Source organism: Triticum urartu, chromosome 6 (genome assembly GCF_003073215.2).
Source record: "Triticum urartu cultivar G1812 chromosome 6, Tu2.1, whole genome shotgun sequence".
Lineage (NCBI taxonomy): Eukaryota > Viridiplantae > Streptophyta > Magnoliopsida > Poales > Poaceae > Triticum > Triticum urartu.
In genome coordinates, this window is record NC_053027.1 from 534,203,408 (window position 1) to 534,274,109 (window position 70,702).

Here is a 70,702-nt window from a genome sequence, read left to right on the forward strand (position 1 = left end):
AATCCTCGAAAGAAAGGGTGAGGAGGCAAGGAAAATCCACGGTCGACGTGGGTGGCAAGAAGAACGCGCTCACCCTCCCGGGGTTGCGACTCGGATTCCTTCCCGGAAGCCACGCCGAGTCATAGGGGATCAGCCCTTCCTCGGCCAGGTCGTCGAGGTCTTCTTGGGTGAGCTTCGAGTGGATCCAGTCGCCCTGGATCCAGCCCTTCGGCAGGCCGGTTCGCGAGGAGGATCCGCCCCGACTGGTCGCCTTCCCCTTCGACCTTGCCGTCGCCTTCTTTGCCCGCTCTAGAGCCGCTGCCTTCTCCTTCCCCATCGTCGCCGGCGAGACGCGTACGAAACGGTGGTGCGAGGGCGAGAGCGAGCGCAGCGGAGGAGCGTGAAGAGGAGAAGAGATAATGGGGACGCACTGTTCGGGAGACCCCGGTCCAACGCCTTATATGAGGCCGCTTCCGAGTGGCTGACTGGTAGGCCCGGGCGGTTCTGTCAAATCCCGTAACAATCGCGCGCGTGATACGTGGCGAAAAAGGTGGCACGGGGATCGAGGTGGCTCCGCTCTATCCCATCCGATTACTGCGGCCTCCCCCGTCCCGCGCGCTTCCCAAAATTCGGATCCCACGAAATCTGCGGGCGGCGGAACAACTTGTCAGACCAAAGGTCTCCTCCGCATCATCACTCGGAGCCTTTCAAGTAAAGAAACTCACTCAACAAAAACCTAAGAATGGATCAAGGCGACTGGAAAGGAAGTCGCTGCCATCGCTCAGGTTCATTGATCCGAAACAAGAAATGCTCATGGCATGAAAAATGAGTCGGAGAAGTGCTCAATCCCTTTCCCACTCAAACCTCGATCCATTCGTGGGCTAATGATGAAGCTATGTACCTAGGGTAGGGGCATGGACCTGTCCAAACTGACCTGCCCAAGGACATCTCCAGAAGAAATCATCTTTCAATCGACTTGGTGGTGTTCCACTCGACAGACTCAAAGATACTCGACCAAGAAGCAACCACTCGACCAAGACCAAGCCACTCGACAGTCGGGAGACCTAAAGGCACTCCGCATGCTAACGTTCGGTTATTAAATAGCTTTTATGGTCATCATAGCACTTTATTACTAGCGTTACCAGTAACGCCCTGCCTTAATGTACATTGAACCCTTTGTAACATGGGCTGGCTGGGGTCCTGGCACACTCTATATAAGCCACCCCCCTCCTCTGAGACAAGGGATCGCACCCCTGTAATTCATACATGCATAATCCAGTCGACCGCCTCGGGCTCCGAGACGTAGGGCTATTACTTCCTCCGAGAAGGGCCTGAACTCGTAAACCTTGCGTGCTTACCACTTCTCCATAGCTAAGATCTTGCCTCTCCATACTTACCCCCCTACACTACTGTCAGACTTAGAACCACGACAGGCTCGGATTCCCAATTCATCCGTTTCTCTGGGGGCTTCTGGAGTTCTATGGCCTCCAGCTGCACAATCTTACGCCTGCCTCCCTGCTGCATATCGCGGGATTCGTAGCCCTTTGTGAGTTATTTTTGGGCTGTGAGGCTCATTTCGCTCTGTGGAAGAAGTTGTTCTGCCTTGTGCCCCGTTCCAAGAAGGGATCAATATATCAAGTGGGCGGAGCCGAAGTGTGGCGTATCGCCGGGACCGGATACCTGTCCGGGACCCCGAAGAAGACGTCCGAAGACTGGCCTTCAGAATGGTTTTATATAGAAGATGTCCCCCTTCTGGACCCTATTCGGATCGGCCTTCCTGAGTTTGACAACGCCCCTTTGAAGAAGCGCCGGAGCTGGCGTCCACGGAGCTCCCTGGAGGAAGATGACAGGGACATTCTTTATCTGATGAGCCGGATAAGTTCTTTAGCTCGATCCGGATTGACCATGATCGAGGTCATGGCTATATGCATTATGCGGGGGGTGCAGCCGCTCCAGTACAGAGGCCACCCCATGTGGGATTTCAACGGGGAGGATGACGCCACCCGCCACGGCCGCAAAGGGCCGGGATCGGCTGCTGATCTAATAAAGATCTTGTCCACTTTGTACAAGGAAGAAGAGGAGGAATTCCTTCGTGTCAACCCGCAGGGCGGATTCTCCATGTACAATCCTCCGAGCTGGGTAAGCGGAGATTTTTTCTCGCCCATCCGTTTCGTATTCCCATAGTTTAAGTATTCATTCTAGCGATTTCATCGCAGGAGCTGGGCCAGGCAGTAAAGGAGATAAACAGCCCTCCTCCACAGCCCGAGGACCCTGGACGGTCCCTTGACCCGGCCTCCCAGGAGGATCCGGACATATCCGTGGAGCTGATCGACGGGGTATTTTACCAAGGGAGTAATGACAATACCTTGGTGGCCATTACGGCCGATTACCCTGGGCTAGTTCCAGCCTCACAGGTGACTGAGATCGAAGTCCCAGCACTTAAAAAGGGATCTGTCCTTGTGCTCTTTTTTATTGCCGTATAACAGCCGTGTTTTGCAGTGGAGGTCCTCGGGGCAGAAGGCCGAGCCTGTGGCAACTAGCCAACAAGGGGCCGCTAGGCCAGGCAGGCTAAAAAGATCCGCAGTCCATATTGAGGCACCGGCGCAGCGGTATGGCGCGCCGTCTTTATTACAATACATTATTTACATAGGCATATTAACGTCCATGCCTTCTTTTCAGGAAAAAGAGCGCTCGCCGGACTATACCCGAAGAGGCTACCAACCGCGCCTCCACAAGCCAGGCTCCAAGGCCGGACTCAGGGGTGGGAACGAGTACAAGGCGTGCACCGGGTGCTCCTCCGACAGAGGTTACGGACAGACTGTCCGCCACCCATTCCGAGGTGGAAAGTGCCATGAACCATAGGCATCGCCGGACTGTTCTTCGTGATGCTTGTTTCTCCCAAGAGGCTTTAGATGCCTTCAACTCGGGAGATGCGCACCTCCGTGCCGCTCAAAATGGTCTAGCCAGAGCCACGGAGCAGTATGTAAAAGACATACAGGTGAGAAAATTTGATGATTATATATATCAGTAGCTCCTGAGACTTGAAACAGTTAGGATAACTGATTTAAGGATCATTTGTTATGTAGGTTCTTACAGAAAAGATACTCAACTATCCCAGGAGCTGGAAGAGTGCAAAGCCCAACTTCAGGCCGCACTGTCCGCCGCAGGGGAGCCCAAAGAGACCCCCGCTGGTAACATATCCATCAAATGAGAAGTATCATATTAGAGTGCAGCTTTATATGCAAATCTGACGATAAAATTGCAGATGATGCTGGAGCGAATCCGGATAAGCAGCAGCTCATACGCCAGCTAAAGGCTGGTGAGAGTGTGCTAACGAGGGTGAGGCAGGAGAAGAATGATCTCCAAGATGCCAACACCAAGCTGGGCGTGGAACTAAAAGATGTTCGTGCCCAACTGTCGGATTCTGTTAAGGAGAATCGGAGGCTTCGACGCGGCATATTTAGTAAGTGCTTGAACGAACTTTGAAAAAGAGTTCGGCAAGGAAGCTGGCTGACAGAGTTATGTCTTGTAGGTATGCTAACAGGACGTCCTGCCGAGGAGATGCCTGGTTCAACGGGTGATCTTCTTCCCGAGCTCGCACAGTTGCACGAACGAGTTCGGCAGGTGATGCAAGGCGTCGCCCAGGCCTTGTGGCCATCCGTCTCCATACCCGCAGGCCTTGGAGAGCTTGCAGAAAAGCTGAAGGGAGCACGGCGGCACTTCTGATTATGGAAGGTGTCGGCCTGCCGTTAGGGTGCCAGTGAAGCCTGGGCAATGGTGAAGACACAGTACACGAAGGCTGACCCGAACCACATGGCCAAAGTCGGACCTGTGGGGCCTGATGGCAAGGAGATCCTTGTGAGTTTAGTGTACGGCCAAGTAGAATTGGCCGCAAAGTATTCCCAACAGTACTGTAGACTAGACAGCCTATTGGATGGCGTTGAAGAGGAATTCGACCAGTCAAATTGACTATGTAATTTTAAAGTGACATGTATGATGCCTTCTAGCCGGATTGTGGATTGTTTGTCGTGGCGGACCTTTTCGCTTCAACCTCGGGACCCGACAGTCCGGAGTGTATCCGAATACCCTCTTGGTTATGTAAGAACCGGGGCATGCATGGAGACCATGCGTAGGGGTCATTAGTGCTTTATCAGACAAGTGCCCAACTAGTTATGTTATATTACATGGGTAGTAAGAAACATCTTCCAGAGAGAATAGTTCTGTTAAGGGTTCCTTTCCCTGGGTAGGCATGCCCTAAAGTGCATGTCCGGCCTGCGACGAGAAGCGCAGAAAAAACATCTGGGGGCAGATATGGATAATAAATAAAAGTCATGTTTTGTTCACCGACCGAATATTCTCTTAAGAACACTAGCTTTCGGCTTCACCCAGTTTGAGGTACACGTCCGGCTGACCCGGCGGTAACAATCGCAGAGGTGCTCCCCTTATGCCCTAGCCGAATTAACGGGAACCTAGGGCATAAATACAAGAGCCAGGCAACCCAGCTTGGCCAAAACTTAAGTCATATCGATGCATATAATGGTGAAAAAAGGTACATGCGGAAGTATAACGCATGTGTTGGGCGTGATGCCCGGGTAAATAATTTAAGCTTCTGTGAAAGAAGCCCCCAGGTGTAGAGAGTGCGGCTAGCACATCTGTAATGTACAAGTGAGGCACAAGGTGACCCTTGAAGGCCTAGAGGAATAAAAGAAAGAAAGGGAAACAAGACAGATGACGCATATGCAGAAAATGGACAAAGGGAGGGGACTAACATAAAGTCCGGTGCTAGGCATAGAATCTTCGGAGCCTGGCTGCGTTCCATGGGTTCGGCTCGAGTCGACTAGTCAATGCATCCCGCAGTCGGTATGCTCCGCCGGTCAGAACTTGGTCGATGATGGAGGGACCTTCCCATTTGGGCTCTAGCTTGTTCTTCTTCTTATCCGGCAGCCGGAGAACTAGTTCGCCAATGTTATAAGTTTTGGCTCGTACTTCTCTGCTTTGGTATCGGTGAGCCTGTTGCTGGTAAAATGCGGAACGGGCTTTGGCTATGTCGCGCTCTTCCTCCAAGGTGCCCAGACTGTCCTGCCGATCGAGCTCAGCTTCTCTTTCTTCGTACATGCACACTCGAGGTGAGTCATGAATTATGTCACAGGGCAGGACTGCCTCTGCGCCGTACACCATAAAAAATGGTGTGTATCCGGTACTATGATTCGGCGTGGTCCGCAGCCCCCAGAGTACGGAGTCGAGCTCCTCTACCCAGTGTGTGTCAGACTCTGTTAAGGAGCGCACTAGTCTGGGTTTAATGTCGCTCATTATAAGACCATTTGCTCGTTCGACTTGACCATTGGTTTGTGGGTGGTAGACTGAAGCATAATCGAGCTTGATGCCCATTTTGCTGGACCAGAGTTTTACCTCGTCGGCCGTGAAGTTCGTGTCGTTATCAGTGACGATGCTGTGGGGGACGCCGTAGCGATGTACAACCCCGGATATGAAATCTATCACCGGTCTGGATTCGGCTGTTTTAACCGGTTTGGCCTCTATCCATTTGGTGAATTTATCCATCATGACCAATAAGTATTTTTTTTCTTGTGGGTTCCACCTTTAAGGGGTCCAACCATGTCAAGCCCCCAGACCGCGAAGGGCCATGTAATGGGGATTGTTCAGAGGGCGGTGGGTGGCATATGGCTTTGATCTGCAAAGAGCTGGCAACCGGCGCAATGCTGGACTAAGTCCTGTGCGTCTGCCTGGGCCGTTGGACAATAGAATCCTGTACGGAAGGCCTTGCTCACAAGAGCCCGGGCTGCGGCGTGATGACCGCCGAGTCCGGCATGAATTTCTGCCAAAAGGTTTCGTCCTTCCTCTTCGGAGATGCACCATTGAAGGACTCCGGTAGCGCTTTTTTTGTACAATTCTCCCTCATGGACCCTGTAGGCCTTTGATCGCCGCACTATGCAGCGTGCCTCATTTTGGTCCTCCGGGAGTTCCTGTCTAGTTGAGTAGGCCAGGAATGGTTCTGTCCACGGGGCAATAATGGCCATTATTTCGTGGGCTGATTGTGTTATTTCGGTGGCGGAGCCTCCGATTGTGTCAGAGAGTTCGGTATCGGGTATTTTGGCCGGGTTCGGACTGTTGTTACCGGTGTCCCCTTCCCATGCTACGGATGGCTTGAAAAGCCTTTCCAGAAAAATGTTGGGAGGGACCGCGTCGCGTTTGGCGCCAATGCGGGCGAGGATATCCGCCGCCTGATTGTTTTCCCAAGTCACATGGTGAAATTCGAGCCCCTCGAACCGAGCTGACATTTTTAGGACGGCATTGCGATAAGCGGCCATTTTTGGATCCTTGGCATCAAAGTCTCCATTTATTTGGGATATCGCGAGGTTTGAATCCCCGCGCACCTCTAGGCGTTGAATGCCCATGGATACTGCCATCCGGAGACCATGTAGAAGGGCCTCATATTCGGCTGCGTTGTTGGAGTCCGTATACATTATCCGTAGTACGTATTGAACGGTGTCTCCTGTTGGGGATGTCAAAACGACGCCAGCCCCCAGACCAGCCAACATTTTGGAGCCGTCGAAGTGCATGATCCAGTTTGAATATGTGTCGTACTCTTTAGGGAGTTCGGCTTCCGTCCATTCAGCGACGAAGTCAACCAAAACTTGCGATTTAATAGCTCGCCGTGGCTTGTAAGTTATGTCGAACGGGAGGAGCTCAATGGCCCATTTGGCAATCCGGCCCGTCGCGTCGCGGTTGTTTATAATATCGTTAAGTGGTACTTCCGAGGCTATTGTTATCGAACACTCTTGAAAGTAGTGTCGCAGCTTCCGGGATGCCATGAATACCGCGTATGCTATCTTTTGATAATGCGGGTACCGTGTTTTGCATGGAGTAAGGACAGTGGACACGTAGTAAAACGGCTTTTGAAGGGGAAATTTGTGTCCGTCCACTTCTCGCTCGACGACAAGCACTGCGCTTACTACTTGATGAGTTGCCACAATGTATAATAGCATTGGTTCGCCAATGTTTGGCGCGGCCAGGACTGGGTTTGTTGCCAATATGGCCTTTATTTCGTTGAGTCCAGCCGTGGCGTCGTCCGTCCACTCGAAGTGTTCGGTGCGCCGGAGGAGGCGATAAAGGGGTAATGCCTTTTCTCCCAAGCGGGAGATAAAACGGCTTAGAGCCGCCACGCATCCAGTTAATTTTTGTATTTGTTTGAGGTCTGTTGGGGTAGCCAACTGTGACAACGCTCGAATTTTGGCCGGATTAGCTTCAATACCTCTACTGGAGACAATGAATCCCAGGAGCTTTCCTGCTGGTACGCCAAAAACGCATTTTTTCGGATTGAGCTTGATGTCATATGTTCGGAGGTTGTCGAATGTGAGCCTCAAGTCGTCTACTAGAGTGTCGACATGCTTGGTTTTAACGACCACGTCATCCACGTATGCCTCCACTGTTTTGCCGATCTGGTTTGCCAGGCATGTCTGAATCATGCGCTGATATGTTGCACCGGCGTTTTTTTAGCCCAAAGGGCATTGTGTTGAAGCAGAATGGGCCGTATGGTGTGATGAATGCCGTTGCGGCTTGGTCTGGCTCTGCCATTTTGATTTGATGGTAGCCGGAGTATGCGTCGAGGAAGCACAATGAATCGTGTCCTGCGGTAGCATCGATGATTTGATCGATGCGGGGGAGGGGGAAGGGATCCTTTGGGAAGGCCTTGTTAAGGTCCTTAAAATCGACGCACAAGCGCCAGGATTTGTCCTTCTTTGGTACCATCACCAGGTTTGCTAGCTAGTCCGGATGTTTTATGTCTCTGATGAATCCGGCCTCCAATAGCATGGCTAGTTCCTCTCCCATGGCTTGTCTTTTAGGTTCGGAGAAACGTCGAAGAGCCTGCTTTACTGGCTTGAATCCTTTTAGGATATTTAGGCTGTGTTTAGCCAGCCTGCGTGGGATTCCTGGCATGTCTGAAGGGTGCCAGGCAAAAATGTCCCAGTTTTCGCGTAGGAACTCTCGCAGTGCGGCGTCGACATCAGGGTTTAATTGTGCCCCGATGGAAGATGTTTTTGTAGGGTCCGTTGGATGGACTTGGAATTTGACTATTTCGTCCGCCGGCTTAAAGGAGGTGGACTTGGATCTTTTATCGAGTATCACGTCGTCCCTGTTCACCATGGAGCACAACGTAGTTAGTTCTTCGGCCGCTAGGGCTTCGGATAGTGCCTCAAGGGCCAGTGCAGCTGTCCTATTTTCGGCGCGGAGTGCCATGTACTGATCACTAACAAGAGTGATGATTCCATTGGGCCCGGGCATTTTGAGCTGCATGTACCCGTAATGGGGTATGACTTGGAAGATTGTAAACGCCTCCCGCCCTAATAGAGCGTGGTATCCGCTGCTGAACAGGGCCACTTGGAATGTAATTTCTTCGGACCTGTAATTATCCGGCGTGCCGAATACCACGTCTAGTGTGATTTTTCCGGCGCAACGTGCTTCCCGACTGGGGATGATTCCTCTAAAGGTTGTGCTGCTTTGCTTAATGCGGCTCCAGTCTATTTCCATCTTTTGAAGAGTTTCCTCATAGATGAGGTTTAATCCGCTGCCGCCGTCCATGAGTACCTTGGTGAGTCGAAAGCCGTCCACGATTGGACTGAGGACCAGTGCGGCTGGTACTCGGGTTGTTCGGAATTTAGGTTCATCACTGGCATTGAAGGTAATAGTTGTGTCACTCCAAGGATTTGTTTCTGCTATGTGGCAGATTTCGGACGTGCTATGGAGTGTTCGCTTCTGTCTATTATTTGACGTGAAGGTCTCGAAGACCGTTAAGACCGTATTGTTGTCCTCAGGGTGATGCTCTGTGGTTTTTGGGAGGAGTAAATCCTCACCACTTTTGGCCACCTGCCGGAGTATCCAGCATGCTCTAAGGCTGTGCGTTAGTATCGCATCCACTGTACTATGAATTTTGCAGGGTCCGTTGAGCCATCCCTCCAGTACGGTTCCTTGCCCCGTAGAGGGCTTTTGCTTTTTGGTAGTTAACCCAGGTGTATTGTGATAATGCACCCTTTTATTTCGGACTGGGTTTATATTCAGGGCCGGATTATCCCAAAATTTTATTTCGGTTTTCCAAGCGCTTTCCATCGCACAGTACTTTCGTACTATGGACACCAAGTCGGCAAAGCGTGTAATTTCGCGACGACTTATGGCGTTGAGGATTCCCTTGTCCGTGCAATTATTGCAGAAGAGTAAAATTGCGTCTTCCTCGCGGCAGTCCTTTATCCTGTTCTTGACCAGGAGGAATCTGGCCCAGTAATGGTGTACTGTTTCTTCGGGCTCTTGCCTAATTTGGGATAGATCGTGTATGTTTGGGTGGGTGGGTGGAATTGAATCCGAATTCTCACCCGATCTGAGGCTCAGTGGCCAATGAGTTTCTGAACTCGAAAGTTTGGATTCTTGGATGTTTTCCGGTGAATTTGGCCCGCTGCCTGATTCTGGGTTCAGGCTTTGAGTGACATCCTCCCCTCCGCGGGTATCCGGCTTGGAGGGATCGGGAATCCGGACGTAGCTAGTCCTTAAGATGGATGAAGGGTTGCCGCATTGTTCTTCCACCACTGCAACATGATGGGTGACCTGGGGAGAGTTAATTTCTCTCAGATCGGGTTTAGGCCCAACCTGATCGTAGTTTGTAGCGACTCCCAGGGCAGCTATGCGATCCAAGAGCTCATTCAGGGAAGAGAGCTCCATTGGATCTAACTGCTCGGCGAGTTCCGAGTTGACATGAAGATTGCTTTTGATGACCCAAGAAGTCATCGTCGGCGCAGGGGCCGACATGCGGTCATAAGAAAGCCACCTAGCCGGAGAGTTTGGCCGATAGCCAGAGCCCCCTCAGCGATAGTGACGTCTTTAAAGATGGGACGAGACATCCTTCCTTGTGGCGACGGCACAACGGAACTCTCAATGAAAGCACCAATGTTGGTGTCAAAACCGGCAGATCTCGGGTAGGGGGTCTGAACTGTGCGTCTAGGCCGGATGGTAACAGGAGGCAAGGGACACGAAGTTTTACCCAGGTTCGGGCCCTCTTGATGGAGGTAAAACCCTACGTCCTGCTTGATTAATATTGAAGATATGGGTGTTACAAGAGTAGATCTACCATGAGATCAGAGAGGCTAAATCCTAGAAGCTAGCCTATGATATGATTGTATGTTGTGATTGTTGTCCTACGGACTAAAACCCCTTGGTTTATATAGACACCGGAGAGGGTTAGGGTTACATAAGGTCGGTTACAAAGGAGGAGATATCCATATACGTATTGCCTAGCTTGCCTTCCACGCCGAGTAGAGTCCCATCCGGACACGAGACGAAGTCTTCAATCCTGTATCTTCATAGTCTAACAGTCCGGCCAATGGAGATAGTCCGGCTATCCGGAGACCCCCTAATCCAGGACTCCCTCAGTAGCCCCCGAACCAGGCTTCAATGACGACGAGTCCGGCGCGCAGTATTATCTTCGGCATTGCAAGGCGGGTTCCTCTTCAAATTCTGTGTACCTGTCGAAATAATGTCCGGTTCCTTGTGACGGTTTGTACTCCTTCGCTTCTACGCCCAATAATGGCCACTTTCAACGTGTCGAGCGAATGTGAAGAGCCAGGGTGTTTACAAATTTACCCCTAGCTATGTAAATGAGCCGCCTATTTAAAAAGGCGAGGATTCAGATCCAAATCACATCATCCTCCCTTGCCGAGTCTTCATCGGAGCGTGCTCGACAGAGATCCATTCCATCATGGCCGGTCGACGCAGCTCCTCCTCTCGCACCCCTAGTTCCAAGCCTGGAGATTGGGAGAGATGTTCCATCCCGCACAGCAAATTGGTGATGCTTCAGTCTAAGGGATTTCTTCCCCCAGCGTACCTGGTCCCGGTTCGAGCCGGGCTTGCCACCTACAATGGCGGAGAGCAAGCAGAGAGCCGTCCCAATCCCTTCAAGGGAGAGCAGGTATGCCTTGTCCCTTACCTGGTAAGAGGGCTCAGATTCCCAATTCATCCGTTTCTCCGGGGGCTTCTGGAGTTCTATGGCCTCCAGCTGCACAATCCTACGCCTGCCTCCCTGCTGCATATCGCGGGATTCGTAGCCCTTTGCGAGTTATTTTTAGGCTGTGAGGCTCATTTCGCTCTGTGGAAGAAGTTGTTCTGCCTTGTGCCCTGTTCCAAGAAGGGATCAATATATCAAGTGGGCGGAGCCAAAGTGTGGCGTATCGCCGGGACCGGATACCTGTCCGGGACCCCGAAGAAGACATCCGAAGACTGGCCTTCAGAATGGTTTTATATAGAAGATGTCCCCCTTCCGGACCCTATTCGGATAGGCCTTCCTGAGTTTGACAACGCCCCTTTGAAGAAGCGCCGGAGCTGGCGTCCACGGAGCTCCCTGGAGGAAGACGACAGGGACATTCTTTATCTGATGAGACGGATAAGTTCTTTAGCTCGATCCGGATTGACCATGATCGAGGTCATGGCTATATGCATTGTGCGGGGGTGCAGCTGCTCCAGTACAGAGACCATCCCATGTGGGATTTCAACGAGGAGGATGACGCCACCCGCCACGGCCGCAAAGGGTCGGGATCGGCTGCTGATCTAATAAAGATCTTGTCCACTTTGTACAAGGGAGAAGAGGAGGAATTCCTCCGTGTCAACCCGCAGGGCAGATTCTCCATGTACAATCCTCCGAGCTGGGTAAGCGGAGATTTTTTTCTCGCCCATCCGTTTCGTATTCCCGTAGTTTAAGTATTCATTCTAGCGATTTCATCAAAGGAGCTGCACCAGACAGTAAAGGAGATAAACAACCCTCCTCCACAGCCCGAGGACCCTGGACGGTCCCTTGACCCGGCCTCCCAGGAGGATCCGGACATATCCGTGGAGCTGATCGACGGGGAATTTTACCAAGGGAGTAATGACAATACCTTGGTGACCATTACGGCCGATTACCCTGGGCTAGTTCCAGCCTCACAGGTGATTGAGACCGAAGTCCCAGCACTTAAAAAGGGATCCGTCCTTGTGCTCTTTTTTATTGCCGTATAACAGCCATGTTTTGTAGGGGAGGTCCTCGGGGCAGAAGGCCGAGCCTGTGGCAACTAGCCAACAAGGGGCCGCTAGGCCAGGCAGGCTAAAAAGATCCGCAGTCCGGATTGAGGCACCGGCGCAGCGGTATGGCGCGCCGTCTTTATTGCAAGACATTATTTACAGAGGCATATTAACGCCCATGCCTTCTTTTCAGGAAAAAGAGCGCTCGCCGGACTATACCCGGAGAGGCTACCAACCGCGCCTCCACAAGCCAGGCTCCAAGGCCGGACTCAGGGGTGGGAACGAGTACAAGGCGTGCACCGGGTGCTCCTCCGACAGAGGATACAGATAGACTGTCCGCCACCCATTCCGAGGTGGAAAGTGCCATGAACCATAGGCGTCGCCGGACTGTTCTTCGTGACGCTTGTTTCTCCCAAGAGGCTTTGGATGCTTTTAACTCGGGAGATGCGCACCTCCGTGCCGCTCAAAATGGTCTAGCCAGAGCCACGGAGCAGTATGTAAAAGGCATACGGGTGAGAAAATTTGATGATTATATATATCAGTAGCCCCTAAGACTTGAAACAGTTAGGATAACTGATTTAAGAATCATTTGTTATGTAGGTTCTTACAGAAAAGAATAATCAACTGTCTCAGGAGCTGGAAGAGTGCAAAGCCCAACTTCAGGCCGCACTGTCCGCCGCAGGGGAGCCCAAAGAAACCCCCGCTGGTAACATATCCATCAAATGATAAGTATCATATTAGAGTGCGGCTTTATATGCAAATCTGACTTGTTGTATACTATCGATCCCGTATGTAGTGCACCATGTATTATTGATGTACACCGGCTACCCTGCTGATCTGAAGATAAATTACCACGTAAAATTTTGGTCACCTATCATATGAGGAGCAAATAGATCTTTTCAGGTGTCATTTAACACCATTAAGGTTTAAAATGGACGAAAGTGTCATAAAGGACATAAAATTTAGAGACTGTGTTAGATAGGGAAGAAAAAGTTATTTGGTGTCAAATAGGGAAACAAAATTTAAAACAGTGTTATATAAGGAATTTTCTCTTTTTTTGTTCAGGTAGTGTCTGACTGTCTAGACTGTCCAGCCGGGCATATTACCATGAAAAAAAAAAGAAGATGAACCATATGAGCAAATGCGAGCTGGGCTGGCTAAGGCTCGGCTGATATGGTGACCGAGCCGAGCCGAGACTCGAGGCGGCTCGCAACGAGCTCCGTTTTTCTCCCATCCCTCCCTCCTGACCTTTCTCTCCCCCGCATCTCCACTCCAACCGCATCGCACCTCCTCCCCTCTCTCTCTCCACCCAGCTCAGTGCGCGGCGACGAGGGGGACCGCGACCGCCGGCGGCCGCGTCGACGAGGGGGACAGCCACTTCCGCCAGCGCCGGCGACCGCGCGCGGCGACGAGGGGAGCACGGCAGGCAGCGACCGGAACGCGACCGCGTCAACGAGAGATCTCGGCGACCCCGCGGAGGGCCGTGCCACCGTTGGGCTCCACTTCTCTTCATTCCCGTCGACGTTTCGCTGACCGGCTTCCGCCCCATCGAAAGCCGAAGGTACGGACCCGCATCTGCTCGATCTGCGTAGGCGCTGGTAGATCAGGTTGATTCGTGGCGATTGCAGAATGCTAGGCGTGTTAATTCTGGACGTTGGCACTACGTCTGTGATTGACTTAGGTGGATCCGTCATAGTTTTGGTGTCAAGTACGACCTGTTCGTGGTTACTCGTTTTTTGGGGCTGCGCAGTGCACACTCGATGTAGATGGTTCATTCATAGTTATCCTCCTTTCGTACTAGCTGTGCATGGTCGCTAGTTTCCCTGGGCTGCACAATTGGTGTGAAGTGCTTGTGGTTGTGGAGCTGTGGTTCATGGTTACTGCCCCATGGCCCCTGATATATCCAAGTAAACCGAATTTCCCTTCATTTTTGGTAGTCAAGGCTGGCATTCAAAATGAGTGCTATTGCTTTGCTTGTGGCAAAAACTATCAGTGTCTGACCGACGTTAATCATTTTCTATTGCCCTTTTATGTTAATCATACTCTGTTCTCTATGTAAACATAGTCTGATCTACGTATAGCCTGTACCTGATTTCACATCATTACCTGATATCACATCATAACTCGACTTCGTGCCCTAGCGTCTGAACATAAATTAGGCAACGATTATACAGATTGTGGATCATTTTTTAATGCTTTTCGTATGACATGAAATGTTTATCTTATAGAATTGTGAGGGGAAAGGTTCTTTTGTAGCAAAGGGTAGTTTGGTGGCTGAGGCCTAAGAGCTGGCTGTGCCTGACCTTCTGAACTTACTGCTTGTGTTCTGAAGGTGTTTGATATAGATCATCCAAAATTGAGCGCCCAGGATCTGGGAGTGACCTGCCCCAAGGTGGGGAGTTCGCTCCTTTTCTAGTAACGAAGAGGGCAAACTCTTATTCCATCATGATGGAAAGTGAAATGGAAAAAGGAAGACCGTATCAGGAGAAACCAAGAACTTTTTCCACTGTACGAAGTAAATCATCTATCCCGCTGGTATGGCCTATTGCTAAGCATTCTCCACCTTTTACACACCGAGCTTAGCAGTTACTAGGAGTATCAGTTTAGCTCATTTTCATCTTTCCATGTGTCTTTCTCCCACTTCGTTTTAGCTGTTCGTAGTATATGCAATTGCATGGGAGGTGATAGCTCTTTCTCCTTAATCTCTGTCAGTTTGAATGGTCCATATGTTTAATTTGTCAAAATATCCACAGTATCATGTTTTGTATTCACCATTTTATTTTCTTACAACGTTACAAGTTGAAGTACACACCAACCAAAAATTTGACATACCACACAATGCTGCATCATGACTACTCTTTCCTCTGTTTAACTTTATATTTATTACCATGTACTAGAATTTTCCCTCTCTTAAATGATGTAATTGCCATAAACAAATGAGGTCTGCTCTGTTTATTGCTGCTTGTAACTCAACAAAAAAAGTTATGTTGCTAAAAAAAGTCAAAAGTTCAATGTCTACACCACTGCTGCTTGTTTATTTGTCTCGAAGCTGTTGCAGGTTTTGAAATGATTCAACCCAAGTAGCTGTTTTCATCTAGATGTTATGTGCATTTTTTTAATATAAATTTGGAAGTTCAATAAGTAAAACAAGTGTTTAAACATTTCCACTGATCGGTTGGTTGGATATACTTTGCCCTGTTACGAGCAATTTATTTGTGCCTCATTTAGTTGCTATTCTGACTGCTGCAGGTCTTCCGTGTGTTGATGAAGATAAATCCTCGTGCCCTGATAGTTCTTCTTCTGCTGGTTGTCTGTGGTGTGTTCTACTTAGGAGCCAGTACATCACCAATTATAGTCTTCGTGTTCTGTATATGCACTCTCAGTTTATTCTTCTCTCTCTACCTCACAAAGTGGGTTCTTGCCAAGGATGAAGGACCTCCAGAAATGTCCGAGGTATTGAAAATGCTTGTGTTAAGCTCGTGGAGGATATAGCAGCGCCTTCATTTTCTTAATGTTCACTTCAAATTATTGGTTTGTTTGGCATGTTTCAATGTCTGCAAAGTGCTGTATAACACATTTTCTATCATCTCTTGCTTGACAGTTAACCATACCATCCTATGAGACTACTGGCCCATTTTATTCTGCAATTTACATTTAAGGTTTACTGGTTTTGTTTTAGTCCATGTGTTGATATTTGATAGATCATGGATATGATTAGGACACACAGTGTAAAATGCTATTTGTATGTGTTGATTGGGGTTGCAGAATGCTATTTAGCTGCGGCATGTATCACTTTATGGTAGCTACACAGTTCAATGCTATGTTTTTAAGGCGACGCCTTACCGCCTTAGGGAGGGGGGGGGGGGCGCCTAGGCGCCCAAAGCGGTCGATTTTCCAAAGCGGAGGGGGAGCGCTTCGACGCCTAGGCGTCGCCTTAGGGACGCTTTAAAAACATAGGTTCAATGCAAATTGAGAACATATCCCATATCATAGCATTTTACCAAATTAACATATCACACAATCTAGCATGATCCCGTTTCAGGAGGTTATTATGGGTTTGGAAGTAAGTCATACACTCATACAAAATATCAGCTTGTTGTGCATTGGCTTTATGTTTTATTTTATTTAATGACATTCTTAAATGCACAAAGCAACACATGTACACTCTACACTGTTATGTTGTGACTACTCATGTTGCTAATAAGTAAGTGTAAGTTCTTCTCTGTAAATATTTTATTTGTACCTGTAAAATGGTCATGGACTGTCATGGTGTAGCTTACATCAACGTTGCCCCTTTTGGAAATCCTGATTTTCAGTATTTTATTTATTTATGCATCTACTTCCGTGAGTTCTGTATGTAAGGTTATCAAGGTTTTGATCTGTCATGTTGCATGTACTGCTCAGATATCTGATGCCATAAGGGATGGTGCTGAAGGATTTTTTAGGACACAGTATGGGGCTATTTCTAAAATGGCTTGCATCCTGGCACTTGTTATCCTGTTCATTTATCTCTTCCGCACTACCACCCCGCAGCAGGAGGCATCAGGCCTAGGAAGGTGATTTTGTACTGTTATTATGAAATCTTGGCTGTACGCATCTTTTGTTGTCTCATAAATTTTATCGCTACACAGGACAACATCTGCATATATTACAGTTATTGCCTTTCTCCTTGGAGCTGTGTGTTCTGGACTAGCTGGATATGTTGGGATGTGGGTCTCCGTACGTGCAAATGTTAGAGTTTCAAGTGCTGCTCGACGGTCTGCAAGGGAAGCATTGCAGGTTTTGTTTCGCATCCTTGATACATTATCTTTCATGTTTTAATGCGTTTCCCCTGTACGGTGTAGTTTGAAATCATGACTGATTTCTCGAAACAGATTGCTGTCCGTGCAGGTGGTTTCTCGGCCATCGTTGTTGTTGGCATGGCTGTATTTGGTGTGGCATTACTCTATGCAACATTTTATGTTTGGCTTGGAGTAGATTCACCTGATTCGATGAAGGTTACAGACTGTAAGTTATTTCAAACATGATATATTCAATACCTGGGACAATAGAACTATACTCGAATTGCCTGTTGAGCTATATGGTCTACTGTACATGGTCAAAATTGTTAAATTGGTTCATACATATTTTTTTCTTCTTAAACTGGTGACCAATGATGAGTTCATAAAAGACAATTCTGTAGGAGTAATGTTGAGTAAGGAAAAGTACTTTGCTTCAAAGATTGTTAATGTGGTTTTTACATCATTTTTATTTGGCCTTTCACAACACCAAGATGCGACTTTGAACATTAAGCTAGTCCTTATATTATTAAGTAAAAATAACTAATACTAGAAACATTTTCAACAGTAAATCTAGTTATTTAATCATCTCATGGCCAATTTATATACTCCCTCCGTTCCTAAATATTTGTCTTTCTAGAGATTTCAACAAGTGACTACATACGGAGCAAAATGAGTGAATCTACACTCTAAAATATGTCTATATACATCCGTATGTGGTAGTCCATTTGAAATCTCTAAAAAGACAAATATTAGGAACGGAGGGAGTAGTTTTGAACTTATGGTCAAACTTTTAAAAGAAAAGATGGGAACAATTATTTATTGGGAAGTACCACAATGTGATCAACACTGAAAGTTTGAGTGGATAAAATGACTCATTATATAAGATGTTCATGTTCTATAAAAAAGTAACTTTAAGTCCTAAATTGACACTGGTAACTGATCCACTGCTGATATGCTTGTAGTTGCAAACTTGTATATGTGTTTTCAATTCAAAAGAACATAATTGCTGTTGCTGATTTCATGTGATTTTGTGTAGTGCCTCTTCTCCTTGTGGGGTACGGTTTTGGTGCGTCGTTTGTTGCCCTCTTTGCTCAGTTGGGTGGTGGCATATACACCAAAGCAGCTGATGTTGGAGCTGATCTTGTTGGAAAGGTTGAACAGGGAATACCAGAAGATGATCCTCGTAATCCTGCTGTCATTGCTGACTTGGTAATGGTGTTTCTTCAATAAAAAAATGTGGAATATTTTTTCTTCATGCTCTTAATTAAAACTTGTCTCATATTTTTCATGAAATATACCTAGACATAAGGGATGATATTCAATAATGATGAGCTCCATAAGTTTTATCAGAGATAATATGACCTTAACAGCTTGCATTCGTTCTGAAACCTAAACAAATTATTGTTTCTGCAAGGGGTGGACTGGTCTTGTGGTCCAATGCGTTGTACAGTAGAATTCTGAAGTTCAGTAGATGCATTTCCTATGATCAAATATTTGTGCCTGTGCTGGAATGCAAGATTTGCTTGTCTCTAAAACTAATTATCAGATTGTTATTAGCCTATGTTTCTTTTATTGCTACTGCATATGCTAATAATAAGAAAACTTCACAGGTTGGTGACAATGTTGGAGATTGTGCTGCCCGTGGTGCCGATCTTTTTGAAAGCATAGCAGCAGAAATTATCAGTGCAATGATACTTGGTGCAACAATGGCACAGCGCTGCAAAATTGAAGGCAAGGCTCTTTTGCTTGCCATGCTAGATCTCTGATTGGGATGTCGAGTGACATTTTTTTTCTTATGAATGTACTTTGGTCCATAAGAGCACTGTCCACAGGTAGTTGCTAATATGGATAATATAATAAATTAGCTTTAATCTAGGGACTATGTTGAGAAATAGTGTTGGCTGACTCTCGGTGCTTGGGATGTGCCTGGCTTTGAATAAAATTGATAACCACCTTTTTCTTTTGCGGGTCAACAATCCTTGTGATTGTGCTGGATTATAATCAACATTACTTACTGTTGCAGATCCCTCTGGCTTTATTCTGTTTCCTCTTGTTGTCCATTCTTTTGACCTAGTGGTGTCATCAGTTGGAATTCTCTCAATTAGGGGAACACGTGACTCTGGATTAATATCCCCTATTGAAGATCCCATGGCAATTATGCAGAAAGGCTATTCTATTACTATACTGCTTGCTGTTCTTACCTTTGGAGGGGTAAGTTTAGTTATTCATACTTCTCTTGTTTGACTATTGTAATATTTCTCTATGGACATATTTTATTACAAAAAATGATCCCAGGGGAAAAACATCAAACACGATCTGAACAAAGGAAAACATTTAGGGTGTCCCCAGTCCGGTAATCATGACCAATCCATTATTGGATGTAAATCAACCATATTCAAAAGGATAAATATTTGTGAACTATAAACCAGTTGAGCATTCAATATGTTTGTTTTGTCATGTGGGTAATAACTCTAGTTTACATTCCTTTTCCCTTGGAGTTGTTTTTCAACTACTTACATGTGTTATATTTGCAGTCTACTCGTTGGCTCTTGTACACTGAACAAGCACCTACTGCATGGTTCAATTTTGCCTTGTGTGGCTTGGTGGGCATCATCACAGCATATGCTTTTGTTTGGATTTCCAAGTATTATACAGATTATAAACATGAGCCCGTCCGCCTTTTAGCTCTTTCAAGTTCAACAGGACATGGAACTAATATTATTGCTGGAGTAAGTTTGGGAATGGAAGCAACAGCCTTACCAGTTCTAGTGATATCTGTAGCCATTATATCAGCATTTTGGTTGGGACGTACCTGTGGCTTGGTAGATGAGCTTGGCGATCCAACTGGTGGTCTTTTTGGGACAGCTGTAGCTACAATGGGAATGCTTAGTACTGCAGCATATGTTCTCACCATGGACATGTTTGGTCCTATAGCTGACAATGCCGGTGGTATTGTGGAGATGAGCCAGCAGGTACACTCGCAAATTTCTTCATGTATATAATATTCAAACATACATTTTACCTGTGCTAAGACGGTTTATGTTTTCAGTGTACATTTTCGAAGCATCTAAAATTGTAATGGCTATAAATAAATGTTAACATTTAATTAGTTATGTTTATACATGAGTTTAGACTATTTATGTTTTCTTTAATCATTGTAACACCGATCGAATAATTTCTGCAGCCTGAAAGTGTTAGGGAGATCACAGACATTCTAGATGCTGTGGGTAACACTACGAAAGCTACCACAAAGGGATTTGCTATAGGGTCAGCAGCACTGGCTTCCTTTCTCCTGTTCAGCGCATATATGGATGAAGTAGCTGCTTTTGCACAGTTGCCATTCAAAGAGGTATGTATTATTATCACCTCTATACATGTAATGTTGAGATTAGGTGCTTATGACACATGACTGGTTGTACACAATGGATTGCAGGTTGACATAGCAATTCCAGAGGTTTTTGTTGGTGGTTTACTAGGTTCGATGCTTATATTCCTGTTTAGTGGATGGGCTTGTTCAGCTGTTGGCAGAACTGCACAAGAAGTTGTTACTGAGGTCAGGAGACAATTCATTGAGAGGCCTGGAATTATGGTGAGTACCTGTTTATGATTAAGTACTTGAGTTCTTATGCCTGGAAAAACTAATGCTAACTTACAAGATGATATAAACACAGGATTACAAAGAGAAGCCTGATTATGGTCGTTGTGTTGCAATTGTGGCCTCTGCATCCTTGAGGGAAATGATAAAGCCAGGGGCTTTAGCAATTTTGTCTCCCATGGCTGTTGGTGAGTTTTATGGGTCTGGGAGTAGTGGTGCTATGGTTCTGATATTTCATGCGTTTTGAAACTCAATTTATGATATTTGGTGTTGTTTTAAAATTTCATTTACATGATCTGTAGGCATCATCTTTCGGATTTTGGGCCATGCTACGGGGCAGCCTCTCCTTGGAGCTAAAGTCGTCGCCTCTATGCTCATGTTTGCGACCGTTACTGGTATCCTCATGGCACTCTTCCTGAACACTTCCGGCGGTGCCTGGGATAATGCTAAGAAGTACATCGAGACTGGTGCACTTGGTGGTAAAGGCAGTGAGGCTCACAAGGCTGCAATTACTGGCGATACGTAAGTTCCTCGTTTCTCAGTAATGTGCTGCTGCTTTTGGTTTCTTGAACTGAGTTTCTACTGTTGATCAACACATGCTAAACTGAATAACAATGTTCTTTTCCTATAATAAGTACGCATACACGTAACGTGACCTGGCATTGTTTTTGACTCATTCTTAACGATCATGCAACCCGAAGTAACATTTACGAGTATGTTATGCCGCAGGGTTGGAGATCCATTCAAAGACACGGCGGGGCCTTCGATCCATGTTCTCATCAAGATGCTTGCCACGATCACACTGGTCATGGCCCCTATCTTCTTGTAATCATTGGTCGAGCTCGCCGTTAACCCTGCGGAGAAATATCTATGGTTCTTGTAGATGAGGCATTAACATGAATGGGATGTAATGATTCGCTTTTAGTTTATTTTGCCACATTGAGAGGAGAGGTTCAGTGCTGCCCATTTTGATGGTGCCCGTATTTTACAGTTGCTATTTGGACAAGTGATGCAAACGTTGGAGAATATATATGCTGTGACAGAGATTAGAATGAACATCAAAATTCATATGCTTTGTATGCAGAGATCTCTTAATTGTTTATCCTCCAAATTTACTGTCTTTCCAAACACGTTCTCCCAAAATAGCACGACCAGAGCACTAGATGCAATCGGACGAAGCAGTAACACTATCCAGATGCTGGGTAATCATCTGTTAATTTTACAAACCAACATTTTGCGTTGCAAAATTGCCACACAAACCGCACAAATCTTTGAGCTGTACAATGTGTCACTTAATCATACTCTCGGTTTGAAATCTCAGTTTGAATCTACAGACGCCTCTCACCTGGCACTTGCAGTCACGAAATCAAAAAGGAAAAAAAAAGCGTAGCCTGTCAAACTTGCATCGAAAGAAGAATTTTTGTTCGAATCCGTTTCCGTCTTTTTTCTTTGAGAGAGAGAGAAGAGAAATCCGTTTCCGTCTTGGGAACACGGGTTCTGGATGTATACTATCCGACCCGGGCTGCCTTCTCTCTTGGAGAGGGAACACGGGTTCTGGATATACGTATCCGGCCCGGGCTGCCTTCTTCTTGGGGCAGGAGTTGATTAGTACTAGTAGTAGCCAGCAGAGGGCAGACCCAAGCGCACCCGAACCCGCAGTCTCGCCTGTCGCACACGCAGCCGAGCCAGACACCGCCAGCGCCTCCCTCTCGCCTCGCGCCCGCCGCAGAGAAGACGCCATGGCGCCGGAGCCGGAGGACGACATCATGGCCGAGAAGAACCCGCGCCCTCTCGACGAGGACGACATCGCCCTCCTCAAGACCTACGTGAGTGGCCCCGCGACCCCGTCGGATCTCCCCCCGTCCCTTCGAATCTGCGTTTCGGTCTGGCGGCGATCTGGTCCCGGGCTCGGCGCGGCGCACGGTTTCGCGCCCGCGGCCCGCCTAGTCTAGGGTTTCGGTTCATGCTCTCTCGGGGAAATCGTCGTCGCCCCTTGTGTGGATTTGTTTGGGGGGAGGCCCCTTTTGTGGATTTGTGATCTGGTCTCGGGCTGGGCGCGGCCGGGTTTGCGGTCGCGGTCAGCCTAGGGTTTTTGGTTCCTGCTCTCTGGGGAACCTGGTCGTTGCCTTCTGGTGGATTCGTTTGGGCAGGCCCCGTGGCCTGTGCCCTGTTGGTGTTTCGCAGTTCTATGTGGGGTGGCTGTTGATTCCTCTAGGGCTTTGATGCGGGCGACGGGATGCTGTTTATTTTGTATTGTTTGCTCCTTCTCCGCGGCGGAATTGGGGTGTTTCTGCGAGATGTGGAGTGCTCTCTCTTTAGGGTTTCTGCTCAAGTTTGCTGATTCTGGCTGCTGCTGACACCTGACAGGGGCTTGGGCCATACTCCACGAGCATCAAGACGGCCGAGAAGGAGATCAAGGAACTGGCCAAGAGGATCAATGACCTATGTGGTGAGTAAGGACTTGGTAATCTGTTTGTTGGTTTGGCTCTAGAATTTGTTCCTGGGCTAGATAGAGATCAGTTGTCTGCACTTTGTTTTGTTGTTTCACACTTTCACTAGGCAGCTTTCGTTCATATGATAAATATTGAGGCATGTACCTACTGAAGATAGTGTTTGTAGTTAGTAAGTATGGTATAAGTTGTTCAGAATTTAAGGTGTATGACTGCCGTGTTCGTTTTGACAGACTCAACTAGCAGGGCATTTGTTTGATGATATTGCATCTGTCTGCTGTTCTTGCTTGCAATGTTCTTCCCATTTGGTTCATGTTTTAGAATTTTTGTTTAGCGGTTTCATGAACATTCAGAATATTCGCTTAACTTTCAAACTTCCATACAACTGTGCAGTTTATCTGGATATTAAAATGTCAGGAGGGTAACATTTTTAATAAGCTTGCCTGACCCATTATGCCCTTATATATTAAATCTCAGGGATAAAGGAGTCTGATACTGGGCTGGCTCCACCTAGCCAGTGGGATCTGGTGTCAGATAAGCAAATGATGCAAGAGGAGCAGCCATTACAAGTATGCTACTTGGCCTAATGTTTTCGTACTTCTTCCCAATTTTATAGTTGTGGTTTAGCATGCATAATTGTTTGGGTCTAAGTTACCTTCCTCATGCTGCAGGTAGCAAGGTGCACCAAGATTATAAACCCTAATACCGACGATGCCAAGTACATGATTAATGTAAAACAAATTGCAAAGGTATACCGTGCTTATCCTATCTTATTATTTCAATCATATGCACATTGATTCCCACCAGCCTCCTTATGCTTTATCTTTTAATCTTGCAGTTTGTGGTTGGATTGGGGGATAAAGTTTCGCCAACTGATATCGAGGAAGGGATGAGAGTCGGGTAGGTTACTACCTGTCTTTTGGCCTTACTGTATCATACATCTTTCATTCAGATCAACCTGAGTAATTGGCACCTGGTGATTTTTGTTTTTGATTTAAACCATGTTATAAGGCTGCAGCATATACTATACATGTAGGATGTGTTATATGCCATCATGTAAGCAGAGAAAAACTTTGTAAACTGAGTGGACCAGTGTTTGCTACTGTGACTATATCAGATGTTAATTTATCATACGTTTGTTCCCCTAGTGTATGAGTATCATTGATTGTAAGGCAATGATTATTAACTAAGAACATGCTGAATCTCTGAGGCAGTATCTTGTCATCATCTCCTTGGCTTAGGTATAAGTTCCTTCTGGTTGTTCATAGAATGCAGAAGGTGGGAGCACGGAACTTACTCCCCTACTTCTTTTTTTGGATCTTGCTAAACTAATACTGATTTTATGAATGCATTTTTTTGGATAAATCATCATTGATGCTACCCAGAATTGTTATCCTTTTCTGTGCTTGCACACTATCATTCTCACTGTGGAATTGTGATCTCATGCCTGATTCAGTGTCGATCGGAACAAGTATCAGATACAGATTCCATTGCCACCAAAGATTGATCCCAGTGTCACCATGATGACTGTTGAGGAAAAACCAGATGTCACGTATAATGATGTTGGCGGGTGCAAGGAGCAGATTGAAAAAATGCGTGAGGTATGCCAAAAAATTCCCTGTGATTCAGAACTTGTGCTTAATCTGTGAACCTGTGCATGCTAGTACATTCTAGTCTTGGACCTGCTTTATTTACTGTTTTTCTTAACAACTATTCACAGGTAGTCGAGCTCCCCATGCTTCACCCGGAAAAGTTTGTGAAGCTTGGTATCGACCCTCCGAAAGGTGTCCTTTGCTACGGTCCTCCTGGCACTGGCAAGACTCTTCTTGCTAGAGCTGTTGCTAATCGCACGGATGCTTGTTTCATCCGTGTAATTGGTAGTGAATTAGTTCAGAAGTATGTCGGTGAGGGCGCTCGGATGGTTAGGGAGTTATTTCAGGTATATCCAGCTCTGCAGATAACCTACAGGCTACAGGGTTTCATCTGGTTTATTCGACCTGAATGTTCTGTCATAGAAACAATCGTTTTGATTGAAATATATTATTGCTTGTCAGATGGCTCGGTCGAAGAAAGCATGCATCATATTCTTCGATGAAGTTGATGCAATTGGTGGTGCTCGTTTTGATGATGGAGCTGGGGGCGATAACGAAGTCCAGCGTACTATGCTTGAAATTGTCAATCAGCTTGACGGTTTTGATGCTAGGGGGAATATCAAGGTTCTCATGGCCACCAACAGGTACTTGCCTTTCCTTTCATGCACATTATGTGGTCCAATATGGCATGATGCTCACCTTACATTCTGAATATCCTACTTGTATGCTATTAATAGATGGGACTTATGATTAAGAAACTTCAGTGGTCTGTGCTATTTAAAACTCTTCAGTCTTCACGCCTCAATCAGAAATTAATTGCAGCTAAAACATCATGGCCACATGGATAGAGTTGAGAGGATAACCTTCTTATCTTGTTTTCCAGGCCTGATACACTGGACCCTGCACTTCTGCGTCCTGGTCGTTTGGACAGAAAGGTGGAATTTGGGTTACCTGACTTGGAAGGCCGTACCCAGATATTCAAAATACATACGCGCACCATGAACTGTGAGCGTGATATACGCTTCGAGCTACTGGCGCGACTCTGCCCCAACGCCACTGGTCAGTACATGGACTTTGCACTCTGAATTCCTGTTTGATTTGGTTCGACTGTTTCAGGCACCTAGGATCCGGCCTCTGAACAATTTGATCCGACTGTCTGATTTGTTGTTTCAGGTGCCGACATCAGGAGTGTCTGCACAGAAGCCGGCATGTATGCAATCCGCGCCCGGAGGAAAACTGTGACAGAGAAGGACTTCCTCGACTCTGTCAACAAGGTGATAAAGGGGTATCAGAAATTCAGTGCAACCCCGAAGTACATGGTGTACAATTGAGCAGGCTTCCCTTCGATTCTGTGCATGTTTGCATCCATGCCGTAGCAGCAGTGCTTTTGTTTTCACATCCTTTCTGTGTGCCCCTGATGGTTGTAAACAGCATGTCGGTGTTTCGGTTCATGTATGTCACTGTAATCTGGTAACCCCAGTGAAATCACTCTAGCTTTTCATAAAGCTTTGTCGAAACACAGTTTTCAGCTTGTCTGCTAATCAGAATTAATTGCATACATTTTATCTAGGGATAAGTGTCTCTTGTTAGAACTTTGTATGTACACGTAGCCCATATGGTTGTTCGGCTCCGTTGAGGCAGGGATGATGACGACGGCACGCTCTAGTGCTTTTAGTCGTTGGATTGGGTGGTCCAGGAACATAGTTGCTATTCCCTTCGTCTGAAAATACTTGTCATCAAAATGAATAAAAGAAGATGTATTTAGATGTATTTTAGTTCTAGATACATCTCTTTCTATCTATTTTGAGGACAAGTATTTCCGGACGGGGGGAGTACTTTTGTTACTACCTCTAGTGTTTTTGAATTTGGGCATGCTATGCGTTCGCCGGTTGATATCTTTAAAAGATCAGTCGGCTCGCGAGTCGTCGGATTTGCCGTATCAAGCGAGCCGAGCATGCCTAAAAAACTGCAACATAGGTTTTGTTGCAGAATTATTTCTGTAACATAGGTGTTGTTGCAGAATCTTTTTGCAATGACAATTTTATTGCAAAATTTTTATGCAACTAGAGTTTTGTTGCAAAACTAGATCTGTCATAGACCATTGCAATACCGGATTTGTTTTTAAAACATAGCCTTTGTTTCGAAAGCGCGTTTGATAAAGGACGACATGCAAGCTTTCATTTGAAATTTTGAACGCGTGTCATGCAGCGGAGGTGGCGGATGCGGCCACTACGATCTGCCGGATGACGGTAAGCTTTTTCCTTTTGAATTACCATGATTGATTATTAATAGATTGAAAGTTTTTTCTCGAAATCAAAAGCAAAACACGCCATAAAAAAAAAGTAGCTCGTTGACTCTATGCACCCGATGCCGCGATCCCCCAAATATCCGGCGCCCTCGCATGGCGCGCTCGGCAAACCTTTACGCAAAGCGTGAGACCATCCCGTGCATCCCAAGCTCCCCCACGAGAAGCTAGCTAGCTTCATTACACCCAATCCATCAAGCTTGCACACGACATACACTGCTAGCTTCTTCTTCGATCGACCAATCACCAATGCCGGCGCCGAGCAACTTCCTCAAGTCCATGGCCGCCGCCGCCGCCGCGAAGCACGGAGGAGGAGAGCACCACCAGGCCGCCACGGCGGCGAGGAAGCAGCAGCACGCCGTCGGCTTCCCGAGGCTGTCCACGTCCAGCAAGGCGCTCGTCCTGCTCCCGCTCCTGCTCCTCGCCTTCATCTACCTCTTCGTGTACCCCAAGGAGTTTGAGCTGCAGTCGCTGATGAGCTCCTGCGTCCCGCCGCCGGGCACCTACACCGCCGCCAACGGCTCCACCCTGTCGTCCGCGTCGGCCATCGCGTACGCCCGGAAGCCCGACTTCCGGCTCCTCATCGGCATCCTGACCCGCGCCGACGTGTACGAGCGGCGCCACCTGCTGCGCATGGTGTACGGGCTGCAGCTCGCCGCCGACCCGGCCCTGGCGGCGCAGGTGGACGTGCGGTTCGTCTTCTGCCGGCTCTACAAGGACGACCAGCGCGTCCTGATCCCGCTGGAGATCCTGGCGCACGGCGACGTGATCGTGCTGGACGGCTGCGAGGAGAACCTCAACGGCGGAAAGACGCACACCTTCTTCTCCGCCGTGGCGGAGCTCTACGCCGACGCGCCCTACGACTACGTGATGAAGGCCGACGACGACATCCTGATCCGGCTGCCGGCGCTGGTGGCGTCGCTGGGGGCGATGCCGCGGGAGGACATGTACTACGGCGCCACCATCCCCTGCAACAGCATGGACCCCGGGAGGGGGTACATGTCGGGGATGGGGTACGCGCTGTCGTGGGACCTGGTGCAGTGGGTGGCCGGCGCCGGCGAGGTCACCCGGGGGCGCACCGTGGGGCCGGAGGACAGGATGACCGGGGAGTGGCTGAGGGTGGGCGGGAAGGGGAAGAACAGGTTCAACGCCAAGCCGGCCATGTACGACTACCCGCTGCCGGTGCCCGTGGACGAGTGCTCCCACGAGTTCGTGCCGGACACCATCGCCGTGCACCGCCTCAAGGACAACCCGCGCTGGGCGCACGCACTCGGATACTTCAACTTCACCGCCGGCCTCAAGCCCTCCAAGTTCTACAAGTTCGACCCCTAGTTGTTTCTTTGTGAACAAGTTTTTTACATTTAAAAAGAGTTGATCATTTCTACTTGTACCTATATATCATCATTGATTTTGGAGAAGCTTTTATGAACAATTAAGGCCCTGTTTGGTTCATAAGTTTTAGGATTTTTTTAGTCCCAACTTATAAGTCCCAAGTCCCTACCTGTTTGGTTTCTAGGACTTATAAGTCTCTATAAGACCATATTATAACTATAAGTCCCTCCTTGAGAGTCTTATTTCATAAGTCCCAAATGCCCACTTTAAATCCCTATAAGTCCCTCATGTTTGGTTTAGATGAAACTTATAAGGACTTTTTTAAGTCCCTAAACCAATAAGTCCCTGAAAACAAACACCCTCTAAACTGCGCATACGGAAGATTACCAAGAAATTACACACAAGAGCTGAGCGTATGTTCTAGACCTTGTTCGGAATTCCACCAGCTCCGTGAAATCGGGGAGCTACCGAGCCAGAAAATAGGTGCTTCGTGATTTTCAACTGTAACTCCATCAGCCCCCAGGAGTGGAGTTGTGGAGGTACTCTGAACAGGGCCCTAGTACAGTACTGCATCTGTTCTTAACGGGTGCACACGCATGCACGACTGGGTCTGTAGAATCGTGCAAACATCGGCTGCACGCCGTCGTGTGTATAGCAGCACTCTATCAATTCTATAAAATGTACCCTTCGGTAAACAACAGTAACAAGGTATATTCGCACAATGTAGGAATCTCCCTATGGTATATCTAATAAGTAATGATAAATTACTTTAGCGTTTTCCAAATGGAGCTAAGTTGTCGACCACAATGTGTGATAAAGCAGTGACCAAGTTGTCGATTAGCGACCAGTCGTCATGGTACGTCAAAATATTTATAGAGGATCATAACCGCCCACTAGCTGAGAGTTGTGGTAAAAAAAATCTATTTATCGAAATATAAACATACACCAAAGAGAATAATCGAACATCTTAGACAAAATAATACTACTGTGAGTAGGGTTAATGATAATTTAGAAAGTCTTGTCACCAAATCTATCCGACTGCATTTAACACACAAGCTTCGTATACAAAAGCTTCATCTCCAAGATCTAGAACCCTAAAAATTTGCAACGACGATTTCCACATATGGCGACTAGTATTAGGATGGGGGTAATTGGAATGCGGAGAATAGAAAAACCTACCCATGAACAACACTAAGCTTATCTTGCACCTCACGGGCCTAACCACAACACCAACGAGCTCCGCACTTCCTTGCTCCATTCTCTTCACTAAATGTCTGTCCCACCATGTCTGATGTGTGCAAATATAGAAATGTCCCACCATTCTCTTCCAATTTTCTTCTTCTTTACTAATTTCATTTCCCCACAAGGCACATCACTCCTCCATCAAGCGCAGCACATGATCTACTTCCGGGCAGCTCCCGATGACATCCATCAGGAATTGCTGCGCCACATCATCGACGCCTCTCGGCGCTCCCTGCATCGCCACGTCGTGTTTCTCCTCCGCACCGCCCCCCTGCAGGCAGCTGTAGTACAGCTCCATGAGCTCGTTGATGGAGCCCTGGCTCTCCTCGGCGAGGACTCCGGCCTCGAGCCCGGGCACCATCGCGGCCAGGTCCCGGCTCCCGCCTCTTGGCCTGCGGCGGCACTTCCCGCCCGAGCTGCCGCAGGGCGCGTCCTCGCACTTGCGCTTGTCATGCGGGCCACGCGCCACGTCTTCCGGGCCGTCCTCCAGCCCCTCGCCGTCGTGGTCGTCGTCGAGGGGCGTGATCCGAAGCGAGCTCTTGAGCCGGCCGCTGAGCGCCTCTTCCTGCCGGAGCACCTTGGACCAGGTGTCGGACTCCTTGGCGCTCATCCTCTGCTGCAGCCGCTTGGACTGCCACACGAGCCTGCGCATCTGGTCGAAGCGCGGGCTCATGTGCTTGATCACCGCGCTCAGCAGGGACACCTTCCACGCCTTCTTCAGGTCGTGCGGCTTCCGGTACGGCGGCGCCCCCTGGTGGGCCTGCGTCTCGCCCTGCGTGCCCCACCACGGCTCCTTCCCCGTCGGCCACCACGGCGGCGCCAGGCCCCGCTCCAGGGGGAAGTTGCGCTGCGGCGGCTCGCAGTGCTGGAGGAGCGCCGAGAGCACCGAGCCCAGCGTGTTGTCCTGGATGCCCTGGAGGCGGTGGAGGTAGGAGGCCAGCCCCAGCGGGCTGCTGCTACCGTCGGCGGCGGAGCTGCCGGTTAGACTCAGGGCCGTCGGGCCCCTGCGGTCGAAGACGACCTTGTCCTTCCACCAGCCGCGGAGGCTGTCGGAGGAGCCGGACGTGGGCTCGCCGGCCTCGTCGATCACGCCGTACACGAACCCGCGCGCGTTGCAGGACTGCATCATCTTCATCATGTGCCGGAGCACGCCGTCCTGCGCGCGCAGCATCGCCTTCCGCCGGCACCGCGCCTCGGGACCGTCCTCCTCCTGGTCCTCCAGCTGCCGCCGGGCCGGCGCACCGCTCCTGACGCCGGCGTGGCCCTCGAGCTTCATGAGGCGCATCTGGTCCTTCCACATGCGCTTCTTGAGGTCGAGGATCTCGACCGATTCAGAGGAGCCCGGCGGCTCTGCCTCGAAGTCGATTATCTCCTCTTGCCGCTCCACGTCCACCTCCAGCGCCTTGAGGCCACCGCCATGCGCGTCCACGCGCTCCATGGGCGACCCGGGAAATGGACTCCTCCATCGACTGTGGGTGCCCTGATCCATAGACACTGCACAGGTAACAAGTCTGTTTTAGTTCGGAGCTCGGCGACGAGCGGTCTATCATCCATGGCGAGGGAGTGAGTTGCACCGGCGGTTTTATTTATGCGCGCTGTCAAGTGCAGAGTTTCAGAGGCCAGCAAGGACGCCGGGCGTGGGCGCGTGGCTGCTCAGGCAAGACATGCACGTTCCCGACAAACCAACTCACTGACTCAGGCACGCACTTCTTTCTGCTAAAACAACATGAGCATACACGTATACGACTACACATGCTCGGGCTTCATAGGCGAACTGGAAAAAATAAATCGAAATGGAGGATGACCCTGACCTATCTACACAACCATTTTATTATATTATTTGACAATATTCGTCAAAATAAATCCATGGATCAACTCAAAGGTCAAAGCAATGTTTTAAATAGCGGACTATGAAAAATAGCGACGGGTCTTTAAATTAACTATGACAAAGCTATAACGGACTATTTATAAAGGCGGTCATTTGGCGACACCCTGCTGAAAAGACTATAAACTATGGGTCAAAGTCACCTTCCTAACAACTATTGTCGTAATAACTACATACTTGATCATGTGTCCTGACCTCATATCAACACACATCAAATATTTCGATGGCTTCACTAGCCAGCCGAGAGCACCGATCGGTCTAACTAGACCCTTTGCGCACACCGCATGCGCATGGAGCGATCAATACATTCACCTCACCATGTCATACTGTCATCGACTACACTACGACGCCAGACAACGGCATCATCCTACTCACACCCATCCACACGCGCCCGCCGCGACCCATCTCCAGGCAGAAGAGCCTCACCATGTCGGCCATGGAGTGTCGACCACCGCCGCCACCCAAAAGCCCTAGCCGTTGGCCAAGGGTCGCCGGCCGCTGCCCTGCCTGCTGCCCACAGACGCACCACAAACAGGTGTCCCTACCCCCTCCGAGGGATTCCGGCTACGATCCACCCACCCTAGCGCCTTGGGCACTGGGCTTGTCGCCACCGCGGACCTCGCCGGCGGCAGGGCGGCAGGAGAATGGACGAGGGGGATGCTGGCGGCGCTAGGTTTTGGGGCCCCTAGCGTCGCTCAGGGGAGGCGACGCAAGGGGGTATGGCTTTGTTTGTTTTTTTTCCTGCGGCGAACTGAAAAAATGAGTATGCTTTTGTCCAAACCTGCGGTACAGCATGGACGCACACGCAAAACTTAGGCATAGCTAGGCATGGTCTGTACATAGCGTGCGTACGTGTAACATGCGGCTACGACTTACGTGGTGGAAGTATACGGCGTATACGGCGTGCCCGTGACTCGGCCGGCGGTCAAGTTTGCTCTGTTTCCTCGCCACATTGCTAATGCTACCTCTTTCGGATTCCTTTTCACTGGAAGCACACGCTCGCCTTGCTGCGCCGTTTTTCCGCTTACCCTTTCTTCACTGGATGTTAATTGACCCTTTGGTTTTTGATTCTCTATTCGAAGGTTCATCGATGATGGTGTTCATCTTTCACTCGGCCTCTTGTGTTTTTGGCTTCAAGGATTTTGGCATGAGAACACACTTTACTTTTGCAGTCGCGTAACAAGGTATAGAAATGTCCAGCAAAGGCACATGATCCTCAAAACTTGGTAGGACATTAATCCGTATTTTCACAACAATTGTTCTTGACAATCATGAATATAAGCATCACTGCCAAAAAAACAGTACTATAAATCTTGTGGTTGGCGTCACGGGCATCCGAGCTTCATGGCCAAACCATAGTACCACAATTGGTAGGACATAAGAGCATCTACAGTCGCCAAGTAAATCCAGCCCGCGGACACTGACCGGACACCCCTCAAATAATGTAATCCACATTCGGACACTTTAATTATCATATCTCAAATCCATACAAACTCATGCAACTACGTCGTTGCACACACATCGTCCGGCTATTCCATCACTACTAGTTAAGTACCGGTCGAAGACGCAATACGGATTGAGCCGGATCTGCTCGTCGCCGGAGCTGTCCTCCTTCTCCTCTTTCGGTGGCAGTCCGGCCATGGCACGGACCGCCCGATTCTGCTCTCGAGCGAGGGCGCGCGTGTTCCTTCGCTGCCGTTTCTTCACAATGCGGGCACAATTCGCTTCCACCTCTGCGGCCGCCTCCGCCGCCGCCATTTCTGTCACGATACGGGCCTCAGCGGCCCTTATCCTCTCCTTCCCACGGCAGGCCGCCCGTTCCCGGTGGGACTCATAGTATGCCCGCCCGGTGATGGGGAAGGAGAGGGGTTCCGACTGCCGGGACTGCGAGGATCCAGCCCCAGAGGACCCGAGCGCCCGTTGCGCCAACGCTATGGAGTCGCGGCGGACAGATCCGTCCGTCGGCCGGGCGCTGTCCTCCCCGGAGCGGCGGAGTGCAATGCGGACCGACATTGCCTCGTCCAACCCGCACGGAATGACACCCCACTTGACGGATTCGGACTGGTCGGAGTCAAATCCGCTGCCTGCCATGCCGGAGAAGGCCGGAAACCACCGGAGGTGAGCTCGGGTGGCGGAGAGGAGTGGAATGAAGTGGCTAGTTTGGTCCGGCGAGCGGATGGGGAGGAATATATGTGGGGTCGGGTGGGCCAGCATGGATCGAGTCCGATGCGTGTCCGGGCGCCCTCATATCCGCCCCATATTTGGGTTGGATATGAGGGGTGCCACTCAGCCCGGGCATTTGTGGCCCGTTTGAGGCGGCCGCCTGGGTCGAAAAATCGTGACCGGTCAATGACTGGACGGTCCGTCCGGGCATTTGAGGAGGGTTTGGGACACCCGGCTGTAGATGCTTTAAGAAGTCAAAATTGTGCACATTAGACCGAGTTTTTGAAAAATATAGTAAATATCTATATTTCAAATTTGTATCATTAGATCCATCACGAAAATTATTTATATACTTTATTTTATTTTTGGTATTGCAGGCGTTGATATTTTGTTCTATGGTCTTGGTCAAGCATACATATGTTTGACTTTTATGAAAAACGATGCACCCCGTATTCTAGAATCACTATTAGGAAAAATCTTATACACAGAGGTATAGTAGTAGCGCTGGTCAAAACTAAGCGCTACTGCTACTTTGTAGTAGCGCTTGTCACAAAAGCACGCTACAACTATAGTTGTAGCGCGCTACTACTATAATCCCCACATTGTTGCCGATAGGCTAGAAATAGTAGTAGCGAGCCTGAGGAAAACACGCTATTGCTAAGTGCCTTGTAGCAGCGCGTTTGTGTTGTAGAGTGCTACTGCTAAGAAAAGGAAAATAAATAGAAAAGTAAATATAAATGAAAGAAATAGAAAAAAGAGAAATGCAAAAAAGAAAAAGAAAAGAAAAAAATAGTGAAGAAAGACATAGCAGTAACGCTTGTTCTCGCAAAGCGCTATAGCTATATTAGCAGTAGCGCGTTTTGTGTTACCGCGCTATAGCTAACTTCCTTAGATAAAAGGAAAAGAAAAAGAAAAAGAAATAGATATTTCCTGTAGCAATAGCGCGTTTTGGCTAAAAGCGCTATAGCTAACTTAGTTGTGGCGCGTTTTTCCTACCAGCGCTACTGCTAGTTTGACTTAACCACGCGCGGGCTTAAAATTTTGCTAAGTCCTTTCCCCCCTCTCCCCCTATTCCCCCAACTCCCCCAACTCCTCTGTCGCCACCGTCGATCGCGCACGCTCTCGACCTCACCGTCGCCGCCCAGGCCGCCCTCAACCTCACCGCCGCCGACCGAGGCCGCCCTCGACCTCACCGTCGCCGTCTGAGCCCGCACAGGACCGCCGCCGCCCGAGCCCGCCCTCGCCGCCGACCGTAAGGCTCTCACTCTCCTCTCCCCTGCCCCCTATCTATCTCTCTGGTAAGGCAATTCATATGTTGCTGCTTGATGATGTTCATATATATGAACCCTAGATTTGTTTAGGGCAGTAGGCACTTTTTAGCATTTAGGAAAAAAGATGAGCAATCTTTTTAGGAAATTAGCTAGGGAAAAATTTGATGAAAATGCCTAAACAGTAATTCCATTTAGCTTTAAATTAACAGAGGGTATATAAATTATAGTAGCATTTAGCTTTAAATGAATACATGCTATAAACAAAAAAACAGTAGCATTTAGCTATAAAAAATTATTTGGACTATGGACCTGAATCTTGTCCAAATTTCATTCAAATGAAATTTGAATTATTTGGACTATGGACCTGGATATTTTTGAAGAAATTGGGTGTAGGTACTAAGGTCTTGCTGTGGAAAATGGTGAGGTCAGAAGGGTTAGAGAAAATGGAGTTCCTTTGCAATTTCTAATAAGGCCAAGTATTGTTGGAATATTTGCTCTAAAACAATTTGGATGAAAAGAAAATAATGTGTGTGTGTGAGAGAGAGGAATAGCTAGAATAGAATTTGGGTTCTGTCCTAGGTAGAGAAGTGTTTAGTGAGGTCATTTTGCAAAGGTTTTTGATTTTTGAAAAGACCACTATTTTTCAAGGAAAAGAATTTAGGCAAGTTTTATTTTAAATATGATCCCTTCCTAGACTTTTAGCTTTAAAAAAACAAAAGCATTTAGCTAAAAATAAAAAACAGTAGCTATGGCATTTAGGTATAAACAAAAAACAGAATTGATGTTATATGATATATGTCATTGATGTTCATTTGCATATTCCATTATTGTTGAATATATATTTTCATTGAAGTGGTCATGTTATATCTTTTCATTGAAGTGGTTCGATTGTGCCCAAGTGGCCTTTTGTTGTTTTCAGGGAAAATTTCGGCGTGACCTTTGCTAAAAAGTGGCCTATGTTTTGATTCATTTCCGTTCTGGCAAATTTCAGGTGCTCGATTTGTCCAATTTTTAGCAAAGGTCATGCCGAAATTTTCCGTGAATTTTGGCATGACTTGTGCTACAAACTAGGACATATCGAGTGCCCGGGATTTGCCGCACCAGGAAGGAATCAACGTTCCTGCAAAACATAGGCCTTTTTATGTCATTATTCACTTTATTAGGTCTAGAATTAATTGACTAGATTTAATCATAGGAAACATGGCTAGCAACGATGAAGGAAAGGGTTATGGTGATTGCGATGACATCTACGTGGCGGCAGACGAATATTTGAACCTTGCCGATGATCAACGGTTATTGTTGCTGGGCCCACCTGTCACATCGAAGACTAAGACCGACATCGAGACCGGCACCGAGACCGGCACCGAGACTGGCGGAGCCGGTATAGAACCGAAACCAAAGAGACAACGGCGCCCAAACCAGCTCATCACTACTAGAGTGGTGGTCACGGAGGTGGACGACGACAATTTTGAGCCAAAAGATGTCTCACATCGAGACTGTTGCCTTTCGGATGTCTCACGTCGCAGACATGTCTTTGCAGGCCGACGAAACCCCGTGCACCATAATGTACAGTATTAGCGGCTAGAAGGTGGACGTGGGGAAGGCGACGATAATGAAGCCGAAGGAACAATTGTTCCATAGCCGGTACACGGTGATCTAAGGAGACTTTATGACGATGTGATGCGGAGAGAGAAAAGCCTAATCGCCTCGAAAAATCCAGGATACCCACTCTATGTGGTTAACTTGCCGCGGCAAAGGTCGTACGTCGACACATTCCCCACGGACAAGTTCTTCCTTCGATTCGATTACATCTTCGACGTGTTTCACTTGAAGAAGCTGGATTTTATGTTTGTCCGTCTTTATGCCTTGTACATGAACTACATCATCGAGATTGAGCAGATACCTTATATCTGTGTCGCTGACCCTACTTCATGCACAAGGGCTTCTTGGCAGTCTGCGCAAAGCACCGTGAATACGCGAGGGACTACATCATGATTTCATGGTCGCCAATAAGGACAAGGAGACGATTCTCATGCCTTATCATCCCCTGTAAGTCATCCGCACGGATATCCTTTCTTTGATTTCAATCATTCATTTGCACAGTGGAGGCTAATTAATTTGAGGTGTAATTATTTTGCGCAGCCACGGGCGCGCCGTCCTCATCATCCTTTACCCCCGATTCTCCCATGCTCTTTACTTGGACTCGTCGAAGAACATGCACAAAAAGGATTACACCCACATCAAGTCTGTTCTCGACAGTGCTATCTTTTTCTACGACGTACGGGGTGGAGAGATCTAGACCAAGAAGAAAAGGAACGGCAGGACCGCCTTCGGCCATAAGACCGACTTCTGCTGCATCCAGCAACCGAGTGATACTCTTAGTGATGGATTCTATGTCCTACACCACATGCTGGAGTACAGACGGGATCAACAGAACCTTCGCATGTCACCTACATCCGGCGATGCCCATATTCTACAATGGGCAAAGAACATAGGAGATATCCCGGATCATCGACTTCGAGCTGAGTTCTATCACATCCAGCATGAAATTGCCCAAATCATCATGAAGGAGGTCCTCGAAAAAACAGGGATGTTCTACGAGGAAGGGCAAATGTCGCGGGAAGACGTCCGAACACGCGTAGCCGCTCAGCGTCTCGACCTGAAGCCTTTCACTAAGCTCAGGGACTATCTAAGTGATCATGTGATCCATCTCAACTAAACCATGTTCGATCATCACGTGAGATGGAGTAGTTTTCAATGGTGAACATCAATATGTTGATCATATCTACTATATGATTCACGCTCGACCTTTCGGTCTCAGTGTTCCGAGGCCAGATCTGCATGTGCTAGGCTCGTCAAGTTTAACCCGAGTATTCTGCGTGTGCAAAACTGTCTTACACCCGTTGTATTTGAGCGTAGAGCTTATCACACCCGATCATCACGTGGTGTCTCGGCACGATGAACTTTCGCAATGGTGCATACTCAGGGAGAACGCTTTCACCTTGAAATTTAGTGAGAGATCATCTTATAATGCTACCGTCAATCAAAGCAAAATAAGATGCATAAAGGATAAACATCACATGCAATCAATATAAGTGATATGATATGGCCATCATCATCTTGTGCTTGTGATCTCCATCTCTGAAGCACCGTCATGATCACCATCGTCACCGGCGCGACACCTTGATCTTCATCGTAGCGTCTTTGTCGTCTTGCCAACTATTGCTTCTACGACTATCGCTACCGCTTAGTGATAAAGTAAAGCAATTACAGGGCGATTGCATTGCATACAATAAAGCGACAACCATATGGCTCCTGCCAGTTGCCGATAACTCGGTTACAAAACATGATCATCTCATACAATAAAATATAGCATCATGCCTTGACCATATCACATCACAACATGCCCTGCAAAAACAAGTTAGACGTCCTCTACTTTGTTGTTGCAAGTTTTACGTGGCTGCTCCGGCTGAGTAAGAACCGTTCTTACCCACACATCAAAACCACAATGATAGTTCGTCAAGTTAGTGTTGTTTTAACCTTCTCAAGGACCGGGCGTAGTCACACTCGGTTCAACTAAAGTTGAAGAAACTGACACCCGCCAGCCACCTGTGTGCAAAGCACGTCAGTAGAACCAGTCTCGCGTAAGCGTACGCGTAATGTCGGTCCGGGCCGCTTCATCCAACAATACCGCCGAACCAAAGTATGACATGCTGGTGAGCAATATGACTTGTATCGCCCACAACTCACTTGTGTTCTACTCGTGCATATAACATCTACGCATAAACCTGGCTCGGATGCCACTGTTGGGGAACGTAGTAATTTCAAAAAAAATCCTACGCACACGCAAGATCATGGTGATGCATAGCAATGAGAGGGGAGAGTGTTGTCCACGTACCCTCGTAGACCGAAAGCGGAAGCGTTAGCATAGTCGTACGTCTTCACGATCCGACCGATCCAAGTACCAAACGTACAACACCTCCGAGTTCAGCACACGTTCAGCTCGATGACGTCCCGTGAACTCCGATCCAGCAGAGCTTCATGGGAGAGTTCCGTCAGCACGACGGCGTGATGACGATGATGATGTTGCTACCGATGTAGGGCTTCGCCTAAGCACTGCTACGATATGATCGAGGTGGATTATGGTGGAGGGGGGCACCGCACACGGTTGGAAGAGATCAACAGATCAAGTTGTGTGTCTAGAGGTGCCCCTGCCCCCGCATATAAAGGAGCAAGGGGGAAGAGGCGGTCGGCCAAGGAGGGCGCGCCAAGGGGGGAGTCCTACTCCCACCGGGAGTAGGACTCCTCCTTTCCTAGTACGAGTAGGAGAAGGGGGAAGGAGGAGATAGAGGGGAAGGAAAGGGGGGCGTGATACGTCCATTTTCCATCATGCTTTTATATCGATATTTACTGCACTATGGGCTGTTATTTCACATTATGTCACAATACTTATGGTCATTCTCTCTTATTTTACAAGGTTTACATAAGGAGGGAGAATGCCGACAGCTGGAATTCTGGGCTGGAAAAGGAGCAAATATTAGAGGCCTATTCTGCACAATTCCAAAAGTCCTGACACTCCACGGAACACCTTATAATAAATAATAAATAATCCCCGCCAAAGATGAAGACCAGGGGGCCACACCCTGCTCACGAGGGTGGGGGGCACCCCCCCTAGGGCGCGCCCCCTACCTCGTGGGCCCCCTGGTGGCTCTCCGATGACCATCTTCTGCTATATGAAGTCTTTCGTCGAGAAAAAAAGAAGAAGCAACCTTTCGGGATGAAACTCCGCCGCCACGAGGCAGAACCTTGGCGGATCCAATCTAGAGCTCCAGCAGAGCTGTTCTGCCGGGTAAACTTCCCTCCCGGAGGGGGAAATCATCGCCATCGTCATCACCAACGCTCCTTTCATCAGCAGAGGGCAATCTCCATCAACATCTTCATCAGCACCATCTCATCTCAAAACCCTAGTTCATCTCTTGTATCCAATTCTTGTCTCCAAGTCCGGGATTGGTGCTAGTAGGTTGCTAGTAGTGTTAATTACTCCTTGTAGTTGATGCTAGTTGGTTTAATTGGTGGAAGATCATATGTTCAGATCCTATATGCATATTAATACCCCTCTGATCATGAACATGTTTATGCTTTGTGAGTAGTTACTTTCGTTCCTGAGGACATGGGAGAAGTCTTGCTATTAGTAGTCATGTGAATTTGGTATCTGTTCAATATTTTGATGAGATGTATGTTGCCTAGCCTCTAGTGGTGTTATGTGAACGTCGACTACATAACACTTCACCATTATTTGGGCCTAGAGGAAGGCATTGGGAAGTAATAAGTAGATGATGGGTTGCTAGAGTGACAGAAGCTTAAACCCTAGTTTATGTGTTGCTTCATAAGGGGATGATTTGGATCCATATGTTTCATGCTATGGTTAGGTTTACCTTAATACTTTTGTTGTAGTTGCGGATGCTTGCAATAGAGGTTAATCATAAGTGGGATGCTTGTTCAAGTAAGAACAGCACCCAAGCACCGGTCCACACACATATCAAATTATCAAAGTACCGAACGCGAATCATGTGAACGTGATGAAAACTAGCTTGACGATATTCCCATGTGTCCTCGGGAGCGCTTTTCCTTATATAAGAGTTTGTCCAGGCTTGTCCTTTGCTACAAAAAGGATTGGGCCACCTTGCTGCAATTTATTTACTTTTGTTACTTGTTGCTCGTTGTCGGTGTCAAAACCGGCGGATCTCGGGTAGGGGGTCCCGAACTGTGCGTCTAGGCCGGATGGTAATAGGAGACAAGGGACACAATGTTTTACCCAGGTTCGGGCCCTCTTGATGGAGGTAAAACCCTACGTCCTGCTTGATTAATATTGATGATATGGGTAGTACAAGAGTAGATCTACCACGAGATCAAGGAGGCTAAATCCTAGAAGCTAGCCTATGGTATGATTGTTGTATGATGAAGTTGTCCTACGGACTAAAACCCTCCGGTTTATATAGACACCGGAGAGGGTTAGGGTTACACAAAGTCGGTTACAATGGTAGGAGATCTTGAATATCTGCATCGCCAAGCTTGCCTTCCATGCCAAGGAAAGTCCCATCCGGACACGGGACGGAGTCTTCAATCCTGTATCTTCATAGTCCTGGAGTTCGGCTGAAGGTATAGTCCGGCTACCCGAACACCCCCTAATCCAGGACTCCCTCAGTAGCCCCTGAACTAGGCTTCAATGACGACGAGTCCGGCGCGCAGATTGTCTTCGGCATTGCAAGGCGGGTTCCTCCTCCAAATTCTTCATAAAAGTTTGTAAACACCAAGAGTAGTGTCCGGCTCTGCAAAATAAGCTTCCACGTATTGCCATAGATAGAATAATATTAACACAAATCTAATCTGCTGACGTATTCCGCAGCGTGACATCACACTACGGCCAAGCCTTTATTCGAATCGTTTTCACTTATCCACCTCAGCGTGTTTTGCGAGGCGGTTTCCTTGGCACGTCTTGTCAAAGCAGAGATCGTGCCCCCTTTGTTTATGGGATTCTCGTTAATACGGACGTGGGTAACCCAACCGCGCCACTTATCACGGCGCCTGGGAGGCAAGCGAGTTTTACTAGGCTGGTGGGGACGCATAGTCGCATCCGCCCATATAAGGGGATAAGGATCCACCTTTTTACCTACGCCTTCCTCCTCCTTTGCCTATCCATCTTCTGCGCACCCGAGCTCCAACGCCCAAGCCCGCACTCCCTACCTCAACCCTCTCCAACAATGTCCGGAGCGGGAGGCAAGTGGATGGTCTCCTCCGTCACGGAGGGCCATGTCAAAAGGTTAAGGAAGGCCGGATACTTGTCCAAAGACATCGCGCACCGGCTTCCTGAGGAGGGGCAGCTTCTCCCCACCCCAAGGCCCCATGAGAGGGTAGTATTTCTTCCCCACTTCCTCCGCGGACTGGGTTTTCCTCTCCACCCATTTGTCCGCGGGCTCATGTTCTACTATGGCCTAGATTTCCACGATCTGGCCCCGAACTTCATCCTGAATATCTCGGCATTTATCGTTGTGTGCGAGGCTTTCCTCTGCATTCGCCCCCATTTCGGCCTCTGGCTCAAGACCTTCAACGTCAAGCCAAAGGTGGTGCGCGGCAACCAGGCGGAGTGCGGAGGTGCCATGGCGGGAAAAATTGCCAACGTCCTATGGCTCGAGGGCTCCTTTGTGGAGACCTTGAAGGGGTGGCAGTCAGGGTGGTTTTACATCACCGAGCCACGTGATCCAAAGTGGATCGCAACCCCTGAATTCCGATCCGGACCCCCTACGCGGCTCACGTCCTGGAAGGAGATGAGCTTGTCGTGGGGCGACGAAGAAGAGTTGACCGGACTGCAAAAATGCATCCAGTCCCGGGTGAACAAGCAGCTCAAGCTTGTCAACGTAATCCAGGTCATGCTCGTCCGCCAGATCCTTCCGTGTCAAGAACGGGACTTCAATTTGTGGGAGTTCAACCCGGCGTAGCACCGCACTCTGAGCAGGCTCTTCGACACGACGTACGAAGATGTCTGGAGGGGGCTAACCAAAGGCGCCGAGGCTCCCACATCCGCCTCCGAAGACCGCGGATTCAGCTCGCAGCATCCTGCTGGCGAGGTAAGATATTTCCATCCTTTACAGGATGTTAATTTTTTCATAGTTTGACTCTATGCGGGATCTAAACTCCCTCACCTTTGACAGGATTGGCGGGAGAAGTCCGGACAGATTAACTGTCCGGCTCCCTTGCCCGAAGACCCATCCCCTGCTCTCCTAGAGAAGCTGCTGGTTCCGGCACCTTATGTGGTGCCGGAGAAGAAGGCCACGGGGACTCGAAAGAGTTCCCGGCATATGGTGGTGTCGGACTCGTCGTCCGACGAGTCCGAGACATACTCCTCCCGTGAAAACGAGGAGGAGGAAGAAGAAACCTCTCCCCCTCCAGTGGGGGGAGGAGAGAAGAGGAAGTCCGCCCCAGTAGGGGAAGCCGAGGGGTCCAAGAAGAGGAAAACCCCTCCGCCGGACTACGTTCCCGACGCCGACGAGGACGAAGAGGAGTGGCCGGACAGGGCCAAGCGTCCGGCGAGATCGTAAGTGTTCGGATACCAAAGTAACTCGTGATATTCCTTTTGTTGCACAGCTTTCCCTAACGTCGGATATAATCATGCAGTCCGCCCAAGGACGGGCTCGACGAGTCGTCGAGCGGCTCCCTGGATTCGTCGGACGTGAATTCAGTTCCGCCCGCTGCTTCCCCCTGTGCTATGGATGACGCTGAAGTGGCGTCGCGACAAGCTCCGGGGCGAGAGGAGGTGGTCCAGGAGGAGCCGCGAGGCGACCTCCCGGACTCCAGGAGTGAAGGGGACAAGACCCCCCTGGGCTCCAAGTCCGGCTTTAAGCCGGACACTGCGCCGGAATCATCAACGGTTCCGGACCACGGTAGGCGAACTCCTTCCAAGAGGAGCAATCCTACTGAGCCGGCGTCCTCCGTCCAACCGGAAGTGCCGGACAATCTATTGGAGGAGCTTAAGGGCGCCTCCATCGACGAGGAGCACCATGCCATCATGAGTACGGTGGTCTAGAAGGTCCGGTCCGCCAAAAGCGGACTGAATGAAGCTTGTGCTAGCCTTCTAACAGGCTTCGAGGAAACTAAAAATATGTAAAAATATTACCATATAGACAGTAGCCCCTGATGCTCTGTTTGGCGTTCGGAAAGAAAAGCCGAATAGAGGATCTATTAAATATCGCAGGAGTCTAACTAAAAAGGAGTCAATATACATATGCAGGCTTCGCTGCTGGCCATCGTCGCACTGACTGCGGAGGTGGGTGCCCTGAAGCAGGGCCTCGAGCGGACCGAGCAAGAGCTCGGCCTTGCCAAACGGCAGCTCGAGGAGAAAGAAGGTAAGAGATACCTTATAGAAAAAATGCCTATAGGAAGGCGCAATTGCAAAAAATGACAGGAGTATACTACTTATTGTAGGGGCCACAACTGAGGTGGCGACCCTCAAGCAGGCGCTGTCCAAGGCCGAGAAGAAAGCGGCCACGGAGCGTGCCGAGCGGGAGAAATTTGAGGCGCAGGTCGGCGAGGTGCGGCAAGAGCTTCAGGTTCTCATGCAAAAACATGAGAGTTTGGAGCTCGACTCGAAGACGCGAGTGTCCGAGCTTGCTGCGGCCCTTAAAACTGCCAAATCTGCCAAGGCCGAAGCCCAGAAGGCCCTCCAGGAATTGGATGCGGTGAAAAAGATAGCGGCGGGTAAGGCATTCTATATGCAAAGCAGACATATAAAAGTAAACTAGTTACTTACCCGAATCCGGAGCTCTCCAAGGGCATTCACAGATCTTCCCCGCAGCGTATCCGATGCCGCCTCATTCTACCGAGCCGAGGAAGGCAGCTCGACGGAGAAGGTGTTCTGGTCTCAGTATGCTGAGGCAGGACACCCTGTGCCCTTGAGCGACCAGCTGAAGCAGCTGGTCGAGCTCCACAAGGCGGCCGAACAGGCCCTGAAGGGCTTCATAGTTTGGCTGTGGCCTAGAGAGGCCCTGCCTGGGAGCTACTTCGGACTGGTGCGGCGGCTGGTGGAGGCTTGTCCAAGGCTCGAGGTCATCAAGCGCTCCGTCTGCATCGAAGGTGCCCGTAGGGCCCTTGCCCGTGCAAAGGTGCATTGGGGTAAGCTGGACGGTGAGAAGCTTATGAAGGACGGGCCGCCGCCGGGGAAGGAGCATCGCAAGCCCAAGAACTATTACAAGGATGTTCTTGCTGGTGCCCGCCTTGTGGCGGATGAATGTACGAAGGATGTAATTTTTGAATGAACTCGCTCGTGTTATCCTGTGCACTGAAAACTTGTTCATATGCGCTAAGCAATGCTTGAATTTAAAATATTACTTTCTGTGTGGCCGTTTATCAAAAAATTGAGAGATGGCCAGTCGTCGGCTTCTGCCCCCATGCCACTAGTGCTGGGGTGTTCGGGATAAACCTGAGCGCTCTTTTTCCCATGATTGGGTCCGTCGAGGGAGGCGGTCAGCACAACGAACAAGGCAATCGGACTATAATGCTTGAACACTCTCACTTAACCATAGAACTCTATAATTTTAAATTTCGGCGAAGCCCCTAGTATTCGGAAGACCGAGTTCGGGGCGCTATCCATGCCTTGGCCGGACAGAGCCGGTTCCTCGCTCGAAGCAGCATAAGCCTTTAAGGACTCGAAAAACCTCTCGAACAGCGAGCGGTCTCTCGCCTCATCATGACAGTCAGTTTTAGCTTTCTCCACTGAGGTGCTCGGCCCAGCTCAACTGGGGCACAATCGCAGTGGTTCTCCTAGTGCTACCTTAGCCGATATAGCGGAACGTAAGGCACCAAAACATAGGAGCCGGGCAAACCCAACTATTGACCCAAATCATGATTCGGAGCCGATGCATATAGTGCTATAAGTTCGGGGTGCCGCACTTGTGAAAGTGGACGGACTTCTCACGCCATATTGATGGGTACTGAAGCCCCTGGCGTATTTTGCCGTACCACAGTGTACGGATGCAGCATGTTATTAATAAACATATATATAAAAAGAGGGTAATGCAAAAAATAGACAAAAAGCTATGCATTGTTTATAGAAAGGCTGCTATGAAAGCGGAACGATACAAATGGTGCGATAAGCAGAATAAATTGGACTATTTAACATGTCTTGGCCAGGGGCAGGCCGCGGAATTGTATTAAAAACAGGTATACTGCTCACAATAGAGACCACTTGGGAGTTCCATAATGCGGCGTGGCTTGTCTGCTTCCCTGGATCTTGCATCGTTTGTGCGGCAGTTGAATTGCCGAACGGGTCATCCGAAGTATGGAGTCCTGAGAGTAAGAGAAAAAAAGAAGGAATCCGGCAGCCCCTGGTGCGGTTTAAGCCGTATTTCAGGCGTGCCGTGATAGTGCCCCTTCCCCTGTGCCCATGGTATTTCAAGAGCGTAGTTATGTACGCGAAGCGCTGGTTTCGCTATATCGCGAGGGCTAGGGTTGGGGCCACATTGCTACGCTAGCTCGGAATGTGCCAGGCGGTCTTGTTGTAGGGTACTCCGGGCGCGCTTGACAGTGTCCGGCTTTTTGAAGGCCGAACTGGAGAACTGCCTAGAGAGGCTGCTTTGTACTTCTGCTGCGAGCGCTGCCGTGTGCTCCTCCGTTCGGAGGGAGCGCTCAGTGTTCCCATTGACCGTGATTACTCCTCTAGGGCCTGGCATCTTGAGCTTGAGGTATGCATAGTGCGGTACCGCGTTGAATTTTGCGAATGCGGTTCGCCCGAGCAGTGCGTGATAGCCACTACGGAACGGGACTATGTCGAAGATTAACTCCTTGCTTCGGAAGTTATCCGGAGATCCGAAGACCACTTCCAGTGTAACTGAGCCTGTACAGTTGGCTTCTACACCTGGTATGACGCCTTTAAAGGTCGTTTTGGTGGGCTTGATCCTCGAGGGATCCATGCCCATCTTTCGCACTGTATCCTGGTAAAGCAGGTTCAGGCTGCTGCCGCCGTCCATGAGGACTCTTGTGAGATGAAATCCATCAATGATTGGGTTTAGAACCAATGCGGCGAAGCCGCCGTGACGGATGCTAGTGGGGTGGTCCCTTCGATCAAAGGTGATCGGGCAGGAGGACCATGGGTTGAACTTTGGGGCGACCGGCTCCATCGCATATATGTCCCGTAACGCACGCTTCCGCTCCCTCTTGGGGATGTGGGTTGCGTATATCATGTTCACCGTCCGCACTTGCGGGGGAAATCCCTTCTGTCCACTTTTGTTCGGCGGCCTGGGCTCCTCCTCGTCATAGCTATGCAGCCCCTTGTCTTTGTTTTCGGCTCTTAACTTGTCTGCCTGCTTGAACACCCAACAATCCCTGTTGGTGTGATTGGCTGGCTTTTCGGGGGTGCCATGTATATGGCACAAGCGGTCGAGTATTCGGTCCAAACTGGACAGGCCCTGAGTTTTTCTTTTGAATGGTTGTTTCCGTTGACCGGATTTGTAGCCTCGGAATCCGGCATTACTGTCGTATCCTCATTGCTATCGCTGTTAACGCGGCGCTTTTGTTTGTTCCGACGCGACCTGTCACTTTTGTCCTTGGTATTCGAATTAGAAGTGTTCTTAGTTAAGTTGTTGCTGCGAGCTAGCCAGCTGTCTTCTCCCGCGCAAAAGCGGGTCATGAGTGTCGTGAGGGCTGCCATAGATTTCGGCTTTTCCTGTCCCAGGTGCCGGGCCAGCCACTCGTCACGGATATTATGCTTGAAGGCCGCTAAGGCCTCTGTGTCCGGATAGTCGACTATCTGGTTTTTCTTTGTTAGGAACTGTGCCCAGAATTTCCTGGCCGATTCTTCTGGCTGCTGAATTATGTGGCTTAGGTCATCGGCGTCTGGTGGTCGCACATAAGTGCCCTGGAAGTTGTCAAGGAATGCGGTTTCCAGGTCCTCCCAAGAACCGATTGAGTTTGCTGGCAAGCTGTTAAGCCAATGCCGGGCCGGTCCCTTAAGTTTGAGTGGGAGGTATTTGATGGCGTGTAGATCATCGCCGCGGGCCATGTGGATATGAAGGAGATAATCCTCGATCCATACCGCAGGATCTGTTGTGCCATCATACGATTCGATGTTTACGGGTTTGAAGCCCTCAGGGATTTTATGATCCATTACTTCATATGTGAAGAATAGTGGGTGTGCGGCGCCTCTGTATTGGGCTATATCACGACGCAGCTCGAAGGAGCTTTGTCTGTTGAGTTCGGCCCGGCCGGATTCATTGCGTCCAGAGTGACGATCACCGTCACATGCCGTGGGGCGCCTGCGCGATCCATAGATCGATCTTGTTTGCCTTGCCTTGTCCTCCAGGATGTTGCACAGGTCAGGCGCATTTTCCCGTGCCTTAGTATGCTTGACGCGGTGTCGGGGCATGGCTTGAGTGGAGGGCCAAGAGGCCTCTCTGTCGCGGCCACGAGGTGGCCGGTCGGCCATGTCATGCGCTGGTGATGTAGGTGCTTCCTCCTCTAGTCGGGGTAGCAGCCTGCGCTTTGGGTAACTCTTGGAGGGGCGTTTGAGTTCATACTCTTCGGCCACAAGGACTTCAGTCCATCTGTCAGCTAGCAAATCCTGATCAGCTCTAAGCTGTTGCCGCTTTTTCTTGAGGCTGCTTGCCGTGGCCATGAGCCTGCGTTTAAAACGCTCTTGTTCGGCAAGATCTTCTGGCACGACGAACTCGTCGTCGTTGAGGCTTGCCTCGTCTTCGGAGGTCCCCTATACTTGTGGGTCATCAAGACTCATTTCTGTCGTCGTTGCCGGGGAGTGAAGCACCTTTGGTAGGTGGAATTTGGTAAGGAAAAATTTATATAGTGTGCTGAAATTTACTGTCACTTGTTACTATGGAAAGTAATCCTCTGAGGGGCTTGTTTAGGGTATCTTCACCCCGACCAGTAGAGCAAAGAGTTGCTCCTCAACCTACTGAACCTACTGAAAATGAAAATGCTTGCTTTGAAGTTCCTTCGGGTATAATGGAAAAACTGTTAGCTAATCCTTTTTTAGGAGATGGAACAAAACATCCTGATGAACATCTAATATATGTGGATGAAGTTTGTGGATTATTTAAGCTTGCAGGTGTACCTGGAGATGTTTTTAAGAAGAAGGTATTCCCTTTATCTTTGAAGGGAGATGCATCGACATTGTATAGACTATGTGATGATATGAGGTCTTGGAATTACAAACGATTGAAATTGGAATTTCATCAGAAGTTTTATCCTATGCATATTGTTCATCGTGATCGCAATTATATATATAATTTTTGGCCTCGCGAATGAGAAAGCATTGCCCAAGCTTGGGGGAGGCTTAATTCAATGTTATATTCATGCCCCAATCACGAGCTCTCAAGAGAAATGATTATTCAAAATATTTATGCTCGGCTTTCTGGTAACAATCGCACCATGCTTGATACTTCTTGTGATGGCTCTTTTATGATGAAGACTATTGAATTCAAATAGGATTTATTGGAAAGAATTAAATGCAACTCTGAAGATTGGGACCTCGACAATGGTAAGGAGTCAAGTATGACACCTAGTTTTGATTGTGTTAAATATTTTATGGATACCGATATTTTCCGTAAGTTTAGCACTAAATATGGACTCGACTCTGAGATAGTAGCTACTTCCTGCGAATCTTTTGCTACTTATGTTGATCTCCCCAAGGAGAAGTGGTTTAAATATCATCCTCCCATAGAAGTAAAAGTAGCTGCACCTATTAAAGTTGAAGAAAAGACTATCACTTATAATGATCCTATTGTTCCTACTTCTTATGTTGAGAAACGACCTTTCCCTGTTAGAATAAAGGATCATGCTAAAGCTTTAACTGTGGTTCGTAAAAGCAATATTAGAACTCATATACCTCCTGAACAAGTTAAAGTTGAACCTAATGTTGCTATTATTAAAGATCTCTTGTCTGATAATATTGATGGGCATGTTATTTAGTTTTGTAATGAAACTGCTAGAATTGCTAAACCCCATGATACAGATAAACCTAGACCTGTGGTAGGCATGCCTGTTATTTCTGTTAAAATAGGAGACCATTGTTATCATGGCTTATGTGATATGGGTGCTAGTGCTAGTGCAATACCTATTGACTTATACAAAGAAATTATGCATGACATTGCACCTGTTGAGTTAGAAGAAATTGATGTCACTATTAAACTTGCTAATAGAGATACTATTTCACCAATGGGAATTGTTAGAGATGTTGAAGTCTTGTGTGGGAAAACTAAATATCCGGCTGATTTTCTTGTTCTTGGTTCCCCACAAGATAGCTTTTGTCCCATTATATTTGGTAGACCCTTCTTAAGTAATGTTAATGCTACCATAGACTTGCTTCTATTGTCGTGGATGCTACCATTACTATTGGCTTGGATGATATGACTCATGAATTTAATTTCTCTAAATTTAGTAAACAACACCGTGAAGAAGAATTGCCTAGTAAGGATGAAATTATTGGTCTTGCTTCTATTGTCGTACCTCCTAGTGATCCTTTAGAACAATATTTGGTAGATCATGAGAATGATATGTTTATGAATGAAAGAAGGGAAATAGATGAAGTATTTTTTAAACAGGAACCTATTCTGAAACACAATTTGCCTGTTGAAATCCTAGGGGATCCCCCTCCACCTAAGGGTGATCCCGTGTTTGAGCTTAAACCGTTGCCTGATAATCTTAAATATGCTTATCTTGATGAAAAGAAGATATATCTTGTTATTATTAGTGCTAACCTTTCAGAGCATGAAGAAGAAAGATTATTGAAAAATCTGAAGAAGCACCGTGCTGCTATTAGATATACTCTTGATGATCTTAAGGGCATTAGTCCCACTCTATGTCAACATAAACTAAATTTGGAAGCAGATGCCAAACCAGCTCGTGATCCTCAACGACGTCTGAATCCTAAAATGAAAGAAGTGGTAAGAAAAGAAATACTAAAGCTTCTGGAGGCAGGTATAATTTATCCCGTTGCTGATAGTCAGTGGGTAAGTCATGTTCATTGTGTCCCTAAGAAGGGAGGTATTACTGTTGTTCCTAATGATAAAGATGAATTGATTCCACAAAGAATTACTACAGGTTATAGGATGGTAATTGATTTCCGCAAATTAAATAAGGCTACTAAGAAAGATCTTTACCCCTTACCTTTTATCGATCAAATGCTAGAAAGATTATGCAAACATACACATTACTGCTTTCTAGATGGTTATTCTGGTTTCTCTCAAATACCTGTGTCGGCTAAAGATCAATCTAAGACTACTTTTACATGCCCTTTTGGTACTTTTGCTTATAGACGTATGCCTTTTGGTTTATGTAATGCACCTGCTACCTTTCAAAGATGCATGATGGCTATATTCTCTGACTTTTGTGAAAAGATTTGTGAGGTTTTCATGGACGACTTTTCCGTCTATGGATCTTCTTTTGATGATTGCTTGAGCAATCTTGATCGAGTTTTGCAGAGATGTGAAGAAACTAATCTTGTCTTGAATTGGGAAAAGTGCCACTTTATGGTTAATGAAGGTATTGTCTTGGGGCATAAAGTTTCTGAAAGAGGTATTGAAGTTGATAAAGCCAAGGTTGATGCTATTGAAAAGATGCCATGTCCCAAGGACATCAAAGGTATAAGAAGTTTCCTTGGTCACGCCGGATTTTATAGGAGGTTCATTAAGGACTTCTCAAAAATTTCTCGGCCTCTTACTAATTTATTACAAAAAGATATACCATTTGTCTTTGATGTTGATTGTGTAGAAGCATTTGAAATACTTAAGAAAGCATTAGTCTCTGCACCTGTTGTTCAGCCACCTGATTGGAATTTACCCTTTGAAATTATGTGTGATGCTAGCGATTATGCTGTAAGTGTTGTTCTAGGGCAAAGAGTTGATAAGAAATTAAATGTTATCCATTATGCTAGTAAGACTCTAGACAATGCTCAAAGAAATTATGCTACTACTGAAAAAGAACTTTTAGCAGTTGTATTTGCTTGTGATAAGTTCAGATCTTATATTGTTGATTCTAAAGTAACTATCCACACTGATCATGCTGCTATTAAATATCTTATGGAGAAGATAGATGCTAAACCTAGACTTATTAGATGGGTTCTCTTACTACAAGAATTTGATTTACATATTGTTGATAGAAGAGGAGCTGAGAACCCCGTTGCAGACAACTTATCTAGGTTAGAGAATGTTCTTGATGACCCACTACCTATTGACGATAGCTTTCCTGATGAACAACTAAATGTCATAAGTACTTCTCTTAGCACTCCTTGGTATGCTGATTATGCTAATTATATTTTTGCTAAATTTATACCACCTAGCTTCACATACCAACAAAAGAAAAAGTTCTTCTATGATTTGAGACATTATTTTTGGGATGACCCACATCTTTATAAAGAAAGAGTAGATGGTGTTATTAGACGTTGTGTACCTGAGCATGAACAGGAACAGATCCTACGCAAGTGCCACTCCGAAACTTATGGAGGACACCACGTGGGAGATAGAACTGCACATAAGGTATTGCAATCCGGTTTTTATTGGCCTACTCTCTTCAAGGATGCCCGTAAGTTTGTCCTATCTTGTGATGAATGTCAAAGAATTGGTAATATTAGTAGACGTCAAGAAATGCCTATGAATTATTCACTTGTTATTGAACCATTTGATGTTTGGGGCTTTGATTATATGGGACCTCTTCCTGCCTCTAATGGATATACACATATTTTAGTTGCTGTTGATTACGTTACTAAGTGGGTAGAAGCTATTCCAACTAGTAGTGCTGATCATAACACTTCTATTAAAATGCTTAAAGAAGTTATTTTTCCGAGGTTTGGAGTCCCTAGATATTTAATGACTGATGGTGGTTCACATTTTATTCATGGTGCTTTCCGTAAAATGCTTGCTAAATATGACGTCAATCATAGAATTGCATCTCCGTATCACCCACAGTCTAGTGGTCAAGTAGAATTGAGTTTAATGTTATTTGATATTAGCTCACTTGATGAATGGAGAACCCAAGCTTATGAAAATGCCAAGTTGTTTAAAGAAAAGGTTAAAAGATGGCATGACAAAAGGATACAAAAGCGTGAGTTTAATGTACTCCCTCCGTTCCTAAATATTTGTCTTTTTAGAGGTTTCAAATGGTGACTATATACGAAGCAAAATAAGTGAACCTACACTCTAAAATATGTCTATATACATCCGTATGTGGTGACCATTTGAAATCTCTAGAAAGACAAATATTTAGGAACGGAAGGAGTAGGTGATTATGTATTGCTATACAACTCTCGTTTAAGATTTTTTGCAGGAAAACTTCTCTCTAAATGGGAAGGCCCCTATGTTATTGAGGAGGTCTATCGTTCCAGTGCCATAAAAATCAACAACTTCGAAGGCACACATCCGAAGGTGGTAAACGGTCAAAGAATCAAACACTATATCTCAGGTAATCCCATAAATGTTGAAACCAATATTCTTGAAACCGTAACCCCGGAGGAATACATAAGGGACACTTTCCAGAACATTTCAGACTCCGAAAAGGAATAGGTTTGTGGTACGGTAAGTAAACCGACTCCAAAACAGTTTTTAAGGCAATATTTCTCCGTTTTGGAATATTTAGAAAAATAGAAAATTAAGTAGCAGTCCGGGAAGGACACGAGGGTGGAGGGCGCGCCCCCCTACCTCGTGAGCACCTCGTGTGCCTTCCGGACTCTGTTTTCTTGCACGATACGTATTTTGGTCGGTAAAAATTCACTATATATTCTCCCGAAGGTTTTGACTCCCGTATCACGCAAATATCCTCTGTTTTTGTTTTGAGCTGTTGCTGCTGCAGATTAGATCAACATGTCTTCCCAGGATTCGGAAGGAGAAAGCTATGTGGATGATTACTTAGGTAATCCTAAGATCTATGGAGATGTGGAGCACGATGGTTGGACCACGGAGGAAGAAGAGGACTATGAACCCAATGGGAAGGAGGAGACGAGCTCAGATGAAGATGAAGCCCCATTACCTCAACCTGGGGATATGCACGTGGAGTTCAAAAAGTCAAGTCTCCCTCATAGGGTAAAGAAACCAAAATTCGAGTTTATCCCTTTTCGTCTCTTGCGGGAAAATAAGCAGGACCTATGCAAAAAGATATTACCCCTGGAGTGGGAGATTGATGATTTGTGGGATCAAAATGACGTCCTCAAGCGTAAATTAAGGGAGAAGTCTATGCCATCAACTAAGTCAACAACACCTCCACCTTCTTCACCAACCAAGGAAACATAATAACATGGGTATGGGCACTCCCCTTGGCAACTGCCAAGCTTGGGGGAGGTGCCCCGGTATCGTATCACAATCACAACTCCTATCTTTACCATTTTCCTTAGTTCGATCATATTAGTAGTATTTTGATTTAGTAGAATAAAGTTTATGGCATGATCTAGTTTTGAGTTTTACCTTATGATCTCTCTATGTAATCGAGTCCGTGAGCTATATAATAAAAATTAGTGTTGAGTCAAGAGCTTGATTTTCTTGCTATGATCTTGGGTGAATAAAAGAAAAGAGAAAAAGAATAAGAAGAAACAAAAGTTCATATTGATCTTATTGATAGTAATGACTTCACATAGAAAGAGTGTGATGATTAAAAGTTGTTGGGAGTTAGCAGACATAGCTTTGGTCATCGTTGCAATTAATAGGAAGTAATAAGGAAAGAGAGGTTTCACATATAAATACACTATTATTGACATCTTTTATGATTGGGAACACTCATTAAAATATGACATGCTAAAGAGTTGATGTTGGACAAGGAAGACAACGTAATGCGTTATGTTTTCTTATATCTGAGATAAAGTATGTTGTCATGGATCATCCAACATGTTGAGCTTGCCTTTCCCCCTCTTGCTAGCCAAATTCTCAACACCAAGTAGAGATACTACTTGTGCTTCCAAATACCCTTAAACCAGTTTTGCCATGAGAGTCCACCATATCTACCTATGGACTGAGTAAGATCCTTCAAGTAAGTTGTCATCGGTGCAAAGCAATAAAAATTGCTCTAAATATGTATGATTAGTGTGGGAGAAATAAGCTTGTGATGTGGAAGTAATAAAAGCGACGAACTGCATAATAAAGGTTCATATCACAAGGGGCAATATAAAGTGACGTTCTTTCGCATTAAGATTTTGTGCATCCAACCATAAAAGCGCATGGCAACCTCTGCTTCCCTCTGCGAAGGGCCTATCTTTTATTATTATCTTCTACCTTATGCAAGAGTCATGGTGATCTTCACCTTTCCTTTTTACATTTTATCCTTGGGCAAGCACAGTGTGTTGGAAAGATCCTGATTGATATATCTAATTGGATGTAGGGGGGCATGAGTTATTATTGTTGACATTACCCTCGAGGTAAAAGGTTGTGGAGCGAAACTATGAGCCCCTATCTTTCTCCGTGTCCGATTAAAACTCTGTAACCATAAGTATTGCGTGAGTGTTAGCAATTATGAAGGACTAGATGATAGTTGAGTATGTGGACTTGCTTTTTAGCTCTGACATAGACTCTTTCTGATGTTATGACAAATTGCAATTGCTTCAATGACTGAGGTTATAGTTTGTTGGTTCTCAATAAGGTTTCTGATTCATACTTTTGCATTGTGAATAGATCATCACTTGAACATAAGTAATCATATGACAATATCTATATATGTTGCTGTTATGAGAATAATCATGATGCCTTCATGTCCGTATTTTGTTTTTATTGACGCCTCTACCTCTAAACATGGGGACATATTTATTGTTATCGGCTTTCGCTTGAGGACAAGCGAGGTCTAAGCTTGGGGGAGTTGATACGTCCATTTTGCATCATGCTTTTATATCGATATTTACTGCATTATGGGCTGTTATTTCACATTATGTCCCAATAATTATGGCTATTCTCTCTTATTTTACAAGGTTTACATAAGGAGGGAGAATGCCGGCAGCTGGAATTCTGGGCTGGGAAAGGAGCAAATATTATAGGCCTATTCTGCACAACTCCAAAAGTCCTGAAACTCCACGGAACACCTTATAATAAATAATGAAAAATCCTCGCCAAAGATGAAGACCAGGGGGCCCACACCCTGCTCACGAGGGTGGGGGCGCCCCCCTAGGGCACGCCCCCTACCTCGTGGACCCCCTGGTGGCTCTCTGATGACCATCTTCTGCTATATGAAGTCTTTCTTGAGAAAAAAGAAGAAGCAACCTTTCGGGACGAAACTCCGCCGCCACGAGGCAGAACCTTAGCGGATCCAATCTAGAGCTCCGGCAGAGCTGTTCTGCTAGGTAAACTTCCCTCCCGGAGGGGGAAATCATCGCCATCGTCATCACCAACGCTACTCTCATCGGGAGAGGGCAATCTCCATCAACATCTTCATCAGCACCATCTCATCTCAAAACCCTAGTTCATCTCTTGTATCCAGTTCTTGTCTCCAAGTCCGGGATTGGTGCTAGTAGGTTGCTAGTAGTGTTAATTACTCCTTGTAGTTGATGCTAGTTGGTTTAATTGGTGGAAGATCATATGTTCAGATCCTATATGCATATTAATACCCCTCTGATCATGAACATGTTTATGCTTTGTGAGTAGTTACTTTCGTTCCTGAGGACATGGGAGAAGTCTTGCTATTAGTAGTCATGTGAATTTGGTATTCGTTCGATATTTTGATGAGATGTATGTTGTCTAGCCTCTAGTGGTGTTATGTGAACGTCGACTACATAACACTTCACCATTATTTGGGCCTAGAGGAAGGCATTGGGAAGTAATAAGTAGATGATGGGTTGCTAGAGTGACAGAAGCTTAAACCCTAGTTTATGCGTTGCTTCGTAAGGGGCTGATTTGGATCCATATGTTTCATGCTATGGTTAGGTGATACGTCTCCAACGTATCTATAATTTTTGATTGCTCCATGCTATATTATCTACTGTTTTGGGCAATGTTGGGCATTATTATCCACTTTTATATTACTTTCGGGACTAACCTATTAACCGGAGGCACAACCCAGATTTGCTGTTTTTTTGCCTATTTCAGTGTTTCGAAGAAAAGGAATATCAAACGGAGTCGAAACGGAACGAAATCAACTAGAGAAGTTATTTTTGGAAGGAAACCTACCGGATAGACTTGGACCCTACGTCAGAAGATGAAGGAGGAGCTCACGAGGGTAGGGGCGTGCCCACCCCCCTGGGCGCGCCCCCTGCCTCCTGGCCCCCCCTTCGGTCCACCGACGTACCTTCTGCACCCATATATACCTACGTAACCTAAAACTTCCAAAACGGACAATAGATCGGGAGTTCCGCCGCCGCAAGCCTCTGTAGCCACCAAAAACCAATCGGGACCCTGTTTCGGCACCCTACCGGAGGGGGCAATCCCTCTCTGGTGCTCTCCATGACGAGGAGGGAGTAGTTCTCCCTCAGGGCTGAGGGTATGTACCAGTAGCTATGTGTTTGATCTCTCTCTCGTGTTCTTGATTTGGCACGATCTTGATGTATCGTGAGCTTTGCTATTATAGTTGGATCTTATGTTTCTCCTCCCCCACTTCTCTCTTGTAATGAATTGAGTTTCCCCTTTGGAGTTATCTTATTGGATTGAGTCTTTAAAGATTTGAGAACACTTGATGTATGTCTTGCCGTGCGTATATGTGGTGACAATGGGATGCCACGTGATTCAATTGATGTATGTTTTGGTGATCAACTTGCGGGTTCCGCCCATGAACCTATGCATAGGGGTTGGCACACGTTTTCGTCGTGATTCTCAGGTAGAAACCTTGGGGCACTCTTTGAGGTCCTTTGTGTTGGTTGAATAGATGAATCTGAGATTGTGTGACGCATATCGTATAATCATACCCACGGATACTTGAGGTGACATTGGAGTATCTAGGTGACATTAGGGTTTTGATTGATTTGTGTCTTAAGGTGTTATTCTAGTACGAACTCTAGGGCTGTTTGTGACACTTATAGGAATAGCCCAATGGATTGATTGGAAAGAATAACTTTGAGGTGGTTTCGTACCCTACCATAATCTCTTCGTTCGTTCTCCGCTATTAGTGACTTTGGAGTGACTCTTTGTTGCATGTTGAGGGATAGTTATGTGATCCAATTATGTTATTATTGTTGAGGGAACTTACACTAGCGAAAGTATGAACCCCAGGCCTTATTTCCTATCATTGCAATACCATTTACGCTCACTTTTATCACTTGCTACCTTGCTGTTTTTATTATTTCAGATTACAAATACCTTTATCTACTATCCATATACCACTTGTATCACCATCTCTTCGCCGAACTAGTGCACCTATACAATTTACCATTGTATTGGGTGTGTTGGGAACACAAGAGACTCTTTGTTATTTGGTTGCAGGGTTGCTTGAGAGAGACCATCTTCATCCTACGCCTCCTATGGATTGATAAACCTTAGGTCATCCACTTGAGGGAAATTTGCTACTGTCCTACAAACCTCTGCACTTGGAGGCCCAACAACGTCTACAAGAAGAAGTTTGTGTAGTAGACACCAAGCTCTTTTCTGGCGCCGTTGCCGGGGAGGTGAGTGCTTGAAGGTATATCTTTAGATCTTGCAATCGAGTCTTTTAGTTTATTGTTTTATCACTAGTTTAGTTTATAAAATAAAACTATAAAAAATGGAATTGAGTTTATCTCATACGCTTCACCTTTTTAATATCTTTCGTGAGTATGATGGAAAGGATAATTGTGCCCAAGTGCTAGAAGAAGAAATCTATAGAATGTTTGGCACTAAATATTTGAATGATGAGCATGATTGCAATGTTGTTAGTATGAATTCCTTGAATATCCATGATGCTAATGATATGCAAAGCCACAAGCTTGGGGAAGCTATGTTTGATGAAGATGATATTTTTTGTCCCCCAAGTTTTGATGAGAAAATTTATTATGATAAAAGCATGCCTCCTATCTATGATGATTAGTGTGATGACACGTATGCTTTAAAGAATAATGATAACCATGAAACTTGTCATCTTGATCTTAATTTTCAATCACATGATAGTTATTTTGTTGAGTTTGCTCCCACTATTATTAATGAGAAGAATTTTGCTTGTGTGGAGAGTAGTAAATTTTCTATGCTTGTAGATCATGAAAAGAAAGCTTTAGGTGCTGGTTATATTGTTGAATTCATTCATGATGCTACTGAAAATTATTATGAGGGAGGAACATATGCTTGTAGGAATTGCAATAATATCAAGTTTCCTCTCTATGTGCTTAAAATTTTGAAGTTATCCTTGTTTTACCTTCCCATGCAAGTTGATTCTTGTTCCCACAAGTTGTTTGCTCACAAAATCCCTATGCATAGGGAGTATGTTAGACTTAAATGTGCTAGTCATATTCTTCATGATGCTCTCTTTATGTTTCAATTCTTATCTTTTATGTGAGCATCGTTGAAATCATCATGCCTAGCTAGGGGCATTAAACGATAGCGCTTGTTGGGAGGCAACCGAATTTTATTTTAGTTCCTTGCTTTTTGTTCCTGTTTAGTAATAATTCATCTAGACTCTGTTTAGATGTGGTTTTATGCTTTTAATTAGTGTTTGTGCCAAGTAGAACCTTTGGGAAGGCTTGGGGAAAGTCTTGTTAATCATGCTGTCAAAAACAGAAACTTTAGCGCTCACGAGAACTACTGCCATTTTTATTTGGAGAGTGCTATTTAGTTAATTCTTTTTGCAGAAGATTAATATATAAATTCCTCAGGTCCATCAATTTATTTGAGAATTTTTTGAGTTCCATAAGTATAAGTTTGATCCAGATTACTACAGACTGTTCTGTTTTTGACAGATCCTGTTTTTCATGTGTTGTTTACTTATTTTGATGAATCTATGGCTAGTAAAATAGTTTATAAACCATAGAGAAGTTGGAATACAGTAGGTTTAACACCAATATAAATAAAGAATGAGTTCATTACAGTACCTTGAAGTGGTGTTTTGTTTTCTTATACTAACGGAGCTCACAAGTTTTCTACTTTAAGTTTTGTGTTGTGAAGTTTTCAAGTTTTGGGTAAGGATTCGATGGACTATGGAATAAGGAGTGGGAAGAGCCTAAGCTTGGGGATGCCCAAGGCACCCCAAGGTAATATTCCAGGACAACCAAGAGCCTAAGCTTGGGGATGCCCCGGAAGGCATCCCCTCTTTCGTCTTCGTTCATCGGTAACTTTACTTGGAGCTATATTTTTATTCGCCACATGATATGTGTTTTGCTTGGATCGTCAATTTATTTTTTTAGGATTTCCTTGCTGTTATTTAGAACAATGTTTTGCATCTTTTATTTCAATAAAAGTGGCATTGATAGCCTTTACTATGCCTATGTTACAAGTATACATGTTGCTGTTTGAAAACAGAAAGTTTACCGCTGTTGCAATAATTCCCTAGAAAATTAAGAATGTGATAAAATGTTGAAACATTTTGCATATTAATATCTGATAAATTTACTACAGTGGGAAATTTCTTTCATAATTTTTGGAGCAAGGGAAGTATGGATGTTGCAGCATTCTTTACAGACTATCCTGTTTAGGCAGATTGCTGTTATGTTTGCATTGTTTGCATATGTTTGCTTCTTTAATGATTCTATTTGAGGATAGGACTATTAAATATGCAGAGGCATTTAGTATGCAATGTTGAATAATAATTTTAGTGATTTGCTACAGTAGAGTATATAAGGTTTTTGCAATGGTTTATACTAACTTATCTCACGAGTCCTTGTTGAATTTTGTGTGGATGAAGCTTTTGAGATTTAGGGAGATCTTGATACGAGAGGAATTAAGGAGACACAAAAGCTCAAGATTGGGGATGCCCAAGGCACCCCAAGATAATATTCCAAGAAGTCTCAAGCATCTAAGCTTGGGGATGCCCCGGTTGGCATCCCACCTTTCTTCTTCAACAATTATCGGTTAGCTTCGGTTGATCCTAAGGTTTTGCTTCTTCACATGATGTTTGCCATTCTTAGAATGTCATTTTATTTTGCTTTGCTTGCTGTTTGAGTAGAATACCAAGATCTGAAATTATTAAATGTTAGAGAGTCTTCACATAGTTGCATAATTATTCGACTACTCATTGCTCTTCACTTATATCTTTCGGAGTAGTTTGTCATTTGCTCTAGTGCTTCACTTATACCTTTTAGAGCATGGTGGTAGTTTTATTTTGAAGGAATAGATGAACTCTCATGATTCACTTAGATTATTTTGAGAGTCTTAAATAGCATGATAATTTGCTTAAAATCCTAATATGCTAGGTATACAAGATTAATAATAAAATTCTCTTATGAGTGTGTTGAATACTAAGAGAAGTTTTGATGCTTGATGATTGTTTTGAGATATGGAGGTAATAATATCAAAGTCGTGCTAGTTGAGTAGTTGTGAAATTGAGAAATGCTTGTGTTGAAGTTTGCAAGTCCCGTAGCATGCACGTATGGTAAATGTTATGTAACAAATTTGAAACATGAGGTGTTATTTGATTGTCCTCCTTATGAGTGGCGGTCGGGGACGAGCGGTGGTCTTTTCCTACCAATCTATCCCCCTAGGAGCATGCGCATAGTACTGAGGTTTTTGATGACTTGTAGATTTTTGCAATAAGTATGTGAGTTCTTTATGACTAATGTTGAGTCCATGGATTATACGCACTCTCACCCTTCCATCCTTGCTAGCCTCTTCGGTACCGTGCATTGCCCTTTCTCACATTGAGAGTTGGCGCAAACTTCGCCGGTGCATCCAAACCCCGTGATATGATACGCTCTGTCACACATAAACCTCCTTATATCTTCCTCAAAACAGCCACCATACCTACCTATTATGGCATTTCCATAGCCATTCCGAGATATATTGCCATGCAACTTTCCACCATCCAGTTTATCATGACACATTCATCATTGTCATATTGCTTAGCATGATCATGTAGTTGACATCGTATTTGTGGCAAAGCCACCGTTCATAATTTTTCATACATGTCGCTCTTGATTCATCGCAATCCCGGTACACCGCCGAAGGCATTCATATAGAGTCATATTTTGTTCTAAGTATCAAGTTGTAATCATTGAGTTGTAAATAAATAGAAGTGTGATGATCATCATTCATAGAGTATTGTCCCAACAAAAAAGAAAAAAAGAAAGGCCAAATAAAAAAGGGGCCAAAAAAGGCCAAATAAAAAAAAGAAAGGCCAAATAAAAAAGGGACAATGCTACTATCCTTTTCCCACACTTGTGCTTCAAAGTAGCACCATGATCTTTATGATAGAGAGTCTCTTGTTTTGTCACTTTCATATACTAGTGGGAATTTTTCATTATAGAACTTGGCTTGTATATTCCAACAATGGGCCTCCTCAAGTGCCCTAGGTATTCGTGAGCAAGCAAGTTGGATGCACACCCACTAGTTTATTTTGTTGAGCTTTCATACATTTATAGCTCTAGTGCATCCGTTGCATGGCAATCCCTACTCCTTGCATTAACATCAATCGGTGGGCATCTCCATAGCCCATTGATTAGCCTCGTTGATGTGAGACTTTCTCCTTTTTTTTCTTCTCCACATAACCCCCTCATTATTCTATTCCACCCATAGTGCTATATCCATGGCTCGCGCTCATGTATTGCGTGAAAGTTTATAGGTTTGAGATTACTAAAGTATGAAACGATTGCTTGGCTTGTCATCGGGGTTGTGCATGATGAGAGCATTCTTGTGTGATGAAAATGGAGCATGACTAAACTATATGATTTTGTAGGGATGAACTTTCTTTGGCCATGTTATTTTGAGAAGACATAATTGCTTTGTTAGTATGCTTGAAGTATTATTATTTTTATGTCAATATGAACTTTTGTCTTGAATCTTTCGGATCTGAATATTCATATCACAAGTAATAAGAATTACATTGAAATTATGCCAACTAGCATTCCACATCAAAAATTATCTTTTTTATCATTTACCTACTCGAGGACGAGCAGGAATTAAGCTTGGGGATGCTTGATACGTCTCCAACGTATCGATAATTTTTGATTGCTCCATGCTATATTATCTACTGTTTTGGGCAATATTGGGCTTTATTATCCACTTTTATATTACTTTCGGGACTAACCTATTAACCGGAGGCTCAGCCCAGATTTGCTGTTTTTTTGCCTATTTTAGTGTTTCGAAGAAAAGGAATATGAAACGGAGTCGAAACGGAACGAAATCAACTGGAGAAGTTATTTTTGGAAGGAAACCTACTGGATAGACTTGGACCCTACGTCAGAAGATGAAGGAGGAGCTCACGAGGGTAGGGGGCGCACCCACCCCCCTCGGGCGTGCCCCCCTGCCTCGTGGCCCCCCCTTCGGTCCACCGACATACCTCCTGCACCCATATATACCTACGTAACCTAAAACTTCCAAAATGGACAATAGATCGGGAGTTCCGCTGCCGCAAGCCTCTGTAGCCACCAAAAACCAATCGGGACCCTGTTTCGGCACCCTGCCGGAGGGGGAAATCCCTCTCCGGTGGCCATCTTCATCATCCCGGTGCTCTCCATGACGAGGAGGGAGTAGTTCTCCCTCGGGGCTGAGGGTATGTACCAGTAGTTATGTGTTTGATCTCTCTCTCATGTTCTTGATTTGGCACGATCTTGATGTATCGCGAGCTTTGCTATTATAGTTGGATCTTATGTTTCTCCTCCCCCTCTTCTCTCTTGTAATGAATTGAGTTTCCCCTTTGGAGTTATCTTATTGGATTGAGTCTTTAAAGATTTGAGAACATTTGATGTATGTCTTGCCGTGCGTATATGTGGTGACAATGGTGAAAGGACATGCGGTGCCAACATGTGTGGTTTTGGTAATTGATGACAATCTCTATGGACTAACGGTTGCCTTGAGTTATATTTGAAGCATTTGTCCATAGGATTGTCTTGAAGTCCATGTGTTGGTTTCAAGGAGTTTATGAGATGGACAAAGTGCTTTTCAAGGAATTATCCAAAGATTGGCCATGTGTGAGTTGAGATGGCCAAAGTGCTTTTCAAGGAATTATCCAAAGATTGGTCATGTGTGAGTTGAGATGGCCAAAGTGCTTTTCAAGGAATTATCCAAAGATTGGTCATGTGTGAGTTGAGCTTATTGCAAGCATGTCTTGAAGAAGAAGATTGTGTGATCATTCATGTTTACCTTCAAGACATCATCCAAATGAAGAGAGTTGGAAAGATTCAATATTGATCAAGACTAAGTCAAGAGTGAATCAAGTTGATCAACTCACAAAGCATAGAAGAAGTACCGAGAGGGATCAAGTGATCCCATGGTATGGTAAGCATTGTCCATTACTGTCGGGGGACTAATCCACGAGCACCTATGGGACCGGCGGACCGAGTCCCTTTCGGTTCGGCGGGGGCGAGGGTCGCACGAAGAGCGGATCAAGGCGAAGCACACGAGCATTTTACCCAGGTTCGGGCCGCACGGATGCGTAAAACCCTACTCCTGCTTTGTGGTTTGTATTGAGTTCTTGCTCGGGAGCGCGGAGTGCTACAGTACACCCCAGCAGCTAACGAGACCGAGCGTGAGTGTTCTCTTTTTTTCTCTACGTTACGCATGGGCCTCCTTTTATATGCTCAAGGGGTCACCGACAGGTGGCAACGTAGACAAGGGTAAAAATGGAAAGGTGTTGCGGTTGGTACAGCTACCTACTACAGTGTATCATACCTAACCCTGACGGCAGGGGACAAGGGCATTAAATGCCCGTCTGCGTCGCCTAAATAGTGCAAAAGGGACCGTCAGGGACGCCACCGCTCGCCACGATGGCAATCTTGTCAGTGCCGCTTGCCACCGCGCACCGCTGGCTGCACAGCCTCCCGCCACGTACGCCTGGAAGGGTCCCAGAGCGACACATTGGTGGATGTGCTGGAGCGCGGGCACAGAGTGGTGGCTTGCCGCGGCAAGCGCCTTGCCGCGGTCGTTGTCTTGTCGCGTCCGGGAGCTTGTCGCTCACCGGGCCTTGCCAGGACGCGTGGCGCGTCACGGCAAGTTCCTTGAGATGCCTTGGTTGGCCTTCCCGGCAAGCTCCTCTTGCCGAGGTCTTGTCTCCTTGGCTTGGATACTTTGTCCTTGAATGGCTCCAAAGGAACCACGGAGGACCTTGGCGGTCACCCGGCAAGCCTTGCCGCGGGATGCTGCGACTGCCCGTGCACAAGTTCGGGATACTAGGGTACCCCTACTCTAGTACACCGATAGGAGCCCCCGGGCCTGGGCCATACACGGTACCGAGCGCTGTTGGGCCAGGCCCAAAACAGGGCACGGGCACGCGCGGCCTGGGTTACGCCGTATCTCTCTCCGTATCCACCGCGCCCTCCCCGAACGGCACGCGTTGAATGCGGCGTCATGGGCGAGATCGTGGGTGATTTCTTTATTCGGAAAGGCGGAACGTCCGCCCCCTCCCTCTTTATAAGCATGGGAAACATGGGTAGTTCGCCCATTCGCCGGTTGCTACTCCAATCTCGGAAATCTCCGCCGCTCCCTCGTCTTCCCAAAGCTGAAAGAGAGCAGCGCCCCGCCCCCCATCGCCACCAGCACCACCAACGCCGTCGACCTCCTCCACCACTTCCGCCATGGCTCCGAGAGCCGACAAAGGGAAGGTTGTGAAGTCGACCGAGGCGCAGCGGCTTGCGGCGCTGCGAAAGGAGCGGGCAATCTTCCCCCCAAGCTCGCCGCGAGGGAGCTGAGGGAGAATTACTACCTCTTCTGGTCGACGGAGACGCGAGCGCATCCGCGCACGAAGGTACTTCCAGCCGCCGCTTGGAAAACGGCTCCAAACGGATATCCTTTCTTCGCCTTGTTCTTCTACTGCGGGCTCTGCCCGCCCTTCTCTGAGTTTTTCTGCGATATTATGAACACCTACGGGTTCCGCCTCCTTGACTTCACCCCCAATGCTGTTCTGACCATGGCAGTTTTCGCACATCTCTGCGAAAACTTTGTCGGAGTCTATCCCAATGTAGCCCTTTTTCGCCACTTCTTTATGCCCCGAGTAGAGAGAGGAGAGCCTTTATCCGGCGGAATCGCCTGGATCTCGAGGGCCGGCAAGAAGGACACTTATCTGGAGGGAGAGTTCCGCGGCAAGTGGGAGGAATGGAGAGCAGACTGGTGCTGGATTGCCGAGGAGAACCCGCAGCCGTTTACCGCCCGGCGCCAAGCCCCAGTAGCACGCGGCAGCGATTGGAGTGACGTGGCCCGGGAAGACGATAGGCTGAAGATTGCCGTCACCCGGATCCTACGCCTTAGGCTTGCCGGGCTCACTGTAGGCGCTATTGGCGCAGATTTTCTTCGCCGCCGCATCGCCCCCCTGCAGGAACGGGGGAGACCCGCCTGGGAATTCAAGAATGCAGCGGATATCATGAGGCTGCGTCCGGGCCTCAACTTCAACTTCACTGTTCTGGAGCTCAACGCGATGCTCCAGGAGCTGTTCAAGTACGACCCTCAGCATTCCGAAGTGTTCAGGTTGCCGAAGGGTGTCGTTCCGCTGTGCAACAACTCCGTGCTCGACCGCATCCGTGCAATGATGCCGCTGTGCGATTCGCATGGAATTGTCCCAACTTGGCAAGAGCCTGCAGACAACGTCGTGCAGGAGTTCTTTGACGGCTTGGTAGAAGTGCCGGTCCGCTCCGACGAAAAGAATAGCCTCACCCGCGACACCACCGATGCGGAGATGACACGCATCGCCACTAGGCTGGAAGAGGCGGCGGCAGCCGCAGCCGCGGGCGAATTTGGATTCACCGTGGAGGAGGCAGAGGCAGCAGAGGCGGCAAGCCGTGGCGAGCGAGAAGAGCTCGTCAGTGAGAAAGAGCTTGCCGGGCATGACGTCGAGCCGAGCGAGCCTGCCGAGGATACGAGCGGCTCGCTGGAGATCAACTCCTCTTCCTCCTCATCTTCAGGCAGCTCACCGCAAGCAGAGCCTCCATCTCCACCAAGAAGGCGTCTCCGCAAGGCCGGGGACATAGCAGGGCGGCGGGCGAGTGAACAGCCGCCGCGCCGCGCGACACGCTCCACCGCGGCAAGCACTGTTGCTGCGGGAGCACCTCACGCTGCTGCGGCAACTGGAGCGGGGTCCACCCGGACCACCGCTTCTGCTCCTGTCGCTTCTCACGCCGTGGCGGTAGCCGGAGCGGGGTCGTCTCAGACCACCGCCACTGTTCCCGCCAAGCGGCCAAGGGAAACTACTTCTCCGCCTCCTCGCGCCGGACGTGAGCTGGACTTTGACTTCTCCGCGTTCAGTTCCGACGAGGAAGAAGAAGAGTAAGATTCTCTTGTTGTACTTGTAGTTCTTCAATTCTTGCTGTTTTGTCTTGTATCTCATTTGCTTTACTCTGAACTTATTCCTTTTTAGGACTCTGGCCCAGAGAGCAGCGAAGAGGGCCAAGGTCCCGGTGATTATCATCGAGGACGAACCCACCGCGACAGCAGGGGGTGCATCCGAGACAACCTTGTCGGACCCGGCAACTGTTCTCCAGAGCAGCCCCCAGCGTAAGTATATGGTTCACTTTCCGCTGTTAGGCGCGCATGGATACTCTTTCTTTGCTGACATCTGACTGTTGGTTTGTGTAGGAGCAGAGCAGCCCCACCAGGAGCGCCCGGAGGCCGCCCCCGAAATGCCAAGGGAGAGTCCTCCGGCAAGGGAGAGTTCTCCAGCAAGGGAGAAGTCTCCGGCAAGGGAGAGTTCTCCGGCAAGGGACAGCACCAGCGGCCCCCCAGCGGCGGAGACCACGACTACAGAACCTGGTACAGGTAATCCTCTCGCTTCAAAACTTCCCTTGGGTTCTTCTTCTTTTGATCTTCTTTTTTGGGGGTATTTGCTTGACTCTTCTCCCTTTTCCGGCCGTCAGACCCATCTGCTGCGGAGCCGATGGAGACCGAGGTTGCCGCCGCCGACGCCGCTGCCACCGAAGAAGCAGCCGGTGCTGACGATCCCGCCGGCGCAGAGGCCGCCAAAGCTGCCGCCGCAGAAGCAGGCGGGGGGTCTGGCGATCGCACTGACGGCCCTGAGGCCGCAGGAGCGCCAGGCGCTACGTCGACCGCCGACCCGTCCGCCGCTGCCGCAGCGCCAGGCTCCGAAGAGCCCCAGCCAGGCGTCTACTTGAAGGCCGGCGATGGCGTCTTCATCAACCTCCCCTGGGCGTCGAGCTCCAGGGCGCCGGTTGAAGGAGAGAGCTTCGACGGAGAGGTGCTCGCCTCCGCTGGGCTGACGCTGGTTGACGCGCCGAGCAGCAGCAGCAGCGAGCCTGAGGAGGAGCGGCTGCTGCGGAAGCTGGTGTCGCTCTATCGTGCCCGGCAAGCCAAGCTGGAATCCCGCGAGGCGCTTGTCGCGAAGGCGGGAGTGGACATCGAAAAGAGCGCGGAGGAGCTCCGAGCTCTCAACCAGGAAGCTCTCCGGTCCCTAGCAGAGGAGCGGGAGCAACTCGCCGAGGAGCAGAAGGCCTTCCTCCTCGAGAAGGCTGAAGTCGAAGAGCAACAGCGGCTTGCCGCTGAAAAGCTGTCTGCGCAGGAGGGCGAGCTGGTGCAGCGGAAGGTCAACCTTGACGCCCACGAGGAGGAGCTTGCCGCACGCGAGCGAACATTCGGCGGAGCCCTCAAGCAAGCGGAGGATGCTGCCGCAGCCGCCGAGGCCGCCAAGAAGGAGCTGGAGACGAAGGTGGCGCAGCTAGAGGCCGATCTCAAGGCGAGCGGTGAGGAGCTTGCCGCGCTCAAGCGTGAGCGGGAGAAGGATGCCTACAGCCACTCAGAGTTGCAGGCTCGTCTCGTCGAGAAGGGCAAGGAGCTCAGCGCCGCCAAGGACTCCAACGCAGATCTTGAGTTGAAGCTGACTACTTTGATCAAGACGATGGACGGCGCCAGGGAGCAGGAGGCGGCCTTGAAGGAGAAGGTCAAGGCCGACAAGGCGCTGCTGGCGAGTGCCGCCGCCGCCCAGAACACTTTTAGGGAGAATGTGGAGCACTGGACGGAGGGTCTCGTGAATGTTGCCGCAGACATTGACAGGGAGCTGGCGTAGCTGGGGGTGGAGGATCTCGGGTATCCCTCCGACGAGAACCTCCAACCCGGCGCCAAGCTCATCTTGTTCTTCAAAGGCGTGGCGACGGCCCTCCAGCGACTCCGGGAGAAGATCCCAAAGCAGCTGGCCGACGAGTCGCGCAAGATCTGCACGGGAGCTCTTCAAAAGGTGTTGGTGAAGGTGGCCTTCCGCAACCCGGGCCTCAACCTCACCAACGTCCTCAAGACCCTGCCGCCGGATGCTGATCTGGAGGCGCTCAAGACCCTTGTCGCACCCATTGTGGATAAGGTGAGCGGGATCAAGAGGATTGAGGGCGATCGCGTAGACTAGGCCGCCCGTTTTCTTCTTTTCTTGTCGCTGCTGGTCATGTTATGAGAACAATCTGTTAGAGCCGCGACAAGCTACCTTATAATATAACTCTATTCCGGGTAATGATTGCAATGTTATTCCCTTTACTTGTTTCCTCCCTTTGTATGTTTTTGCCCTACGCTTTTAGGGAACTTGCCGGTGCAGGCACCTTAGCCGCGAGCGCTGAGTGCGGGACGTCAGCAGCCTGCTGGCGGTGCCGCTACCGACAAGAAACCTTGTCGCAACTAGTCGCAGCTCACTTAAGTTGTTGAGCGGACTCGAAACAAAGTAAGGGCGCAACTAGCTACGAGTTGGTTCCTCCGCGCACAGGTTTTCCATACAAAGTGCGGTCGTTCAAGGGAGATAACTTAAAAATTTTAAAAATCTGATTGCTCAAACTTTGGCAACTTAGCTTTTCTGTTGTTTGCTTCCCGGTAAGGCGAAACTTTCTTGAACGACACCTGGTCCATACCATTATCTTCTCCTTTCCCCCCCGGCAAACTTGTGGGCGAGGGAACCTTCCTTTCCTTGAGAAAAAAGAAAGAGAAGAAAATAAAGATATGGAGCCTTACGGCTCGTTACTGCTTACCGGGGAGTAGGTGCTGCACAAAGTGTCAGATCACATATGCAAAAAATAGAAAGCATGAAATTGACAAGATGTGCGGAGCATATGAGCTTTAGTTATGCACGGGGTCTGCGCCCGGCTTTGTACAAAGGATTACATGCAACAGCGGCAAGACTTGTACAAAAGGTGGTTGCCGGAACAGGTTCCGGCAACCGCGCCTTACGGGTAAAACTTACGAAGATGCTCAATGTTCCAGGAATTGCTCACCGGAATGCTATCTTCGGTCTCAAGGCGGACAGCGCCAGGCCTAGTGACTCGTTTCACCCGGTAAGGGCCTTCCCACATCGGCGTCAACTTGTTGGAATTCTTGGCGGACTGAACACGCCGAAGAACAAGGTCGCCTTCCTCGAGACTTCTGGTGTTAACTTTGCGGCTATGGTAGCGGCGCAAAGCTTGCTGGTAGCGAGCAGCTCGTACAGCAGCCTGAAGACGGTCTTCCTCAAGAAGTAGCGCGTCATCTTGTCGCAGCTGCTCTTGCTCAAGCTCATCATAAGCGAGCACTCGAGGTGACCCGTATACGAGTTCCGTGGGGAGAACTGCCTCTGCTCCATAGACTAGAGCAAAAGGTGTCTGGCCAGTGGCTCGATTTGGCGTCGTCCTGATCGACCAAAGAACCACCGGCAGCTCCTCGATCCAGTTTCTTCCGCACTTGTGCAGCCTGTCGAAAGTCCTGGTCTTGAGCCTACGCAGCACTTCAGCATTTGCCCTCTCCGCTTGACCGTTGCTTCTTGGGTGAGCAACAGAAGCGAAGCAGACCTTGGCGCCAAGATCTTGGACGTACTGCATGAAGGTGCGGCTCGTGAATTGCGTACCGTTGTCGGTGATTATCCTGTTAGGGATCCCGAAGCGGCAAACAATCGACCTGAAGAACTTGACTGCTGACTGTGCTATCACCTTCCTCACTGCTTCCACTTCCGGCCACTTTGTGAACTTGTCGATTGCAACATACAAGTACTCAAAGCCCCCGACTGCTCGGGGAAAGGGGCCGAGGATGTCGAGCCCCCAGACCGAAAATGGCCAGGATAAAGGGATCATCTGGAGATCTTGAGCTGGTTGGTGTATCTGCTTGGAATGGAACTGGCACGCTTCACACTTGGTTACTTGTGCAGTTGCATCCTGGAGGGCTGTCGGCCAAAAGAAACCTTGCCGGAATGCTTTACCGGCAAGTGCTCTTGCGCCAATGTGGTGACCACATATGCCTCCATGTATCTCTGCCAACAGCTTTTGTCCGTCTTCCCGGTGAATACACTTCAATTTCACACCGTTGAGTCTTCTTCTGTACAGTGTGTTGTCGACAAACTGGTACATACTTGACTGCCGGGCTACTCTTTCCGCTTCTTCTTGCTCTTCGGGAAGTTCTCCTGTCTGAAGGAAACGGACAATCTGCTGTGCCCATGCTGGAGCTTGTGGCTCGACAACAAGGACTAAAGGCAAATCTGTTGCTGCGGGAACATCCGCTTCTACGGCGAGAACCTGCGGCTCTGCCAGAGCTTGACGTTCCCCGGCAAGCTTGCCGGAGCAAAACTTGTCGGGAGTTTCTGCTTCAACGGAACAAACCCTAGGGCTTGCC

General features: G+C 47.6%; 4 protein-coding genes across 4 annotated transcripts; 3 read left to right on the forward strand and 1 right to left on the reverse strand.

Annotated features, from left to right (window-relative positions):
* The first annotated feature begins 13,268 nt into the window (after positions 1-13,268).
* On the forward strand, positions 13,269-21,489 carry LOC125514977 (pyrophosphate-energized membrane proton pump 3). The gene is made up of 15 exons (XM_048680379.1): positions 13,269-13,591; positions 14,363-14,565; positions 15,280-15,483; positions 16,435-16,586; positions 16,662-16,809; positions 16,905-17,037; positions 17,848-18,020; positions 18,422-18,542; positions 18,835-19,022; positions 19,346-19,783; positions 19,996-20,160; positions 20,245-20,400; positions 20,483-20,594; positions 20,709-20,928; positions 21,136-21,489. Exons 2-15 carry the CDS (start codon positions 14,476-14,478, stop codon positions 21,233-21,235), a joined length of 2,400 nt encoding a protein of 799 aa, XP_048536336.1. The 5' UTR covers positions 13,269-13,591; positions 14,363-14,475; the 3' UTR covers positions 21,236-21,489.
* A 526-nt stretch (positions 21,490-22,015) lies between these two features.
* LOC125514978 (26S proteasome regulatory subunit 7A-like) lies at positions 22,016-26,017 on the forward strand. Its single transcript, XM_048680380.1, has 10 exons — positions 22,016-22,232; positions 22,774-22,855; positions 23,334-23,425; positions 23,528-23,605; positions 23,695-23,756; positions 24,313-24,457; positions 24,577-24,795; positions 24,911-25,092; positions 25,332-25,507; positions 25,622-26,017. Exons 1-10 carry the CDS (start codon positions 22,146-22,148, stop codon positions 25,777-25,779), a joined length of 1,281 nt encoding a protein of 426 aa, XP_048536337.1. The 5' UTR covers positions 22,016-22,145; the 3' UTR covers positions 25,780-26,017.
* An 873-nt stretch (positions 26,018-26,890) lies between these two features.
* LOC125512716 lies at positions 26,891-28,216 on the forward strand. Its single transcript, XM_048677807.1, has one exon. It carries the CDS (start codon positions 27,003-27,005, stop codon positions 28,083-28,085), a length of 1,083 nt encoding a protein of 360 aa, XP_048533764.1. The 5' UTR covers positions 26,891-27,002; the 3' UTR covers positions 28,086-28,216.
* Positions 28,217-29,369: 1,153 nt separating this feature from the next.
* On the reverse strand, positions 29,370-30,862 carry LOC125512717 (putative ETHYLENE INSENSITIVE 3-like 4 protein). Its single transcript, XM_048677808.1, has one exon. The coding sequence runs from the start codon at positions 30,814-30,816 to the stop codon at positions 29,458-29,460; it is 1,359 nt and encodes a 452-aa protein (XP_048533765.1). The 5' UTR covers positions 30,817-30,862; the 3' UTR covers positions 29,370-29,457.
* Positions 30,863-70,702: the final 39,840 nt, after the last annotated feature.

Excerpts from the sequence above, each read along its gene's own strand:
- LOC125514977 (XM_048680379.1), top strand. The coding sequence starts at position 14,476 with ATGATGGAAAGTGAAATGGAAAAAGGAAGACCGTATCAGGAGAAACCA. Across the intron at positions 20,401-20,482 it reads TTGAGAGGCCTGGAATTATG|GATTACAAAGAGAAGCCTGA; the intron begins GTGAGTACCTGT and ends ATATAAACACAG. Across the intron at positions 20,595-20,708 it reads TTTGTCTCCCATGGCTGTTG|GCATCATCTTTCGGATTTTG; the intron begins GTGAGTTTTATG and ends CATGATCTGTAG.
- LOC125514978 (XM_048680380.1), top strand. The coding sequence starts at position 22,146 with ATGGCGCCGGAGCCGGAGGACGACATCATGGCCGAGAAGAACCCGCGC. Across the intron at positions 22,856-23,333 it reads GAGGATCAATGACCTATGTG|GGATAAAGGAGTCTGATACT; the intron begins GTGAGTAAGGAC and ends ATTAAATCTCAG. Across the intron at positions 25,093-25,331 it reads GTTCTCATGGCCACCAACAG|GCCTGATACACTGGACCCTG; the intron begins GTACTTGCCTTT and ends CTTGTTTTCCAG.
- LOC125512716 (XM_048677807.1), top strand. The coding sequence starts at position 27,003 with ATGCCGGCGCCGAGCAACTTCCTCAAGTCCATGGCCGCCGCCGCCGCC.
- LOC125512717 (XM_048677808.1), bottom strand. The coding sequence starts at position 30,816 with ATGGATCAGGGCACCCACAGTCGATGGAGGAGTCCATTTCCCGGGTCG.